This window comes from Pseudopodoces humilis, chromosome 9 (assembly GCF_049639895.1).
Source record: "Pseudopodoces humilis isolate 2021_Gansu_Grassland_sample_001 chromosome 9, ASM4963989v1, whole genome shotgun sequence".
NCBI lineage: Eukaryota > Metazoa > Chordata > Aves > Passeriformes > Paridae > Pseudopodoces > Pseudopodoces humilis.
The window spans coordinates 11,116,210-11,177,157 of NC_142208.1; the positions used below are offsets into that span (position 1 = coordinate 11,116,210).

The window sequence follows — 60,948 nt, forward strand, 5'->3', positions numbered from 1 at the left end:
CAAACTAATTGTCCAGCCTCTTTTGAAGTTATTTCTCTTCCACAAGAAAAGTCATTTATTGATGTATAATAAAGATACCATAAAATGTTAACTTCATTTAAAACTACTGGAAGAAATTCCAAGAGAGAAGAAACTAAACCCATTGAAGGTTCCAGCCTAGTAGAAAATTTGCATTAGCTACGGGCCATCATGTAAATATACAAGCTACAGGATTAATCACTAGCAGTAAACAAATATTTGAAGAGAAGCTTTCACACAGCATTTGCATGGCAAGAAATTAGCTATAAAAATCAATTATGCATCATTATCATCTGACAGTATGTATCCAGGAGATTCATCTCAGGCAACACAAAGCAAAGCATCTGGTCAAGTACAAACACCTCATTCTGCAATTGATAGCCTGACCAGGGACACACTTCACAGAAGTCACTTACCCCATCGTCTTGGGAAGGGAAAAAGGAATCTTAAAACAAAGCCACAGTAAGACAGAAGAGAAAGCCATTCCTTGAAAATCATTAAAAAATAAGCTCTGTAAATTATGAAAACAAATTTATTCATAGAAAGAGAAAAGCTTCTCCCTCTGTAAACTGTCACGGTCTACCTGAGAACAGGTTTGTGTTGTGGTAAATGGAAGAATTTAGACTGCATTAAAATGTGGTTTAATTCCATTAATGCTCAAAATTCAGGTTTCTGATGTTTCAAGGGAAGATTGAGCAGAAGTGGATTCCTAGTTCATACAAAACTAAAGTATTTTACTGTAGTCAGTGTATTAATACTGCCTCACCTCAGGCAAGAAATAGGTTTGTTTAATTTGATTCAAGGTAACTGAAATCTAGTGGAAATTCTCACTGTAAATCTGGTTTTTGGAAAGAGTTTCCAAAAATCTCTGTTATAAAAACAATTTTTAGGTATCTCATTCTTGAGATAGGTGTTATTTTACTTAGCTTACCATTTGTTCAGCACAACAGGGATTTCTTAAAAGAATAATCCAGGACATCTATTATAAAACTAATATGCAAAAACTCATGCTACATCATTATTCCATTAATTACAAGAGTTAATAGACTGGCATCTATGTTTTTTGAGTAGCCTTGGAAATCTCATCCATTATTGCTGTCAATTTCCTTGCTTTTTCTTTTTTAGAGAGGAGGGCAGTATAAAATTTGAGATGTCTGTGTACAAGAACAGATGGATCCATAGATCTAGGAAGAAGAGCAAGAATAAATCCTCAAGAGATGCTTCTTTCAAAGATACCTGCAAACAAGCTTGGGACCTTGTGTGCCATATTTTATTGGTGTGAAACAGGTATGAGAAAAGTTCAATTTATTTTAAAGTTTAGAAGTTTACCTTACCGCTGTGGCATTTTTCCTTATGAAAATTACCTTTATTTCATCTTTATGACAATTACCATAGCAGGCCTCTCAGTGAATTCCTGGTAGTCTCATCAGCAAGAAATATTGACAGGGAGTTTTATAAGGAAATTCCATAATGTGACCCTCTTACAACTCGCCAATAGTTACCACTAGAAAAACAGGTCAGGAAGCAAGACTGGAAGGTCCCAGGGGGATGAGCTGAAGCTAGGCCTGATGACATCCAAGGAGATGGCAGCACCATGACCATTTTTTCACCCAGTGATGAGCAGCTGCGGCCAGCACTACATGGAGAGGCACAGAGGGAAGCATTCAAGGCTGAAGTGGAGACCAGCCCAGCTCTTACAGATTCAAGAGTGTCAAATCTACCTCCAAAGTAGATTAAGCTCAAAGCTGAAATCTTCCAGACTTACAGAGAGAAAAAGAGGTAGCAGTGCCTGGTCTTCCTCCCAGAGCAGCAAAAATCCAAAATGCTTTCAAAACAACAGGCTAAGCACATTTTGCCCATTCTTATTTTCCTAATTTTTCCATATTTACTCGTTCACTTCTCTTCTATTCTTCCTACTAACTGGGCTACCATTTCATGGTCCCATTATTGTCTTGTTGCCCCCTTAGGCAACAAGAAGCGCCTGTTAACTTAGACCTAACATCTCCAAGCTTGTATTTCACTCAAGTATATTGGCAACAGCTGCACATCGCTACCAAGGAAAGTTTCTGTTCTTCTTAGTTTCTGCTAGCTATGTTCTCCTTTTCTTTCCTTCAAAATTTATCTTCAGCCAAGTACACCATATTTCAGTGCTGCTGCTTCTGGTTATGTATTGTTTAGATTTCTTTCTTGGTAACTCTGTGAACTGGCTGGCTTTTTTCATTATTTCTGTGGGGCTATGGGGAGGAAAAACAAGCAATTCCTTTACTTAAGAATTTTGCCATTTATTAGGATAGTAAAACTCTCAGGAGAAATTGCAATTTTCCAAGTAATATCATCTGCAGGGGAACTTACAAGGGCTTTATTTTAAAGCTAGATAAAACTTAGAGTGAGAAATGGGTGGAATTCAGACAAAAAATTAGAAAATTAGAATTAGGAAATGTGCTCTGAAGTGAAAATAATGTTAATTACATTGCAAAAGGCCACATAAGCTAAAGAACTATTATTTCCAGGCCTTCTTAATGGCTAAACAAAACACAAGCAGTTGCTGGGAACTGTGTCACTAAAAACAAATAGCTGTATTGCTATCAGCATCTGAATGTGAATTGCATGTGGAACAAGTTCTTCAATATTCTGTCTATAACCATTCACAGTATCATGTTGAGTAATCTTCTAAAAACTTTGGAATTTGTATGTCTTCTAGCATGCCTGGCACCTTCTCCAGAGAAAAGGTAGCATTTAATGGTTTTGTTTTGGTGAGTTTTTGGGGGTTTGTTTTTTGTTTTTGTTGTTGTTTTGGTTTTGGGGTTCTTTTTTGTTCATTTTGGGTTTTTTGTGTGTGTTTTTTATTGTTGTTTTTGTTGTTGTTCTTGGTATTTTGGGGGGGGTTTCTTCAGTGCATAAAGGCAAAAGACTGGTCTTACACAGTCACCTACCACTTTCTGACCTCAGAGATAAGTCTGTGGATACTTTTCTTTTTTCATAATTTCAGAGGTCCCCTTCCATTGTCCTTTAAGTATGGGTCCACTTGTTCCATGAAAGAATTGCAGCTGTGAATAACCTGAGGCTGAGGTGGTTCTTGAGATGCCTCTGAAGGAGGGAGAAAGTGCAAAGCTGGTTTCTCAGAGAAAGCAGATCTTTCTTGCTTTTTGCTTATCTGCTGTGTCCTGACTTGCTTTGTTCTGAGGTGCTAACTATTTAAAACCTCCTGAGCCAGTGTGCCAAGTGATTAGCACAGAAACTGCCTGGCTGTCTCTGTAGGAAGTTCAATAGAATTTTCTCTTCATGGGTCACAAACACTGATGGATTAAATCACACAAAACCCAATGTTAACAGAAGAAAAAGTCCCTGACCAAGAATGAAGCTTGTGTGAAAAAATCTGTACTTTAATATGAGCTAGCCATAAAGTTAATTATAAAAAAATTGCTATTTCTACCACAAGTATTTACTGTTGTAGCACCTTAAATGTTTAGTGTGCTTTATTGGCTTGGACATGACAAGTTTGTTTTCCTGGTTGATTTTTACCATCTAGATCAGTCAGAGTACAGAAGGTAACAGTGAGTCAAGGGTCAATTGACTGTTTGAGGAGAAATGGTTTTACAGGAGCTTCCCAGGAAGAGAACCCCACAGGACTCAGAGACTGCCCAAAGCAGTAGCTTACAGAAATATGCTCGGTGTACCTTTCCTATGTGTACTGTGAGATTTTATTATTTTTCTAGTCCAAGCACTAAGCAACTGCTCCATAGATCTAGGCTTCTGGTCTGTTTTCATGGGGTTAATATTTGTAGCAAATGGTTCAGGAACACATTGTGTGCATCTTGTTTTTACCCATAAAATAGCATGATGATAATGTAATTAGATGTACCTTTTCTATGTATAGATATACTATCTCCACCCACTCTCATAACTCAGATAAGGAAAATACCCAGTCCTGTAGCAAAGTAAAGCTAGCAATATCCACTGTGTCTCTTGCACATCTAAAAGTGGAAAGCATGACACAGCCAGTGAGAGAATTGTAGCAAATCAGTTTCCTTTAGAATAAACTGACCACTTACTGTACAGGAAAGTCCCTTCCAAGGCTGTTGGGCTTCATGAAAATGTAAATAAAATGTGTATGACCTTATCCTGTAGATAAGAGAACTTTGTAGGCCTGAATTCAAAAGCATAATGGCAAGTTTCACCTAATTACATACACAATCACAAACTTCATAAGGATGTTTGAAGACTGCTTCTCCTGTTACCAAAGTGCACCACTGGGTAATGAAATTGTCAACAGAAACTGTCAAACCTTGCTTTGGAACACAGAATCTGTTCACCAGCATTGATACTACATACAGTACTCTATGAATAGCTCCTGCCCATCCTTCTTGCAGTATAAAACATGAGAAAATTAAGACAGGAACTTAGTATTCAGTGCAATTGGCTACAACCCCTTGAAATTTTCTTGGAAGTAGTCCTCTTTTGCAATTTGCTGTTAATTTCTTACCTTTCAAGTGCTTGCAATATGAATAATGATGATGATAATTCAGATGCAAATCAGAAATATTTTAGGCCTCCTAATGAGGATACTTTTTGGCCACAAGACCAGTGGCTTTGAAAGTGGGTTAACTACTTCCATTGTTTATTTTTGTAACTATCTATTACTACAGCTATCCAGAATGCATTCCTGTTGGTCCTGGATCAGTTATTCAAATAAAGGGCTGTAGTCTGGTGGATTCTTCTGCTGTCCACATGGCTCCAGGAGTAGCTCCTCACCTGAGGACGTGATGATTTCTTCCTGGAATGATAAAACCAATTAAAATATAAAATATCTCAGCTACATCTACATTCTAAGAATAGCAATGAAGGCCACCACTGTACTGTAACTGGCAAGCAACTATGAATAAGCACTTGATAAAATAATTACGGACCAGAAAAAGGTTTTTATCAATTAATCATTTTCTTCATGCTTTATCTCTTATTTATGCTGGTAGCAACTTGTGCTACTATCAAAAAGTGAAATCAGTGCACATAGGAGACTCTGATTTGTACTACTTATAAGTTGCTGCACTACTTAGGGAGTCAGCTACAGAAACTTACACAGGGTGTTCTCCTGGGTTAATTGAACAGAGAGATGCCAGTCTTACCATGCTGCTACCCACAGGCACACTGAGCAAGAGCTCAATGTTGAGTGCCCACACATGAGTAACAGTTTTCTGACTGATGACAGCAAGGTGAAAGGCATTGCCCTTGCTAAGTAAAGGCAGTCTCTACTCACAGCACCTATTCTCATTAAATATTCACATGCCAAGAGTGTCATTCCAGTGACTGATTACCAAGACAACTACTGAAAAAGTGGAGAACTTGGTCTTTGAAGTTATTCCTACAATAACGATAGTTTGTTTTTGTAGAAGTTTAAGACTGATAGATGCACCAAAATGAGCTGGAATCCCGAATTATATTGACTAAAATAGCAATCCTTCATCTGAAAGTTTAGATCCAAGATATGGATCTATATATGGACCTAATATTTTCAAAACCTATCCAGTTTCTATTGAAATTCAATGCAAATTTGGTGTTTGATTTCCTCAGAACACATGCAGGCTCCCAGTTGTTGCCTTGCAATCACTACACCAGACTGATAATCAGTTCAGGAAGTTCCTACCCAAATTAAATGATTTTCAGAATCAAAGAATCACAGAATCATTAAGGTTGAAATAGACCTCTAAGATCATTGAGTTCAACCTTTGGCCAATCACCACCTTGTCTACTAGACAAGAGGGTTATAAGGAAGTAAATACAAATATTTAACAATGATCTTGGATATCTTGTTGCTGCTTTCCACACAGTGTTTAAATGCAAATAATGGAAAAGGAAAATGCACACTCATACCAAATTTTGTAAGGTTTGTTCTTCCACCTAATGGTTACTACCCACTTGTGTCTGCCACCTGAGTTGCCTGAGTGACCTCTCAGTTTTTTAATCAAAATAAAACAAAATTAAGTTAATAGGTATAAGCAAGCAAAAAATTTGTTATGCCAGCCCTCCTCAGGCCTTCCAAAAATTCCATGCAATCTTTGGGATGGGGAAGTATACTCTTGCCAAAAATAGTCATGAGGAAAGCAGCACCTTCTCAAAAAAATACAGCTGCAAGGGAAAATGTGCCCACCTCACAGCCAGTCATATATGGATTGCTTGGGGTTACCAGGGGGCTTTGGGACAATTGACAGTGTACTTCACCAGAGAGGGCAGGCAGAAAAGCCTCTAAGAAAACCACATGACAGACAGGACAAAATGCCTCCTGAAGTGATTGCCAAAGGAACCAGTTTTAATGTAACAGGGAAAATAGAATTGTGTGCTAGCATTAAAGCTTAACCAGTTTCCCTCATAGGCTTACTACAGGGTCAGCTATTAACTCTTATCATGGGACACCTAAGCAAGCTTTTTTCCTTTTTTTTAGGCGGCAGGCACTAAAAGCCATTCTGCTTCTGACAAGTTCTCTACTGCTGTCTCTGTTCCTAATACAGTGATTGCCTAACGTGAGCTGTGATGAAAATATAGGAACATAGCTGGAGCAGAGATGGCTGGAATTGGTTGTCACCATCACCAGGAGCAGAGGGGAGCCTGGGGTTCTACATTCAACACCTGACAATCTGTATTTGAGGTGTTGCATGTCAGCTTTTCTTTCCCTGACAAGGCCTGGTTAGACTCTTACCAGGTGCACTGGGGCTGGCTTGGATGGAGCTTCACAGCTGCCTGTGCTCCATTGTGACCTTGTGCTTTGAATTTGTGGCTAGAACAGTGTTGATAACACACTACAGTTTTGGCTATTGCTGATCAGTGCTTGCACAACACAAAGGCTTTCTCTTTTTCCCACTGCTGGCAGAGTAGGCAGGGAATAGGGAGAACTAGGAGGGGACATAACCCAGTTGGTTAACCCAAACTGACGAACTGGACATTCTATACAAGAAGGGTGTCAGAGATTTGAGCTTCCAAGGTGGCCATTGAGAAAGGATTTATTTAAATCAGGGGAGGATATGTATTTTAGTCAAATGTGACACCTACCATCTCCCCATGTGGAAATAAAATTTGTGGATATTTAATGTCATAGTGATCTCTGAGGGGTCACTAAGGCAACACTAAAGAGATGCTGCAAAACAAGTGAGATAAAAGCAAGATTTAAAAGATAGGGAATTAAGAAGAAAAATTACCTGAGAGTGAATACTTAAAAAACTAAAAGCTGTGAAGAAAAGGAGGAGCAAAAAATTTATAGAATTACTCTGAGACAAGAGTGAGAAAAGGATAAAATAGGAAGGGGAACTAGAAAAGAGGGGGTGAAGAGGAATTATAAAGGTGGCTAAGAAAAAAAGAATTAAAACTGATGAAAATAGGGAGCGATATATAAGACGAAAACAATTTACACTTTCAGAAACAGTGCTACTGTTTAGTTACAGTCTGGCAACAAGAAACAGAATCTAGAGGTAAAGTAATTCAAACCCATCTAAAGTCGAATAGTAAATTCCTCTTGCAAGATTGTTTTGGATAATAAGGAGTGACCCTTAATACATCCCTAAAAGAGAACCCCTCCATGTTCCCTTCTTTAGTGCAGGGTCACACTCTTGCTTTTGTACATTACAGACCTCACTTCAAAGGTAGAAAAATGCTGAAATTTCATTGAAAAACCTTTCTGTGGTATTTCCAATCCAATTTTCCGCAGCAAAAAGGCTCAGAAAGTGTTACATCTGTCAGCCCTTATTAGGCCATTTGTAGCCAAGGAGAGTACACAGTGTATAAGGGGACACAAGTACATACTGGAGCATTTGAAAGAAGGGGAAAAGCCTTCTGATTCACTGCAACAGAAGTATGAATGTTACAGCTTAGTGTACAGTATTCTTTCCCACTATGGTCATTCGTATTTTCCAGTGTGGTTTCAAACTACATGGCTCCTCATTAAATTATTAATCCATTCCACTCAGCTATTGATCTCCACCTAGCAAGTGTTACCTTGTGAAAATCAATCAGATCTGTGAGTGTTGGGTGTCGGTTTGGATCTACCCCCAGGAAGCTGTAGAAATCCCCCGAAGCATCAACCAGGAAGTGCTTGAAGCCATTTTGCTGGCGATAGGACAATGCGTAGCCCCAGATTTTCTCACTGACTCGCACCAGGAATGCACCTTCAGATTTATTCATCAACAACTCCTCTGCTTCCTGACGGCTGATAATGCCTGGCAAGAAAAATACCCATGGTTATGCAGGTAACAGCTCTGCCAGAGGCAATCGAATGCAGCAAATACTGAACAGAAGTTAAATCACAATGGTGTAACTTCTGAAGACTGGAATGTTTCTAGGAGTAGTCTAGGAGGAGATGGGGACAATGTATATACTGTTTACCTCTGTAGGATAGCTTTAAGAGTTTTGATGGAGTCTGAGGGAATATGCTCTTTAATTTGATGAGTAAGACTTGCTTTTTTCCATCCTTATTGCTTTTTCAAAGGAAGTGCGTAAGTGCAACTGGCCTATCAAACCAGCGAATTCTGGACAAGCCATTGTTTAAGCAGACTAGCACAGCTTGGCATTGCAGTTTGAATTTGCAATACATTGCTGATATTTGCAATTGGACTGCAAGACTGTTGACTTCCAACTGCTTTATAGGTCCTACAGAAGAAACATAAATCAAGTCCCAGGAGAAAAAGCATTTCTCTGCTTTTGTACATCCACACACGCACTCATCCATAGATGTATATAGGTAAATTGGAGAAAAATGTTTAATGGGAGTAGAGGTTCAAGAACTTTTCCATTTTATTCTTTCATCTCTCTTGTTACTTCCGATTCTAGGGCACAACCCTGAAGTTGCTGTACTTCTGCTTGCATAGAGGTTATAACAGATAAAACCAATTCTGATCCCAACCCACAACAAAGGTGTGATCAGAATTGCACCTGGCACTGAACCAGGTCTTACCATCCACTCAGAGAGCCTGGTTCCAGTCTGTCTGGTCAGCCTAGAGGACAGTCTGCTCATGTCTCAGTTATCTGTGAAACACCAGATGCTCACTCTCATCAGGAGCAGATGTTGAATTAGGCCATTCTGAATGTGAACATGGCACATACGTCAGTAAATAATGTATGTACACGTTCCAAAGTTACTCTCTGTGGGGATAACTTTCTCCAAACAATACATGTAATGTTTAATGGAACTGCTTGTCATCATAGAATCCAACACATGTCCTAGTGAGAGTTCCATGGAGTTCAAGTACTGAAAAACCACATTGTTTTAGTGTAATAATAAACAGTTTAGGGATTATCAGTTTGCATTTATGAATCTCATGGAGGGGGGCACAGCATCCAGAGCCCACAGAAGATGAAGATGCTCATGAGTAGCCAATACAAGCTAAGATGAAAACTGAAGCTGAGGAACTAAAATTTAGAATAGTTCTGACCTTTTTGAGATCCCACAATAAGGTGGGATAGTAAAGGCTTGAAACAAACACTCAAATCCATGACACTAGCAGCCATCTCTGGTCTGGGAGAAGATGAAAAAAACAGCTCCTTCAGCCATTCAGAAAGACCAGAAGCATAAAAGCAGGGAAGATGAAGTAACGGCTTCCGGCAGTAGAAGAGCTAGAGCAGCTATGGTTTATACTCTCAAGGAAAAGCATCACTCAAAGCAAGTTTCCTCAGGTCAACTCTTCCAATTCTCTCCCACAAGTGCAAGTCTCTACAGGGACTCTTAAACTGACTGAACATAGTTCTGGTTGTTCATTGGGAAGGACACAATACAGCAGGGTGATGTCTAGACTGAATACGTCATCCTGCCAATGTCACACAGAATTTAAAGAACACTGTTATCGATGTATGGACTATGCTGCAATTGAAATAGTCAAAAAATAACAAAGGATCTAAAGTACCACATAATATTAATGTCTATATAAAAAGATAATTCAGCCTTTAAAGATAAATATATATCAATAAAAGGCATACATTGTCATTTCTCTGGCGTTTCCAGCAGGAGTAGCATGCGCAATTAAATACATGTGCAAATATTTGCAGCAATAGGATCTTACAGCGTACAGCTGTTAAAGAGGTTTCACCCTCTCCTTCCTTTTAGTCACAATACTTTTTTGAATAATGCTACGAAACAAAGAAGAGATCAATAGTATGAGAAAAGCTATAGCTGAGAGGTAACAATAGCTTTGCCTCTGCTATTTCAGAATAGCAGCAATAAAGACTAAAAAGCAAAGCAAGGGAGTAAATCAAAGACATCTGGTAATAGAAACAAAGCTGTTGAAGCTATTCACCATCTGCTGTTAAGGCAGAACAAACTCACATGGGACTAGATCTTCAAAAGAGTTCTGTTTCCATTTAGACATTGAAATAAATGGCCAGGCTTAGAGGAAAAAATAAAATAACAAAACAACAAAAATTCAATAAAAACCCAAACAAGAAACCAGCACAATGACTGGTAGCTTTTGGGTTTTGGGGGGGGAATTGTGTTTTTTTTCTTGTTTTGTTTGTTTGTTTTCCAAACTGGCCAGAAGTGTCATGGCAAGATCCCAAGAGCCAAGGGGTGCTGAATTCCTATGTGATGCTTCTGCTATTTACAGCTTGTGAGAATGCAGATATTTCATGGTGTGCTGCAGGTTGATACTCTAGTCCTAGTAACTAGTAATATTTATGGATACTGATAATAAGGAAAATATATGCAATAGGTCACAAAAAGCAAAACCTAAAATATATGTAAATAAAACCTTCCTGTCTCTGCAGAACTGGAGAGACAAAGCTGAGTTGTATTTAGAAATCAACAGGTAAACGCATTTAAAGTATACTCACAGATGAGTTATGTCAGTACTCAGGGGCCAGTGTGGTACCAGCCTTCTCTGAGCTACATAGGCAAAGCTTAGGGAGCCTCTGGACAATTCTACACAATTTCAGGAGTCGAGTATGCAGTAGCATACCTCAGATGGAGATAAATCTGTGCTGGGGACAGGTGAGCAGGAGCCCATTAGCCATTCTTCACCTTTCCTTCGTAACCATCCTGGCACATTTTAGGCATATGCAGAATTGGGAAGCAACAGCTCAGTGAGACTCAGCCATCTCCCCAGTGTGCCTTGCTCAGTACAGGAACTATGCCCTGGGCTACACACAGACACGTATAGGATACCAAGGCCCAAAGGAATAATGTATTTCTGATGGCAGGAGATCCCTTTAGGCAAGGATGAGACACACTGATAATCTATCACGTCCTAAATGAGCTCTCCTTGAAGACTTACTTGGTGCAGGGGACTATCTTGAGTCTCTACACACAGAAGAAAATCAAGGAAAAGTATCACAGGTAAAAATATATAGGCCTTATTTTGTTTGGGTGGGGTTTTTGAAGGATTTTTTTTTTGTAAGGTTTTTTCTGATTGGTTGCTTTGGGTTTTTTTGGTTTTTTTTAATGTGGATTCATCTCTCTGTTTTGTCAGGGTACAACAGTTCTTAGAATAAAGCAAACTCAGTCAGAAGATTTCTTAATTCCCTAAGAATCAGATTCTCTAAAGCAATTAAAAACCTACTGAAATTCTGAAAGGAATGGGTGCCTTACTCCCCTGGGAATCTTAAAAAATCCCATCTAAATGAATAATGCAGTAATAACAGGTATTTTTCTTCAGGTTTACAGAAAATCAGGTGTGTTACATCCATTGTTGCCAGTGTGGCTCACAGCTAATTCCCTATGCACTCTGCAGAAAATATACCTCTTAATTGTCTCCTTCAGAGTTCATTCTACATCCAACTATCAAATACTCTGAAAACCCTTTATACCCACTGTCAAAACATTTACGCCTTATTCACTAGCAAGCAGCACAGCACATAAAAGATAGGTGTTGGCATTACTTGTCTGAATATACCACTGTATAATAGAGCCGTAAATTTTTGTGTTAATGTCTTCTCAAAGCCTGGTGTTGGTTTCTTTTATTCCTTCTTTTCAGAACAGCCTATAGAATGCATTAGCTGGGAAGAAAACAATTTAACCTCTCCCTTTGTGCATTATTGTCATGTATCAGAAGAAAAAATATAGCATAAGATACCTTTAACCTTTTATCTCATATACATATAATTTTTTTCTTTAGATAGAGGCTCTTCTGATCTGAAATCCCTGCATTAAATCTCTGCTACTACCCTTTAATTTTTGAGTGTTTTCTCTTCTTGTCTAAATAGCTTCTGATAAGAAGCTTATGCTAAAAGATGCAACAGTTAACCATTCCATTGTCAGTGGCTTATAAAACTGAATTTCTGTGTGTAATTTACTATGTATGATCAGTAAATTGTCAGAAGTTATGGGTCAAGAATATTTCATTTTGTACTGTTTTCACTGTTGGAACACAACTGTGTTTCAAAGTCAGAAGCCTCAATGTTCAAGTGAACTCAATGGAAGATTAACAACAAACAGGACCATTGGGATTCTGGTTTTGCTTTTGTTTGGTTGGGTTTTTAAGTGAGTAAATACTGCCAGACCTATATAAACATTCTAGATTCTGTTACAGATACCTGACATGTCCTGCAAGTAGCATGGAAAATAAATGTACACATGAAGATGTCTTCAAACTTGAGAAAATATCAGTACAATAATCCAAGTAAGGAATTTTGTCACGAATACTATTCCTGTAGGATTCATTTACCTCCTTACAATACAGATGAGATTTAATTTTTATTTCTATTATGTACAAAATGATAGCAAGCTATACAGACCATCAGTAAACTTTTCTGATGAGTGCATGATGTGACACATGCAGTAGATATTAAGACCTTCCTGTATCTACTGAAATATGAAAATTTGCTTAATCAGTAAAGCACACAGAAATATCTCACTAAAGCCTGACAGGGCTAGAAATTGTAAGTGGGGTAATAAACACAGAGCAAAGAAACAGATTTATGCTCTGATTCTGGCTCAGCAAACTGAAACATCTCTGTCCTGCTACAATAGTCACTGATAATGTGTTTTGTGTGCAAAGTGAAAAGTGTAGCAGTTTTTTTAGAAGGTTAGTGGGCAGTATTCATCCTTTCTCCAGGCAGACAAAAATGTTTGCATTCATTCAGTCTTGGTCTTGCAAGCAACGAATGGGAAATTCTAGTTTGTGGGCATCTTTTGCAAGCATTTAATTTGTTTACATTACTCACCTTGTTACTGCTCATCTAAATTCTCAAACTTTACTGAATTTGAAAATGAGAAAGACCTTCTATTATATCTAAATCAAGGAAAAATATGAGAAAGCTGATATGTGCAAGGAGAAGAGGAGACAGGAAAAGCCCTCCTGGGATCTATTTATGTTTTTGTAACTCCAGCCATCATTAGGCTCTTGTTTCTCCTAAATACTTCTGAGGGAAACACAGATATGAACAAACATGGAAGACTGAGCTTTTACCAAACCAATTGCACAAAACAATACAAAACCCACAGTGAGATTCTTGTTTACTTTGCATTTCTGCGAAAATGCAAAGAAAAAGAATTAAAGTAGGCTCTTAGAAGAACCTTCCTGGCTTTGTACAATTCATTCCAAGGCAACACTGCCAGATGACACTCCAGGGGCATCACATGGACCAAAGGCACGAACTGTGCATGGAACAGCACTGCTGCTAAATAGCCTTGGCTGGGATGGCCTTCCTGCCGAGATCTCAAAGAGCCCATGGCCCTGGGACATGGGAGGTACCGTTCTGAGCACACAGAGACTGAGGAAAGTTTGTGAAGCTGGGGGTTAATCTTTCTGGAATCAAGGGCTCCTTTAAAAAATAATTTAAAGAAATATATAAAAGCAGAAATTATTTGCAATTCAAAATCAGCAGTCACTGAACACTTCACCCTCTGAAGGCATCACAGTGAGAACTGAATGCCAGTTCCCTGACTTGCTGTGCAAGCTGCATTTGGAACTCAACACACTGCTCAGTGCGTGGAAATGTTACCATTTCCCACTTCCTGCAAGTGGAAGACAAGGGTGAAAAACTGCAGGCGTTAAAAATACTGTCAGTCTCAGGGATTGTTTTGGAAAAAAAACATGTCTCCTTAGATTTTTATTTACTTGCAGCATCTTCCTGCTCTCAAGTCTATATGCAAATTTAACCACCAGGATTTTCTTTTAAAAACAGTGTCAGAAGAAATACTTGTACTTGCAAATCTATAGGTGTTTAATCTCAACAAGACAAGTCAAGCACAAAACTTTAACTGTGCAGTCTTTTAAAACAGCTACATATTTTACAATTTTTGAAATAAGCATTATTGACTGAAGTGTGGAATACTTTACAGGACATGTAAATACATAATCACTATTTAAAAAATTAAATGCTAATATATATATATATATATATTTACGTTTTTTAGCACCAGGTTCTGCTTCTGCACTACACATTTAATATATTGATGTTTCTTAGTAAGTAAGATGCTTCTTTTTGTCCTCAAATAATTTTGACATAAGAAAAATACTATACACTAACACCAAATATATATATATATATATTCACTCACAGTGTTCCAGTATTGATACATAAATTAGTTTTGATGCTCCTGAATTGTGAATACCTGGCCACTTAAGCACACAAAAATTTAAGTTTGGAATGCAGACTGGCTCCTTTGTCTAACCTGTCCTAAAAACATGGCCACATTTACAGAAATATAGAAGAGACAGTAAATAATGAACGTTCATTTAAAAAGGCTGCTGTGGGCTAAGCAAAAATGATCTCCATCCCAGCCAAAAGCAGGACATTACCACACCATTTGCATGCTCTATCATGAATATACCACTTGTAGAGGAAAACAGGATTTAATTCAGTGCCCATGGATTTCATAATATCTACACTGATTGATATTGCACTGAATAAATGTTATAATAAATCAGCATAAACACTGGCAAAACAGTTAGAGCCTGATTAAATTATACCTTGTATATTGTGCAGCTATTTATTCTGAGGCATTTTTGACCCATTATACCCATTTTTCCATCATATAATTAAACAGAGAAAGTACAGAGGAATTAAAAAATCAGGCCCCTGTCCACACAGACTGGACTGAGACAATCAGCTGCCAAAAAGCTTTCTAATAATAATAGCAATAAATTACTTTGAATTGTAACATGCTCTGATTTTCTATCAAAATGAATAAAAGAGCAACATTAAGTCCTAGTACAGTTCCCTGTGCCACTATTGCCAGAGCTATAAATGGCTAGGAAAGAGAGAAACTGTATTTACTACATGCAGAAAAGGAATTAATTGCTTAGGTAATAGGAAGCTACTGGCAAATTTCATCAAGCCAAGTGAAAAGCAGCAAAATGGACAAGAATATTCTGAAATCATGGTGGCTACATGACACAAGCTATAAAAAGCCAAACAAAAGCAAAGCAGATGTGTCTATGGAACTACATTTTATGGGAATCCCTGCCTTTATCAGATCATCTCCACAAATCATTAAAAAACACACCAAAACAAAAGAAAAACCCACCCACACAAACACACACAAGAAGTAAAAACAAAAAAAACAACAATCAAAAACTGGAGGGAGAAACAGTACATTCAGTCATGAGCAAAATTATAAAAAGCCTGCAATTCTTAATGGCTAAAACCTCAGAGAAAAACAACAGTTCCACTTTCTCAAGCTCATCTCTAGAAAAATAGGAAAACAATTTTAGAAAAAGGTAATTCTCAGGCATTCTTTTCTTCTTCATATTATATAAAAATATGAAGTTATAAAGCTTTTCAATATGTCTTGTATAAAAGCAATAGAATGTTTTCATTATAAAAGCAAAAAATGTTTAAGAATGTTTTCAATACATATTCCAGATTTTCATTATTTTGTTGAATTAAGACAAATCCCAACACTTCAAATTTGGACTTAGAAACTGAGCTCACTGTGTTTATTAGAGGTTTCACATGTTTTACTTGGGTGTAACAACACAACCAAAATATAGACTATAGCTTCAGGCAAACAGGAAATATATCCTAGTTCTATTTAGGAAGAATCTTAAAAAATAAATGAGATGTACTGAATGAAAGGACATTTTAGAACATTGAAGAACAATTATCGCGTTAGTGTTTATAATAAGGAAGACAACTGCATTGGCTTTAGACTAGCAGATGTATTCAAATAATTTTCTGTGTGATGCATCTCTGAATGAATACTTAAATTACTTTCCATAAAGGCAATTAATCTGCAGTTCTACCTAAAACCAACAAGCTTCACAATGACTTCAATGAAAGAGCGAAGTAAAATGATGACATGAGTAATGACTTAGGTATTCAAAATCTGTTTGTGTGTAAACTGAAACCCAAAGCTCTCCACAGACACCCATGCCTAGTAAGGTTTATTCAAATGTCAAATTGCTGTGAACAAATGTCTTGAATAGTGTAACACAAAATACACATGAGGGTAAGAAAGGTTTTGGTTACCAACTGAGAGATGATATAGATATATATATGATATAGAAGCTGGTCATGTTTTGAGCATTATGAATGTTTAGAGCCTCCTTTGGGAACCTTCTTGCTACACTTCTAGTTTAAATGGCTTTATTTATGCTAATATTGATTTGTTATTCAGTACACAGGGAATGCATTATGAATAAAACTTCATTAATTTAGTGGTCTCACTGTAAAAGCATTTGCCCAATGAACAGACACTGAAATGTCTAGAAGATAATTGAGTTACATGGTAGTAAATAAAATATTACACTACAGCCTCTGACAAGCTGCTATTTTGCTAGAGTTACTAATGTTTTCCACTGGCCTTTACATATTGATACTTATTTGTATTGATGCACCTATACTTTTTTATCTGACTATGTGGAAGTTAGGTTTTGTTTCTTCCTTACATCCGACAAGATTCTTTAGACCTCTAGTCTGACTTCCAGCAGCAAGGGTTAGCTTTTAGATCCTGGGGCTTTTCTCTATGTGTTGTGTTTCCATGTGCCTTATGATGCAGCTGAGGGTTGTTGCATGCTCCCAGGTGAAACTCTTAATTTCAGAAAGAACCTAGACTGGTTTTAGTCTAGTTCCACAGATTTGGCCCACAGTTTATAGCCTTTCATGTGTAGATACCAGCTGATAAAGACAGTCACATGGTTGAACTGGCTTTGCAATCTCCACAGAATGTGTGAGTACAAGGCAAGGAAGCTTTCCAGGAGGACTGATAGCGTTCTTGGCCATGAATTAGACAGAAGAAAAGCAGTGGAATGCATTCTCAGTTTGCTTTTACCTAATAAGGAAGCCTTGATTTTTTAACAAAAGATACAGCCCACAATCAAAAATTCCTGATGAACACTTCTCCTTTCTATAATTAAATTAATAGAGCCAAAAAGTACGAAAACCTGACTGTATAAACACATGCACATGCTCACAATGCTCTTTAAAAGCACATATATCTTACAGCTCACCTAGAAAGCTGCTATCTCATGGGTGTTGAAGAAGCTGTCAAGACACATTTTCCATAAACCTAAATGACAAGTGTACTAGTAAATCACATTGTCAGCAGAGCTCACTCAAAAGGAGGAGAAAAACAAAAGCCACAGTTGACATGGAGCCCTGGAAAATTCAAATTTTACAGCTGAATGTTTCAACAGATAACTAGGCAGAAAATATACTGTGTTCTCTGCTTTTCATGCTTTTCTCTCAGGTGAAAGAAAATGTGTTTTTTTTTCCTTAAATATATTCCCTGTGTGTAAAGTTTAAGAATGCATTTATTTTTTAGGCACATTAGCAATCTGAAATCTGAAATATATTTTTATCTGTGAGAAGCTTCCAGATGACATCACTGAGCTCATAAGAAATCATTCTACATGTTTTTTTTAATCAAGTAATTATTAGAACTTTTATTGCTAAAAGGAGTAAAAATATGAATCGTAGTATGTCTGGAGTAATTTCCTATATTCAACTTAAAACAGCAGTTCCAGATAGATTATTTCAAAGCATTTTCTGTATCTACTTAAGAAACTGTACTTCTTTATCTAGTGCAAAGAAAAGTAAATCTAGGGATACTATTGATAACTGATTTTTCTTCTCACTTTCTCTTCTCACTTGTCTAGATTTTGGAACTTCAGGCTAGCTTTGTTAATTGCAGTGCTTTCTAGCTGCTTGCAGCCCTCTTGCACATTGATTTTGTGCACTGTTCCTCAGGGGAAAAAGTTACCTTTAATGGCTCAATAAAGTGAACCAGACACTGAAGCACTGTTGAAAGTCAAATGAGAACAACATTGGGATAGTAAAAACTTCACACCTAATGAGTGGCAGTGTAGTAACCATGTGCAGCTCTGACAGTGACCCAGTTCTGGACATCCCCTGGGGTCTGACATAGTTCTCAGTTCAGCCACCAAAAACCAGGCACTAAATTGCCTCATTTCCTACCAGCAGTGGAACTAAGGTGAGCGAGCTAGCAGCTAGGCTCAAACTCACAGCAGGGTAATCCGAATGAGGGGTTTGAAACCACTACTCAGAAACAGTAATTACTTCAATGGAGGAACCGACTTCATCTCAAGTTCCAAAAAAGTTATAAACAGAAGCGGGCACAGATTTTTACTTCATTTTTGAATACAAAGTCTGGAATTAAGAGTCTTTCATTTATGCTAAATTTTGTTAATGAAACTTGAGAAAAGGAACTGAGCACATACAGCAACTGTGCAGAATAATTTGTTCCTACCACCATCTTAGTTCTTAAAGCTGCTGTCCCCACATGTAAACAGTAGCATGGTTAAGAGAGAAAATAGGAGAGGGAGTTCTGTCCCATGGCTAATGAACTATTTCTTTCTTGTACTTTGGATTGAATATCTATAAATGTTTATAGCACACTTCAAGTGGAAAAGATTCCTTTTATCAAGCATATTGGAATGAATTTATAATAGCCACACGCACTCATGAAAGGTCCATGCTGTGTTTAATTGTGAGAAGCAGTGGTAACAGCAGTGGCAGAATGGTCCATGCAATTACATATAATTTAGATCTCAGTCCTCTACACCGTGGATTAAGAACTCTTGTGTATTTTATTGTGGATGTTAATTTTGGATAGAAAGGTAGGGTTTGAAGCAGTCAGAGCCAATGCCAATCAGTGTGCCAACCTTCATGGCTGTTTTGGAGCTTTTCCTCTTCAAAAGAGTCGTGAGTTTGTGATTTGACAATTCCATTCACTGAAAGGCCAGGAGAAGAAGAAAGAACTGACCTTTCTGAAATTGAAAAGGGAAGGAAGCTGTCATTCCCTTAATGTCTGCAAGGGAAAGGCAAATTTCTGTCTCCCTCACTCCGCCCCATTCTGCCTCCATTCAGCAGCACACGGTGCTGTGACACACACAGGTTAGTTGCCTGCAGTCACAGAAATCTCTTCCCTTTGTGGGGAAAGCAGTTCAAGTGTCATGATCTGCTTCTAACTGGGTGAACTGGAATTAAGCTAAACCAGCAACTTATTTTCACCCCAGCCCCACGCTTTCCCCCCTGCATGACTACACACAATACCTGCTGGTACCCTGCTTGAGAGAGTTGTCTTTGCTTAGCAGGAAAATAGTATTACTTCAGAGGAGCTGTCAAACTAATAACTTGTAATCTTTTCCCTTGGGGCTGGATCAATAGGACTGCAGGTTTCAATGCTTAGCAGAGCAAGAAGAAGGACCAATAAGGCATCCAGCTGCTGGGAAATCAGGGAAATTTACTGACCTCGGGTCTGCAAGTGTTTGCTGGGCTTTAAATAGATAAAATAATAAATATAACTCGGTCTATCATAATCTGATGAAAATATATACAGAATCCTGTGAAAGGGAAAGCACATTCTTGTAAGTGTGCATGCAAAGGAAGAAGAGCTGCAGGCATGGCTGATAAACACTTAGATATAGACTAACAATAAGCAGGATATGAGCAATTTATCCAGGGCTAACAAGGTTCTGCACAGGATAGCTGCGGTATGCTAGAGGGGGTGATCAGGAAACAAACAGACACAGCACTTAAAGGAGCACAGCATGAGCTGAATGTCTTGTGCTGGTGGTGACTGATGTCTAAAAGTGCCTTGTGCATGGATAAACTCCTGACACATCCACACTGCCACTGGAAGGAGAAAGCATGGTCCAGCAGGTAAGGAGCAGACTACAGTACCTGTAAAAGGATACCACTGCTCAGACTCAGGCTGCTGGGCAGATGAGTAAGGCTTTCTGCATTTGCTCTGGTCACCATCAAATCATCATAATTCCTTCCAGTCCTACTATAAGCAACCTTTGTAGATGTCTGGGCTTTTTACTTGCATGTAACACATTTTGTATAAAATGTGACTTTTATGTCTTTACATATGATTACTTCCAAATAACTCTTGCTCTTATATCACACGGTTTTTGTAAATTAAGGATTTTATATAAATCCTTCATATCTAAGCACTAACAGCAGAGCTTTCTGTCCAGACACATCTCTTGGTTTTGTTTTAGGCAATGTGATAAAGCCTGAAGGAACTGCAATAACAGAGAAATGTACTCACACACAGACCAGTTCAAAATGGAGACAGAACTGCAGTGAAAAATTGCAGGTAAATACTGTAAACTACCATGATGGCTTACTAAGCAAAATCATAATTGCTCACAATGGCAAGTTCTAAGACTAGCAGATGGAGAAGAAAATCTTAAAAGTGTTTTAAGTGAAAGGGGAAGATATCTTCAAAATGTAAAGGAATTTGATTTTCAATATTTTTTCAGTAAATTCACCTGGGAGTAAACTCTGTGAAAAAGTTTCTGAATAGTCTTCATTTATGCAAAAACTGCCTGACAGAAACTTGAAAAGCCTCTTTTTTTATATTACTATTTTTAGCTAACCCTGCACTGTCTGGGCTCTGTATCTGACCTGTTTGTGTCCATGAAACTGTTAACACATCACACCCGTTTCCCCTTTGTGCCCACGTGTTCTTTATTTTGTCTCATTTTAAACGTCTACCATACCTGCTAAGAAAAATTGCTGCCTTCTATCTTCAGAATGTGCCAAATCTTTAGTATATAGCTTCCAGTTAAAAAGCAGTCAAGAAGGACAATGTATTGTAAAAGAATAAGAAAGCTCATTTCACATTAGCAATTAGCCTATTTACATTAATTATTCATCTGCCTCATTCTACAATTTCCCTGCTGTTCTTTTGTGCTTCCTTTCTCCTTGCAGTGTGTTACAGCTCACATTACCTCACTTTGATACTTTGCTCCTTTCCAAGAGGAGCCACGAGTCTAAAACATTTATTTTGTTTGCTAATAACCTGTCTGCTTAGACGCTTTGGAACTCTAATGGCGTGAGAAAAATAATTCCAAAGCCTTCAAAAGAACTGATGGGCTGAAACAATCATTATGACCTAAGTGGAATGAATTAGTGTGTGATCATCTTATTTCTCAGAAAACAGAAAAAAACCCTCTCATTTCTTAAAAAAGAAGTTGAGAGCTGAATTGAAGCTGTGGAAGCATTTGGGTTCTGTTATGTTAAGGCTCTGGCTTAAGACAAAAACAATCAAGTACCAGAATCCACCACAGGACCTCAACACTTAACCCCAAATACTGTGTGATCTTTGAAAAATACTATCAGAACATCCAGTAAATTTTTGCTAAGAATATGTTCAGGAAATACAGAAAAATAATGTTTCATCTCACAGGAAGTAAAGAGATTACCATGACTAATAACAGCTCTCATGCTTATATCCACCCATCTAAAGAATATATATAAAACTGCAAGGACAAACTGGTTCATGTTTGGTGCTGCATTAAAACCTCTATGCGTAGGTTATAAAAACTACTGCTTTATAATAAAGTAAAGTTACAATAGTGTTACTATTTAAATGCAATGGTACAAACCCATTTGTTTGAGCCTATCATCAGCCATTCAAGCTCTAGACAGACTTTCCATATAATACACCAGGGGGATCTCATTCATCCTGCAGCACCATGGTGACAGGGGTATCATCATTCTGTGCCTCAATTCAGCAGGGAGGGAAAGCACAGAACTGAACAGCCTTGGAAACTTCTGTTCTCTGTGTAACCACAGGATGGGGACAGCAGAGGTGACAGCTGAACATGCCTTCCCACTCAGGCCTGACTGCATTTCTCAACCCTTTTCCCAATGTAGGCTTATGTGATGGGAGTGCAATATGGTCTCCAAACTTACTCCATATCCTTTCTTCCTGCCAAGGTTCCCAACCTGCCAAGGTAACACCCATTCCTACCAAAGTTTTCTGAGAAAACCACACAGATTGGGGATGGCGATTGATACTAATTGACTGTGACATTACTGTCACAGTAATTGATGGCGATTGATACTAATTGACTGTGACATTACATTTTGCACAAAATCAACCAGGTGGCAATATCTGGCAGCCTGGGTTGACCTGGGTGTATCCCTGCAGCAGCCACAAGCCACAAAGCCTACAGATATTTGAACTGCTGATCACAATTGTGTCCATCCTCTGAGAACTGATTAGCAGAGAAAAGAGAACTCTAACTTTCTAATAAAGGAAGTAAGACATAATCTCTTCTAAATCTATCATCTCGAAAATATCTTTTTAAGTCTTCCCCAGACAAGGGTTCAAAATAAATTTTGATATTCTGTAACACCTTTTTTTAATCTCACTTTCCCTTCTTCATTACTTGTATAAATTAGAGAACTGGACCTGTCCTGCAAATGTGTGCAACAGATACACTGATATTCACAATTTCCATTTGAGTCAGGAATTTGTCAGGAATTCTCTGATTCCATTCCAGATGTTTCCCAGACACAGAACGTTTTAGATACCAAGACGTGCATATAGCTATTTTTTTGCATTCTTTAAGTCCTGTGGAACGCAGTGAAAAGCTCTCAGTTAATTCAGGAGATTTTTAACAAACTTTGTATCTTTTTTACCATCAGCTACAATTCTAGAAAAGAAAAAAAATCCCAGACCCCTAGGGCTCAGTTTACTTAAGGAGTTAATCTATATGTACACTTTCTCATATAGATTTATAACCTAAGTAATGATAAAGCAGTGAATTAGAAAATTGATCATTAATATCAAGAAAGCTGTACTTCTGCTGGATTTACAACACTTGCTTTACACCTTTCTAACAAGCATTTATTGAAAAACTGGAAGGTTCCTCTTCAAGAGCAGAAGAAAAAGCATGTTTTTGTGCTCAAAGCAGCAAACTTTATTCATGTTAGATATTTTTCAAACAGACCACTGCCATTTCTGTATCCTTTAAAAAAATATTACAATACAAGCTATATGTTATATTTCCCAGAGTTCAGCTATATGAATATGCCCAGTGCCCTCATTGCTGTTCAAGGACTCATAATTAATAGACTTTCAGAAATACTTCCTTTGCTGAGAACACTTGATTTGCAGAACCATTATCACTCTTTTGGTGTGTGAGACTTTCCTCTTGAAAACAAGTTTCTTCCTGAAAACAGCATTAGCCATCTGAGGATAAACCTTGATCTGTAAACATTTGCAACACATTCCTGTTAAACTGAAAATTTTCTTCCCTGGCTCCCCTGACCTCAGAGATTATTCAGCTCCTGCATCTCTTAGAATTCTTTCAATCAGCTCTGATCAGCTCCCCACTCCCTTAACTCCCTTAACTGCACCACCACTCTGACTTCCCCTGCTGGAATGGATCTCCACAATAGCAGCCATGCTGCTGCAATTACATTTTAAAGGTACAGCCTTCAGGGCAACTACCTGTTGGTAGAAACTCATGTTTCCAGATCTGTGATATCAGCCTCTGAACTTTCCTTTCAACCTGAAGGCAAGTGGAGATCTGATAGTGCTGCAGCAGATGCACACAGCCACCCACAGACAGGCAATAAATAAATTCTGTACTGTGCTCACTACACACCTGAGAGATCCCTGTTATATTGTGTATAAACAGCAGCAACCATAAAACATCGCTCTCAACTAAAGCTGGGGAAATATTTTGAGAACAACACCCTCTGCGAAGTCCAGCACTCCCATATTCTGAATGGAAAATAACCAAACGCAGAACAGAGTATGTGAGGGTGAACAATCTAATATCTGAAGTTAAAAATATCAAAACCTTCAAAATTAACAGCTGACAAACTAATTGCAATGGGAAAAAAAAAAAGTGCTGAAAGAGATTGCAAGCACAAGAGAAAGGTTAAAGGACAAATGAAAGAGCAAACATGAAACAATACACATTTCAGCCACCAGCAACTTATTGTTAAATACTTAGGGGAGGAAGGGTCTTTAGTTTTGTTGCCATATGGAATTCTATCCCAAGTGTCTTATGCCTGCAAAAACTATGATTTGCCAATGTCTGTGATAGTTCGGCAAAACTCTTCAACAAATAGGGAAGAGTGACAAGTTTCCCTTTACTCAGCATGGGTCCCAATCCAGTTCAAAGCTAAACTTGGCAGAAACAAGGAATGTGTCCTCTTTCCAGCCTATTTGAGAGACAGCTCTCCAATCCTAAACACCAATTTACCTCCCTGCTTCCAAAGCATATCAGCAACTAGGAGATTGGCAAAGAATGCTCTTAATTCAAGTTACCAAAAACCTTTCATGCAACTTGATACAACATTAGGATGCCCATATAAGTTTGATTTATATGCTTATACTCATCAATTAGCAGGTAGGAAATCAGAATACAATTATTAACTTTCTGGTTATCACATTGTACAGAATTCACCTTTAATTTAATTTAGACCAATTTCTTAGTTTTCATAGTCAAAAAAAAAATGAATAATATTTCTTTTCACTCAAACCTAAGTCAACTATTAGACAATACAAAAAAAATAAACACTGATTATATTAAATTCCAAGATAGGCCCGGTGACACCTTAATCACTGGCTCTGATTCTTCTTTGTTTTAACAGTTTGAGAACTGAGCATAATTGCACTGCAGCCATACAGTGTGCATATGCTACTTTAAAAAAAGGTTCATTGCTTCACAACCCAAATGAAGTGAAGATCATATATTATAATTTTATGATTTAGGACAAGATTAAAGTTGGGTTTAATATATAAAAAAACATCTGAAAATAGGCATGTAATATTTTTCTTTGCAAACTTAAAAAACATCATTCTAGATTGGAAGGGCAAATGAACTGGGTTTTGGCGGGGATCTATTATTCAAACAGAGCAAAAAATAACTGAATTTACATCCAGAATTCAACTGTATGTTACAGTTTATATCTTTAATATGTCATTTTTTTAAATGAAGAAAACAGGAAAGCCTATTTCAAATGAGGTAAAAACATCTGCTGGAATTTAGATAACTGATGATAATTTCAAGAGACAAATAGAGATGGATGAAGTTGAAGCTGATATTCATTTAAGAAGTAACTTTTTGCGAATAAAGAAAGATATTTTCTGATTTGAAAGACTTTTTGTTACTACAGATTTTGCTACCCCGCTCCAAATAAAACATTTTGTAGTGATTCTTCAAATGAAGACAAAAGGAAAACTTCAGGTACATTAAGCAGGCCATATGTTACTGTGTTTCATGTACCATGAAAATGCCTCAGACAATCTGTATTTTTAAATGGAATCCAGGTTCGTTTGATGACTTAAAGTGGAAAATAAGCCAAATATATGAGCATAAAGACATTCACATTATTATTTGTACTTTGCTACTTTAGCTACACACATCTGTCTCAAGCCTGCATCTCTGTATAACTAGAATGAGTAATATATCCATAGTATAGTTTGAAGACAGTGAATCAGATAATTTTTAACTTCAGCTGAAAAGCTGAACAGCCTGACAGTCAGAGCAGGCAAGCCAAGCTCTACTGACCCTGGCAAAAACATGTAATTCTGTAATAAACTGGTATCTACTTTTTCAGTACTGCTGCAATAGCACTCTTAGCCCATTGCATTCAAAAAACCCTTAATGTGAGGCAGAATATTAAGCTGCCATTTTACGGTCCAAAACTGAGATATAAGAAAATACAGAAGTTGCTCAAGGGTGTGAAGGACCTGATTATTGCTGTTGTGAGAGGTGCTCGGGGTGCCCCAGTGGCTCGAGTTGTCAGCTGTAATTCTGGGCTTTGCAGAATGGCATTCATTTGTGCTGCAATTTTCTTATACAAGTCAAACGTATTCTGCTGTAATTTTGTTCATAGACAAAATCATTAAAAATCATACATAATTTCCTGGTTCCCTGAATACAATACAAAATAACAGGAGGGCCAGGAGTCAGACTCGATAATCCTTGTGGGTCTCTTCCAACTCAGCATAATCTGTGATTCTGTTTGGTTGGTTTTCCTCAGAGTTTGTGTCCATTATGAGCTGTAACACAGACACCAGATAACCATACCAAACACTAATTACTGCACTTGTAATAACCTCTTTGGATTCCACCACTGCAGAAGACTTACAAGGCAGCTGAGTTGTTCACAATTTACAATTGTAACAATTAATCTGACCAGACCTGCAGAAACCATGACTCATGCAGCAAATAGGTACCAAAGCAGCACTCTCAGGGGTCCCTGCAAAGAAAACCACTGAGCTTTAGGCTGGGAGTGTATCTTAACTATCTTTGTCAGGCTCTTTGAGTGAGAGAATGAAACATTAGGCATTTTGCTCACTTTTATAAGTCATTACATTCAGTTTCACAAGATATGAAGAGCAGGACCTGAGAAATTAAAGAATTATCATGAATGTCTCAGTTCTTTCAGTGATTAACAGGGTAATCCAAAAGCCACCCAAATTAGTGGAAAGATTGCACAGGCATTGGCTCAAGCCCAGATACCTCCTTCACTTTAAGTATAAATTATGTTCATAACTTCTCACAGCAATTTATATGCATGGGAACTCCCCCAACAGAAAGTGGGAACAGGGAAAACATTTATCATTGGATCATATAGAAAGATCCTGGTTGGAAGAACTTTTGGCAAATATCCACAAATGAAATTTTAATGTTTGTCTCTCAGAAAGCAACCATACCAAATTTCTTCTCTAAGAAAACAAACAACACTGTCTGCATCATTGTTCATACGAAATGAAAGTATTTAGCATTTACAAGCTATATATGACTGACTTCAGTGTCTTTGACTAATTAAGCCAAAGAAAATAGAAGCTTGTTGATGTCTTCTAACACATGAGGATTTGTGTATCATAAACAGAAATATGAAATATATGAAACACTAAACTTATTCAGAAATCTTCCTTCAGAACTTCAGAACGCCAGCACACCTTCATCTTAGGCTTAGAGACTCATGAATCAGATCAGGGTCAGCTTAGTGAACAAAGAAATAGACTCATCAAAAGCAGAAATGGGGAAAAAAAATTGAGATTTAACTTTAAAGTCTTTCTAGTCCCTCAGTTATGTCAGCTGTTAAGCCTTTTTTTTTATGTCTAAGAATACTGAACATAAAGATCATTGCTAATACCTAGAAAAATGTCTTACCTGTGAATTTGATAACAAAGATTCAGCTGCATAGCAAATGCTATGCAAAAAAGCAAAAGTGTCAGAGATGGGACTCATATCACCAAAGTTTTTTTCAGGAAAATTGCCAAAAATTATACACTATCAATTATTTTTCAGGAAAAAAAAATTGTTTGCAAAAGAAAGCAAGAAATAAAAAATGCTGCCCCTATTTATAAATTATAACAAAGATTAAAAATATATGAGTTCAAGTCATTCTTGCAAATCAGGTAAATCAAAAACTTGAGTGGCAGTCATCCACATACCATATCACTGCACTATTTGCCACTAAATTTTGGAGTACTTCTCACCCTATCTTGCTCTCAGTACTCTTGCTTAGGTTACCATTTTGCAGCAAGTATATTTTGGTTGAAATATTCCTGAAAAAAACTTTGGTGATATGGGTTCCAAATTAATCTACTCAATTAGCAAAAAGAAAATGGGAAAATAATATGCTAATAGTAGGAAAGATGCAAAAGTCTTGTTTTAACAGGATTGTTTGACCATGTCAGTAGGCTTTGTTCTTTGAGGTGAAAACTGGCAAGTTTAATTTCCCAAGCAGATGCTCACAGTTATTATCAGAGTTAAGCTTTCTGTTATACACGAAATGAGGGATGAGGGAATTACCATGGAACCACTGAGCAATCCTGTTGGTGTTCCTCTCAAAGCCAGCCCGCCGAGGGATCTGCTCCTCCTTGAACCAGCGAATGATGACGTCTCGGGAGAAGGGCCGAGAAGGGCGCTCCCAGATGTTACTGAAGGGAAAGACAGAGCATCAGCAGTGTATGAAAACAAGGGACAATATAAATATTCATCTTTTCCTACATATTTACAAAACTCACAGCTGCAAAATGGTCAGCATAACTTCTGTTCAGTACCACTCGCTGAAAAACTTTAACTTTTTTAAATTTGTTAAAATTACTGTGTGTTTTTACAGAAATTGTAGTGGTGTGATTTTTACATTTGCAATAGCACTGTAAACATTTTCTTACTGAACTTAAACTGAAAAACAATTTATCACAATGGGCATTTCAGTCAGCTTTCCTTTTCCACCTCATTTTTATTCCAATATAAATATTGACAAGAAATTCTTTTTTCCTGAGTATATTCCTTTTTACTGGCAAAAAACTCTAAATCAGTATCATCTATAATACACGGTGTCTCCAAACAGAAACCACTAAGCACAATAGAGGGAATGTTTTGTTTAAACTTTAATGTTTCCTTTGCATTCTCTACTTGACAGCCTGCCTTACGCCTTCTTCTACTTTCTATGTGTTTTAGCTAGTAGGAATAATCTTCCAGTTTGGATTCTTCTCCTCTACTGCAATTAATTGTGCTCCCGAAATAGTCAAATGAAAGATTAATAAATACCAAAGACACTTAGTTTTGCCTGAAAAAAAGCCACAAAAAACTAAAAGCCTCTGAAATGTAGGACAGCTCTCTAAAAAAAAAAAAAAAAAAAAAAAAGCTGTTAAGCAGCAGGCAGTTTTAGGCTTGAGGCTTAAGACTTGCCTAATAATTTGTCCATTTGACTTCCCTATATCACAGCCTCGCACACTGATCTCATACTGTCTTTTCAAGGAGTCATCTCTGTGTGAATCCTAAGAAATCTGCCTGAAGATAAATGGCATTTAGTTTGCATTAAATCTGTTTTTCTATTCCTTTAAACATTCTTTTTTCTGATCACCAGGAAACAGCAAGACTGAGGACTCCCAAAACCTGAAGAATAGCTTGTTGCAACAGTGGGGATTGGAGAGGAGTGACCCAAAAGAAAACTGTTTCAAAACCACTCCAGCACAAACCAACCTGGACACTGCAGAAGACAGCAAAGGGGTCGCACTGTTGTTGTTCAGTTTGATCTCCTGATCATTGCCCAGGTTTGTCCCCTGGAACAAATGACTCAGGCCAGCCACTCTTCCCTTCTGGATGGCGCGCAGGGACTGCCGTCGGTATTCGTCCCGCGCCCTGCGCGCTTTGTGGCTCCTCTCCTCGTCAGCAGCCTTGGAGCGGCGCACTGGACGGAATGGACAGGAGGAGAAATTTAGAAAGACAAACAGCCATCTGCCCCTCTGCTTACAGAGCAGCTTAGTGCCTTTATTCTATATGAGCTGATTTTAAGAATGTATAAATTGCGACACGTTACTGAAGGCGGATAACTGGATGACTTCCCTGATGCTTCAAACACAGGCCCACCTCTAGAAGAAGCCTCAAATTATCAATGATCTGACCACTACTGGCAATAACTGAGCCTCTACATATTGTGATTAAATCTGACACTTCTTTTGGCTGTAGTAAGAGACATTCTGCTTGGGGATATCTTTTCTCCTGGAAGTGCACCAAGTCCTATGTTTCAAGAAAGGATGTTAATTACTGCTTAAAATTAAGTATGTGTCCAACAGTGTTCTTTTCCACTATGAACATAACTAGAACTGAAGGGTCAACTCCCAAAATTTACCATTGTAAAAACTGGCATGTAGGTTGCACTTTGTCAGTGCTGTTTGCTTAATGAAAGGCATACGCTATTTTTGTCATTGTACTTATAGTCACAGATATCTCCAATTTGAAATTCACAGTCTAAAAATGGTTTCAGTAAAAATGGATATATTAATAGCCATTGGAAAGGGCGTGTTGATGCAATTGTTGGGGTTACCTCACACTTCAGTCTTTGAAATCTTATATGGAGAACCAGAATTTGTACTGGAAGACTGAATACACTGGCACTGTCCAGGGAGTTACCCATTTCTGTAACCTGAAATGGGACTGCTGCTCTGGCCAGGGCAGCTCAGGCATCTGTCACTAAAGCTTCTTCATTTTAAAATTAATGTTCCAAGAATCCTGTCTTTGACATGGTATAACTTAAATGCACTGAGAATTCTACTGCAAATATTCATCATCTATCAGCTCTTTTCTGGTGCCTTAGGCCCCATTTGGATGATTTTTTTGAGTCACAAATAACTGCAGGCAGGCAAATTATTCCAGTGCAAAACAAACCTTTAACATGCAGTGAAGCAAATATTAAAGAAGCTATCTATGGCCTCCAGTAGCAATTATAAATCCTGCCATGACCATCCTGGCTTAGATCATACCCAGTTCATAAAGGGAACACTCCATTTCCTACTCCCTGTGACTGTACCTGTGACTAGCAATGCATGATATAATACCAGACAACTTCATTTCATTTGTCTTCTTGCATGCCTCTGGTTTACAATCCCAGTTAAAAGCAAGCAGAAGTATAACTGGATTTAACTTCCAAATTCTAAGAAGGTTTAATGGAATCAAGAAATAAAAACACTCAAAGCCAAATGAAATGAAATAAAACCTTGTGGGCAAATGAGGGAAATGGAAAAGACCCTTAAGCTTAGAATTATATAATATTATCATAAGCAGAAAGATATGCAGGACTAAAAGCTCATCAAGATAGCATAATAAACGAGTCATAGATGCTTCATACGCATACAACTGGCAGGATTTCAGTTTCACTTAACTACATACCCTGCAATTTTGGCTAAACACAATAATAAACAAATGCGCAGCACAGGAAACATAAGTAATAGACTTCACTATTTATCTTACAGATCATTATTTTTAAGGGTAGATAACGTCATTTACATACACTGCTTCAATAGCTCCAGTATTTCTGTGATTTATCCCTTATAAAGCCACTCAGTAATGGTCACTTTTAAAGATGAACTTTTTGCTTGCAGCACTATGAGAGACTGCAAGGAAGATGAGTGTGATGCAACTTTGCAAGACATCTAGAAACCCTCAACTGTTTGTCACCATCACAATATTCAGATTGAGGGTGGGCTGCCTGGAGCTTTCTGAGACTCTTTTCTACTGGTGATTGGCTGCCTGGCAATGAGAAAGGCAAGGTATCTTCATGCCCCACTTTCCTCAATAATTGGCAGTCTTTTCAATAGATATTCCTATTGTATTTTTGCTAGCCAAATCTGGTACAAATCTGTACCATCAGAAGTCAGTGACCCAGACTACATTTTCCCAAACTATCAAACTTTAGTACTTCTTATCACAGAAGTATGAGGTGAGGTTGCATAATTTGCAATCATTAAATATTAATATTCAGAAAATCTTTTGGAAGTATGACATGCAGCCCTCCCTTACGCATACATACACATGTATGCATGTGTGTTTACATTTACGTACATACCCATATGCATGTATATGTGTCTGTGGACACACAAGGATAGGGAAAGATGCATATAAGGATTGTATATACAAAATCATCTCTTTCTCATTAGGAAGAATTTTTATTGAAATTTCCCGGTGGAAGTATCTGAATTGTCCATTCATGTATCATTGACCATAGGGATGCATAGGATCTCTTAATCCCTTTTTTCTCATTACTGGACCCCTGATTTTCTCCCTATCCCCTTCCATGTAGTTAATCCCAAAAACATCTTTCTCTTTCCTCTACCTTTAGAAGTTGTCTAGTACAGCTTCAACTGTGGACCTGTGTTTCTAGGTGATCCTAAGTTTCTTTTAATCTCTGATTGGTCAAGGGGCTTTTTGAGCAAATAATCAAAGTCACTGGCATCAATAACCATGTTTGGTGACTGGAAATAGTACTGGGGATAAAGCCATCACAGTCAGGCATCTACATAAAGGTTTTTCACTATAGCCCAGACAATATGATATTTACCACATGAACCATCCTCCCATACTGACACTTCCCACAAATTTATCTATCTTGAGAAAGTCGCTCAAAGTCTGAAGGTAAATCTGGATGTATTTTTGTAGAAGGTTTTTCTTACAATAGAATTTCATGACTATTCATATTTCTCTGTATGGCTTTCAACCATCTCACTAGGAGGGAGAACTTTATGTCTGGATCAAGTCTAGCACAAATATTTTAAAATAGAAGAAGCCAAAATTCTACGTTACAACAAGAAAGAAAAAGTAGTCAGGACTTCTAGTACTGAGTTAAGTAGAAACAGATTATTTTTCTTAGCTGGCTGTCCTTCTACAGTAAATTTACTTCTGGCATGACCCCTGTGAAAAACACTAGTAGTGTAGTCAGTCAATATTCTCAGTGGGGAAATTAGATATCTGAAAAAAAACCCTAAAAGCTCTGAATCACCATCACAGATCCATATTTCTAGCATAAATAATTACAAATAACAATTTATGAACTCGTACATGTTTCTTTTATTTCATGGAATAATGTAAAGATGGACAAGATGGGCAAATGAGGAATTTGTCAAGCCCATGGGAGATCTACAGTTCAGCCAAGTCCTGTAAGACCAGCTCCAAGACCAGTTTTCTCTTCTGGTGTTGGTGATGCCAAGATCAGGTGCTCTTAAAATTAAGAAATTTCTGCCCTGATGGAACTGGAGCTTGTGTAGAAATGTCTGAGCTGCTCAGAGAGATGGGTACCACTATGACTGCAGCCTCAGCACAGCAGGCCAAAGATAGGTGACCAAACCCTCCTGGAAACTGGTAAATACATCTAAGACAGGTCCATGCTGCCATCATTATCTGGTTGGCATTGCTAGAAATGAACAGTTGAAAGCCAGCTCAGACATGTCTCTGTGACACATCCTCCTAACAGCAAGGAGCAAACCCCAAAGCTGGGTGTGCAGGGGCTCTTTGGCTCCTAGAGGGGCTGTTTTCCATGTTTGGAAAACGTTGTTTTCCATGAAGAGTTTATGAGAATCTGTACTTTCTCTATGCTAACCTAAGGTGCCTCTTCTATATTTTGTTAGGATTGAGAAATCCCTATTTGCAGTCCTGGCAAAGTTCTAATACCAAATCTTTTAATATAGATGAGGATTAATTCATACTGCACTGCAGCTGAACTTGATCAAATAATTTTTGAAAGACTAGGACTTATCCATTTCCTATAATCTATTTTGTGCTTTTGAAGAGCACAAAGAAACTTTTTGATTTACAGTCAGATGTGTGGAAAGTGAAAAAAACCCAAACATATGCTTTGAGTATGCACTGGAATTTTAAAATTATTTTGTTTTAGTTTTCCCCTTATTAAAAATTTTTGGAAGCTTATGAGCTATTGAAAATTACTAACTAATAATAACTAATAGATAAAATTCAATCTTCAGATTTTCTGAGTGCACATACAAATCACACAGTGGTTTTATCCTTTCCTAAGTGGAAAATATGACTTCTCCTGCAATATGGCTTCAGCATTCAGCAATCTTATCTATAAGCATGTGAATAATCCCATTCCTATTCAACAATGCACTGTGAGACCTATTGGAGTTCAGAGGGCACATATATGTAAGGTTGAGCACTTGCTTAGTTAATGCATAGCTAAACTGGGGACCACTCACTTTGAAAGTCAGCATTTTATCAATGCTCCTGCCAGTAAACTCATTTGAATTTTTGGGTAACATAAATACCCAATTAATTCCTTTAAAAGTCAGGCAAAAATAAATTCATAGATGCATTTGTAGAAGAACATAAATATACAACAATATAAAAGAAGCTATAATGAGTCAGCCTGGTATCTTTCTTCCAAGAGAGACCAAAAGTAGGTGTTCAGGGAAAAGCAAAAGAACAGATCATCTCACTCATCTCTGTCTACATTTTTACTGGAATAATTTTTTTTCTGGAGATGAATAAAGCTGATCAGATGGTATCTGAGCACTTCCCTGCCTGATGCAGTTTGCAGGGCTTTGTCAGTGTATTAACAGAATGCCTTTTACAATATTCAATCAGATGAATATTCATGCTACAGCTTTTCCTATCATGTTTCACAGATTCTTTTTTTACTTTCACAAAGAGAGGTCACACTTAAATAAACTAGAAACCTAAAAATGGGACAGCGCACAAAAATGTCCAAAACGAATGACAATACATACCCTCTGCTATCCAAGTTTAGTTTTGCTTCTCAGCTTCAAAAATAAGAGTTTGAACAGTAGACTCTCTGAATAAGTCTTCCACTATTCATCTTTTCACTTGCCAACCAATATCCCTGCTCGACTTATTAACTTACAGCTGCCCTCTAAAATATCTCAATATATATCTTTTATATGAAATCAAAGTGTGTAATTGCTCTTACAAAATCATTTTCCCCTTCTAGCACCAATTTCCCAAGTTATTCTACATTTGTTATTTAGTATAATAAAAAAGCCCTAAAATCATGTATTTCAATTAACACAGTAGTTCTATGGGCCATTATTGTTCTTTGGCAAACAGCAGAAGCAAACTGAACCAAACAACAGAAACTAATATTGGCACCACTTTGCTTATTGCCTTGGCAATAAACAGCTGAGGGATAATGTGAGAGGAGAGATGAATCCCCATCACGTGCTTAATTCCATCTACTAAACAAATTAGTAGCGTCATCAATACCACTGCTACATTTCTCTCCCCAACACCTGCTCCAGCACTGCTGTTCCCCAGCAGCACTGAGCCCCAGCTCTGTGCAATAGGACAGGGCTCACTTCAAGGAGGCAAGACCTAAAGGAGCCTGACCTTGTTCCTAATAGTCAATATGATCTCCACTGCAGGTTTGTAGAGGCAAAAAATGTAAATATTGCATCTGCTTGTAATTCTCTTATGCATTCATGCATTTATTTATTACTTAGAAAAGCTGACTTGTGGACACCTTTGCCTAACTTCACTAAATTTTCTCTCAGTGCCCCACAGGAATACTTGCAGACAAAATGGAAGGATTACCATAAAAAGAAAATAATATCTGGAACTGAAATAAGAAATGAAAAATCTGGTGAACCTGAGGTACTAATTAATTTCATAGCAATTTCAGAAGTTCCCGCTTCCAAATATTTGTTACTGACTATCTGCTGCACAATTTGGCTCCTGCAGTAAAGTTAAGGAAATGGAAGATGTTAAAATGCCTGAGGAAACTCAGTGCAAAGTTTGATAGCACAGTCTAAACCATCCAGCAACTGGTCTCAGATAAGGCACTAAACACTGCATCTTCCTATCTTCGGTTGTTACACCCATTTGCTAATGGAGCACGGCTCTGAGCCCTCAAACCAACAGGGATAAATTGACACACCGAGATAAGCATAAGAGGATAAACAAGGATATGGTACACTCTAGTCATTAGTCTGCAGTTAGTTTAATGCTAAATCAATTACTGCTAACAGCATAACTCTGGCAGCACAGAATTTATAGCAGGCTGCAAACCCAGCAGCGAGAGAGAAGGTGCTGAGCTTTTCCTCTGCCCTGGCAGCTACTGCTGGTGACCAGGCTCAGCAGCTCCGAGCACCTGAGCTGCTCTTGGTCACCCTCAGGGTGAGGGAACAGACCTGCAGGTACTGAGGCACACAGACTGGAGGTGACAGAATTCCTCCAGAGCATACACAATACCCCAGAGCTTTCCCCAAAAAAAAGGTACTGGTGGCAGACTACTCCCACCAGCATGTGATGCAGTCACAAGGGTTTTAATAGACCAAAAATCCCATTCTAGAACTGAAGGTCAAAACCTTTCATAGCTTATTCCTTTTTATCCCTCCCTTCTCCCATAATTATTCTATTGCAGTTTTGATGTCTATCCCTGCACAAACAGCATTCCTCAAGAAAACAGAGGCAACAATTTAAAACATCAGTTACCTCATTATTGCAACAGTAAGAAAATGATACCTGGTTTTAGTAGTGTTGTAGTATTTTTGTTTTCTTTCAGTGTAAAGGTAACCCAGTTTCTTTTTTTTCTAACAACATGGTTGAAATGTGTTTTCTTTCCTTACATAGCATGAAAGAAATCCTGAAGTACACAATACCATCCTCTATGCTGTCTTGCCAGCTGATGCTGATTTTCTGCACAATTAAAGGGCCACTTTTTCACCAACTCATTCTGCTCTCACATACCCAAAATAAAGAAAGATAGTTTTTCTTTCCATATGAGTATGTATGCCTGGATTTAGATAATTCTCCAGAAAATTACTTTATCTTTATTGACAGTGTAATATACAGAGGTTTTATTGATCAAAATTAACATGCCCTGCTATGAGCTTGGCAAATGACAGCAGTGTATCATATAGATTTAATTCATCTTGTACAGAATGATTCATTATCAGATCAATTCCAGGTAATAGCTCTTCAGTAATTAGTCCTCAGGAATTAATGAAGTGATGACTAAATCCATAAAATAAACTAATTGTATATTTTGAAAGTTATTGCTAATGTGGACCTTTATTTATCTACAGTATTAATGTATACACCTATATAATAATATAGTTGTTCTGTTCCTTATAGGCTTTTAAAAATCACCAAAAAAAGCATGGAAATTAATCACAATTATGATATTCATAAAGAATTCCAGGCTATCTAAAAGGAACAGTACTTCCACAGAGTGAGATCATCATCATCATCAGGTGGATTTTTTAGAGCAACAATCTAAGTATGATTTATTGGAATCTTTTGGAATGGAGTTTCAGCATTGATATCATAGCTTCACCCCACTACCATACGGAAGCAATTAAAATACTGATGAAGACAGATTTTATCTCTTCAGAGATAGCTGAGGACAAGCTGTCAAAATAGCTGTGCCCCGAGTTATTATTACTAAGCCAAAACTGTTAATTAAGTACATTAGACAGAATTTAATGATCTCAGTCATTGTACACAAAAAAATTTCAATAAGGCATAGACTCAGATTCAGAAAGAAATCCAAAACTTCTGTTTGCAATTTTAAGCTGGTAATTTCCACCAAAATAATACAGCACTTTGCATTGCTCTGGGTAGAAGAGGGTTTTTTTGGTCACACCTTCTCCATTCTGCAAGTGTCCTTTTATCTGCTTTCAGAAATACACTAATGCTGTGAAGGTAGTTTTACTCACACTGTTCTTCCCACTCCTGGTCATCGTCGCTGTGCTGACTGTGCTGCTGAGCTTGCTTCAGGCTCAGGTACAGCTCCTTTGCCCGGATTTCTTCCTGCTGCCTGATAAGTTCCTCACCTTTCTGTCTTTCCTCTTCTTCTCTTTTCTAGAGAAAATGAAGTAAGCCAGAAGTGACTAAAGAGGAAGAATGTGCCAGAAGCTGAGACACTGCTTCAGTTGCTTCCTATCACAGAGAAGCTGCATTACCTTGAGTAAATCACTGTCTCTTCTAACTTTGGGCTTCTTACCTCTCAAAATTTTCTCACTGAATTTTTCCCACCTCTTAGGAATTCCTAAGGAGGAGGGCACATTTTGAGAGCACAGGTATCACAGGAATGAGGAACATGTAAGCATCTAAGATCTGAAAACTATACAGAAAACATTTTCTCATGTGGCACCAAAGCCTGTGATATCCCCCAGGCAGTAAGCAAAGCTTGGTTTAAGTCCATGAGTACCCCCACCAAAGTTACTGCTGCCTTTGAGCACTACACACATCATCCACAGAACCTTAAAACTCAGGAACTGATGTATTGCTGTTCTTGCTTCAGTAACTGTCCCAATGTATCATAACCAAAACAGAGAATATTATTTTCCAAAAATTAAGATCACTGCATTCTGGAGGAAAAGGCAGATCGTTCAGCACACAACAGTCACTTTGCAAAATGTAGCTAAGAGTAACATGCCAAAAAAACTCCCTTCCAAGAAAGCCTTAAAAGAGACAGAAATCTGAGAAAGACTGCTTCTGCAGCTGGCCTCCTTCATATTATCAATAACATAGGAGCTCAATTAATGCAAAACTAGAAATCTGTATCTGTTTTCCAATGAATTTTCCCAAATCCCTTAGGCAGTAAAGAAGCAGATTTAAAGCATACAGTTTAATTGAAGCCCCCAAAAAACTCAAAACTGAACTTCATTAAGTGTTATTCATACTATTGAAATAACTTGAATTACAAATATAACCAGTTTTTATTTAATTTTATAATGGAACCAACACTATACATTTATGGGTAACAAACCTACAGGTAAGAATTTTTTATGAGTAAAAAAATGAGTAAAATCACCCTGAATTACTGTCCTAGTTACCTGACCTAAACTATAAGTAAGGGAAACCTAAAGTAGATTGTTGCAAAATGTTAATCGTATGACATTTATAGGATGAAGATTAAGGGTCCAACCCTTAATGTTATGTGATTCTATGAACAATATATTAGGCTGCTCTTATTATTTCTGAAAAAGAAAAGCCTAGTATTGTTCTTCAGTCAATTCTAATGCTACTATCTTGGATCATTTCTAACAATGTTCTTCCATTGTTATTTCCTAGCTCCTAAAAACATGAGCTGAGTGGACAATTCATTATTTTTGAATAGTCAATGCTTTTAGATAATGCTAATTTCAAAGCCAAGCAGCTTCCTCAGGAAAAAAATTATCATTTTTAATATCTCTGTAGAATTAGGGACTGCACATTTTAGCTGCTAAAAAATGGCTCTATTCTCTTCTTGAGAATATTGAGAATATCTGTTCTTTATTCTTATGAGGAGAATATTTATTCACTTATCTTCACTACCTAAAAAAATTCAATATAACCAGTCTATCCTTCAAGAAGATGGACAGACACAGAAGCAATGCTGGGTTATCAGAATATTTTCTATTCAACATCTTAAACCACAAGGTAAACTAAAAAATAGAGGAGGGGGGGAAATAAATCAATCTCACTGCAGTTTCCCTGAATCACACAAGACTTTCGTTGTAGGTTTGGGCTTGTTTTTTAATGTAGCTGTGGTTGAAACATTTCTAGTAAAAAGATGAAAGGGTCTAAGAAAAACAAAAAGCCCACACACATACACACACACACCAAAGACTAAAATTCAGGTAGAGTTTGAATTCTTAATGGAAAGCAACAATGCCAACTAAGAAAATCCTACCTTTTTAACTGAGAAGGAGATTTAAGTCAAGGAAGAGACAAAAACAAAAACTTAACACAGGTACTTGATTCTGAATTCTCCAAAACTTTTTCTCATAATTTTTCTTTTTACAGAATGGGGAAATTTAACTTCTATTTATTAAATTAGTGCATAGATGTGCAGGTATATTGCCTAAGGTGTGTGTGAGAAGAAACAATCCTTGCTGGTATGACACAGGAAAGAACAGTCATCCTTTTGTCAATATGACTAAACAGTGCGTGCTTGTATTTAAAATGAACAACAATTGAACTTTTCACATTTACTCCACTGCAAGAATACAGCAAACAGTTTGTCTGCTTCTCCCCAGGAATCCAATCCTTCCCATCAGAGCTGGGAGTGAACAGCTGTAATACATAAAACATCTTCTGCCTGAAAGTTGAGAGAGATCGTACTCTGTGCCTGACCCTTTCCGCTCTGCCAAAATAATTAGGAAGGTGACAATTCCGTACAGAGCTGCAAATTGTTGAGAAATACCAAGCTGCTGAAACCAATCACACTGGCAATTCAACAGGCAGCAGTAATCCTCTCCAGCCTTTACTCCACTGGAGAATTTGAACATGCTAAATGATCTTATCTATCCTCTGGCAGCCGAGAATTTACCACAAACCTGTTTCTGTCTATGTGTGTCTCGCCTTGTTTGACAGCTTTACTATGGGCAGCTCTACATAATATTTCATATTAGCCATAGTTAAGTTTTAATGTTTCAATCCAAGGCAAATGAAAGGAGATTAGGTCATCACTGCTGCAGAGAGATTTAAAAAATACACTGAGGAAAAGGCCAAATAAAAAAGTGGTGTTTTTTACAGAGGAAAACTGGGCTTCTGACTGCCACAGCTCTTGGGGTCTTTCTGGGGAGTCTTACAGGATGCAGGGCAGCTGAATGGCCAACATCCTGCTCAGGGCAAAACCCACAAGGTATATTTGTTACAACAGCCCTCTCTGAAGCAAATACTGCCTGGGGTTCTCTCAGTGCTTCAGGCTGGCACAAAGTGTCTTTGGCACCCTGAAAGCTGCAGCCAGCTGGCTGCACCACAGCTGCAGCAAAACTCCTGAGCCCACTCAGCAACCACCTGGCCAGGCAAGACATTCAGGCCACCTAAAACACAGCTGAGAGCTCTCAGGGACTCCCTGCTCTGAGGAAGGAAATCTGGAAACCCCAGGGTCCCCGGCTGCAGGACAGGCTGCTCTCAGCAAGGCTGACACAGCCAGCCGAGTTCAGAGATCAGCCTTCTCTCCAGACACACCTGACAGGTGCCAACAGAGCTCTGAGTAACAGCAGAAATATATCCAACTCCTTCCCAGCCTTTTTCTGAGAAAATACTCTCACTTGCAGGAAAGAAAGTGTTTGCAGAGGCATTATTTTCTTCTCTACTACCAGCTTCTCAAGAGGAACACAGGCTTTGCATCGCTTCACTGTGCATGTATTTGCACAGCCACAAATGTATGAAATGCATTCATGCTTTATGCAGAAGCTACGAGATTTCTGCCATGGATGTGTCCCAGGACATGCTATTCACACATCTCATACAAGGAGGTACCAACTTACTTTGATTCACAAAGACCCTGTGTTCCATAAGCTGGAAAATAAAGCTAAGGACCGTTCCTGGTTGGGAGAGAGCTGGCATTTACTGCTGGAACAGGTTCTGCTCAAGTAATTTGCCATAGATCCAGTGACCATCTACTCAGAGTTTGTCTCTGGACCTTAGAGACTCTTCACAGCATGAATTCCTAACATGTAAGCTACCCTCATTAGTGGCTCAGATTTTCCAATTTACCCATGGAAAACACTGAGCTTTGCTACTTTCTACCAGCAATCCAGACTGAAGACATTATCTTCAGAAGTGCAGTCATTACTGATGTCACTGAGGAAGAGATTCTTCTTTAAAATTAATGGCTGTTATAAGTAGGATAGAGAAAACCTGAAGACCAGTTCCCAAGCAAAAAGAACATTCACAACATTGTTCAAGGGACAACAGCATAGAAAATAAAAGGATTACTGAACCGTGGTCACCCAAAAGGAAACAAAATGAGGTATTACTGAATTATTGCAATTGTCATTGAAATAACCCAACTCAGGCCCTTTCAGCATGAATTGGGTGCTGAACCCCAGCAAGAAGCTGTTGTCATATTCCTATATATGCTGTCTTTGGGAAAGAGTTCAATGTTTTCTTGGCACAGCAAAGCACAGAGCTGAACTTACAGCTTATTTGCACTTGGAGATAACAGTCCCACTCAAGTGCTTGACGTTTACTTGGAGACAAGAGTTTTTTTCAGATCAAGACAGAATGCTCACTGCTCCATCATAAGAAGCCCACAGTACTCCAAATGGCAATGGTGACAGTTCACTGTATTCCTAAACTCTACATCTGGCAGCAATTTTCTGAAGAATCAGGTCCACAGCACTTGGGGGCACAGTAAAGCATTCAGACATGTGTTGAAAGCTCATCCAAGCTCAATAGAAATTGTATTCTTTCTACTGAGCATAAGGTTAATTAGATATTTCCTGAACAGAAGCACTAATTGTTCTGTTCTCTGAAGGTTGATTCTCAACCCATCTTCTTTGATGAGACACATTTCATCTCCCAGGGAATTTTTAAGGAGCAATCTAGCTCTGCTGTCAACTCTGCTTATATTATTAAATTTGGCAGGTATGTGATGTTGTCATAAGGACAGTACTTTACTATTAATATTCTCTTGCTTTATGTAGACCACATGAAGACTGAACTGAGAGAAGAGCTCTTTTATTTCTAAATGTAGCTGAAAGATACCCACCCCTGGCTGGATGACACATCTTTAATTTGCCTTAGCTCTGCACATTGTTCAGACTCTTAATGACAGCTACTGATAAGCACAGAAAATTATGCCTATGACCTCATAGCCTTTGTGAATTAGCAAAAGATTAATAATAGTAATTGGCTTTCTTATTTATGCTTTGCAATAGGTGCATAAAAGAATAGCTGTCCTTAAACTGCAAAACTAGAGTAGTCAAAATTTATATTCTAGCATCATAAATTAAAGACAATTCTGCTTAAGAAACACCAAGGAAACCAATACTTTTCAAATAGTGTTGGAAAGGAAATAGGGATCATCATTCACTTTGATATGTAAGATATCATTTATCTAGTGCAGACAGCCCTAACGTGCCATGATAGGTCAGGAGGAATAAAAGCATCTTAAAAAGGAGTGTTTAGAAATTAAACATGCCAGCAGAAACAAGACAGTTTCAATTTACCAAGTCAAACTGTTTCAAGAGGATGAAGCATTAGCAGAGACTGAACTATCCATATCTCAGTCTGGAGACTTCTTTAAACATGTCTGGTCATCATCACAGGATGATTACCCATGCATTAAATAATTTAAAGCTGTTGAAGCAAGCTTGCCCTACAGATCTGCATCAAATTCCACATCCTTTTATTCATTCTATCAATTACCTCTGTCATACATCAGTAGATGCATTAATTCATCTTTTTCCATGTACCTTAGTTGTAGTCCCTTCTTGCAGTTGAATGTGGATGCCAGAAACACAACCTCCTTTTCCTGTCTAGATACACACAATTTACAAGACCTGATCTTTCAAGAGCAAGTAACAGATAAAGCTGCTTTTCTGAGTAGCAAAGGGGCAGTGTCAAAGCACTAGGAATCAATCCTGCATTTGGATCTCTGCTGGTCAGTCCAAGTCTCTCCTGACAGATCTCGAATTATAGACCTAGCTGAAGAGCCAATGCTGAAAGTGGAATTAAGTCTCTCTTGTTGGATTAATACAGGAAATGCTGGGAGAACATTGGACAAAGGGTATTTAAAAAAACAACCACTGCATCATATCTTGTTTCCAGACTAATTCCTTAAGCCAAAGTGTTCCTTTCAGCTGGGTCTTGTTTTGAAAACTTTGTTCCTTTTATTTAATTTTTTTCAAATTCTGTCTTCAAATGCTTTATTTAAGAAAAAACATTGAGAAAGAAGGGGTTTCTACTTCCTTAGTAGAATAAATGTTTGCAACTTTAGGAAGAGAGATAAAGAAATCCTGGCCAAAGTTAAGTACTTGAAATTCGAAGTAGAAACTGAAACATAATTTCAACCCACTTCCAGCAGTGTTCCTTGCTCCTACCAGGCACACAGATGGATGGAGGACACCTGCTCATGTCCTGGGAAACTGGAAACACAGATCACTCTGACATTAGCTTTCCATCAACATGAAAATGAGCAGAATTTTATGCCATTCCTTGTAATTGTATCAACAACTGAACAACTAGTTTTCCTTAGTAGAAAGCTATGAACACTGGCCACTGAAAGTCTCAGAAATTGCTCACTCTACTCTTTGAAAAAGTCTCTTTGAAACAGAACAGTAACAGTGAGCTTGTGGACATTTTCCCCATCAAGTGTCCTGTAAATCAGCCACAGAGATATAAGTGAACACTCTGCCAGCCTTTGTTCAAGAGGGTTTTGCTTTCAGAGAGCAAAGAGTGTTTAATTAGGTAGTAATTTAGTGTAAAATAATGCTCTGTTCATTATTCATATATTAATAAAACACTTAAAAGGTATACTTTCATTACTCATTGACATCAATTTTCAAAGGCCCCATTCTCTCCTGTGAATTCAAATTAATTGTGCAAAGGTAAATCAGGGACTCAGTGCAGCCTTCTCTGCAGGAACCACCCTGGCTTTGAGCTCCACCTCACCTCAAATCCCAGGCCCACAGTCTGCAGAGTGACAAGAAATTTTCTGTTTGCAATCAAACCACATAAACTTAACACTGAGTTTTCAGCATTCTTCCCATCACAAAGGGAAAAGTCTATCCCTGCTCTCCACACCTTAAATCACTGTACCAGGAAAGGAGGAAGAGACTCAGCCAGCTGTCAGCAGGGGAGAGGAGCGTGGATGGAAGTTGCTGGATGCTCGGAGTCAGATTTTCTCCAGGCTTTCTCCTGCCTCACCATGGAAACTCTGCCTCACCAATGGTGTGCAGTGCCAGCCTGCACATCCTGCCCTCAGAGGACTTCTCTGCACACTGAACCCATTATATTGTACTTTCTCATTTTTAAACATGTTCTCCTCTTTATCAAGTAATATGAAAAGGATGGACAGAGGCATTTCCTATTTAGTTTTGAAGTTGCTATTTTCAACTAGAAAATGTGAAAAAAATATTATTTCCAACAAACATTAAAATACTGTAACTGAGTTCACAGAAAGTTCACTATGAAGTCAATAAAAATCAGGCAAATTAATTTCTCCCAGCAAAGCCAATTGGACTTCTCCCATATTTTGAGTAGGGGAAGGATCCTCCCCTTATTATTTTGAAGGAAGTAGTGACACAGTTTTGAAGTTCATTATGTGAACAAACTCATCCAAAATACACAGAATACATTCAAGCAAACTAACTTAAAATGAGATCTTTCCCAATTGTACATTTTTTTTCCCCAGGATGATTCACCCAGCACAGCTGACTGAACAATTCTGTTAATGTGTGAGCTGAATAACCAGTTTGATTGTTCTGGCACTTCTGAATGAGACCTGTAATTTTTTCTCATCGCTCACCCAGCTGTTCTGCTGAACACCATGTAGCTATCTGTATATTCCAGAATGAAAAATTACAGCTCTGGATTTTAAAGTTTATTAATAAGCATTCCCTGAAGGTGACAAGAACTATGAATCTATATGAAAATACTATTTAAAAAAAAAACCTAAATTGCTCTATGCAAACCTTCAGTTCCTCCTGAATTTTTTCTTCCTCCAGTTTGGCTGCTTTCCGATCCTCCATTTCTATTTTCCATTTTTCTGCCACTATTCTGGCTTTTTCTTGAGCCATAGCATCACGGAATTTCTTTGTTATTTCAGCTTCCTTTTGTCTCCTTCAGAAAAGGACGTGAAAATAGAAATTTAATGCACTAATTTTCTTAAATTGAGGATCAATACTTACTCACTTTTTGCAATAAATAATTAGCATAAGACTTCACAGAAAGATGCAAGCAAAGAATTAAAATGTATTTAACAAGAGAACTACCACAAATCATATTTGAAGAAAGCAGATAATTTACAATTTTTGATAAATTATTAATTTAAATGGCACTTCTAAGTTAGACAAGCACTTCTTGGATATCTTTAAGTCATACCTTATATTTTTCTATTAGTCTAGCAAAGTATGGTTGGGAATTTACTGTCTTACAAATAGCAGTACAAAATTCTTCCAAATTTTAATGATAGATTATTTATTAGTACTGACAACAAAAAAGGAATTCAGAGCACAGGTTGAAGGTTTCAATCCCTGCTTAAATATGCAAGCACTCAAAGCAAGAATAATCTCATATGAAAAAGGATAAGAGAATAACCATATATTTAAACAGTCACTTTTCAGTGCTGCACTACAAGGGAAATGTGTGAGGCAGGTGGCCTAATTCCTAACAATATCAAGCATCAAAACACTTTTGAATCTCCCCCAAACCTGGAAAAGGCCCTGCTAGAAACAGCCACATGGCACTTTGTATAATGAGTTTTTGAACTGCTGGAATAAGAATTAATACTAGCAAAATGCAAATAAAACCAATTTTGAAAGGATTTTATGTACCAAACCCCCATTGTGGTCTCAGAACTGTGATATAACAAACATATCTAATTTAATCATCTCAAAACCAGGCTGCTTCATTTTTCTTTATTTACAGGCTGGTCAATGGTCTAGCTAAATTTCCCAAGAGAGGAAAAAGTTGGCACCACTTTTTTTTTGAAACGAGGGTTTTTGGCTTTAAATATTCAGTAAAAACAATATTCAATGAAAAGGACATTTTTAACACGCTGAAAGCCTGACAAAACCAGTGAAAGCAAACGTTCACAAAACACACTTACCAGCTTTACCCACCATTACCTGCCACCTTTCTACAGGGTCAAGTCTCCCATTATGCCAAGTGGGCCCTGAACTCAGATTCTTAAATCCTCACCATAATTCTTCTGCCTCCTTCTGTGCCTGCTGCCTGGCCCGCTCTGCTATGAGCTCCTCCGAGATCTGCTCGTAGGGTTTGTCCCCCGGGGCTTCTCCCATCACCCAGACCCAGACCTCACCGTCCTTGCCCCGCAGCCAGTGCACGTGTTTGCCGTTACCTGCAACAGCCACCGAGAGCAAAACATCAACACTGCCTCCAATCCTACATAAACACACATGGAAACGTGGAAATCCTGTAGTTTAGAAGACATTAAGCTTGCAATTTACAGTTTGGAAGAAAACGTTGCTCAGAGGTCCAATGAAATCTTTGATGGAAACTGGTCAAACGCTGGGGCAAAAAATTAAAAAGGTTTTTATGCTGCAGATTATGCATTCTTTAAAAACTCACTGTCCCACTTAAAAATAAAAAATATTAATTCATGCATTTCCCAGAATTCCAGTATTATAATCCCTTTTTAATTGCTATATTTTTTTTGCTTCACTCAAAGAGGGATGAATGAAGAGTGTGGGAAAAGAGATGGGGCAAAACCAATAACCAGTGACATTATGTGACTAAAAATGCTCTGTGCACAGAGAATGTTGAGTGTTGAACAGGTAGGGAGACTTCATGGGAACACCTTCAAAGAATCCAGGAATTTCCTGCTGCCACTGTGTGAAGCAGGAGTTTCAGGGAGTCTGCATACTCAGAGCACACCACTCAGTGCTGCAGAGCCTATTCTGCTCACATAAGCAGTTGAAAGGGATTAAATTTCTGGTTCCATTTTCATGATACAAATGACAGAAAAATCTATGGTTACTGTGTTGACAGAGTGATTTTAATAACACCAAAAGAAAGCCTGAGTGCTCTTTACAAAACAGAATGCATTTGGTGAACCATCGGGTACAAGAACCAACTATAGGACTACAAAGGGCACTGGATTAGATCCTACCTGAATACATTTTAATAGCTATTTACACTACTTGACCTATTGTGGTTTGGTCTCCTCCTTCTGCTTTTATACATACAACTGTCAAATATTATAAGCATTTTAGAGCTTCATAAAAGGAATTTTTAGAAACACCTCTTAGGCACCAATTTTTATGTTTTATTTCTTGCAAATTTGTTGAAACTGTCCTCCACAAAAGGAGATTCTGCTACAAAGATCATTGCCAAGATGGACAGTGGATTTATTTTAAAGAATTCAGCCTGCAAGGCCATAAAGGGTCAGCAGTTTGCATCATTTTCTGTATAGTACAGTCCCCTAGATTTTATCCTCTCACCAAGGCATTGATATGAGAAAATTGTGCATCACAACATATCTTCTAAAATACCTTGTCTCATTTGGAAACATAGAGAAATGGACTACTTTTCCTAAGTAGTTTTTCTCCAGTGTTCCCCTGAGGGTTAAAAGAAACCTGTCCTGCTTGAACAGGCAGGCTTTGCTTCCACTTTTCCTCCATCTCTCTCTACTAGAATCAGCTTCGCTACTCTCACCTTCAGCTACCACTTGTTCTGTGTGAGGACATATCCATTTAATCAGATTAAGTTTCCCAATGCACAATCAATGAAGTGTTTCTGACATCCCAGGCTGAACGCAGAAAGCTGCAGGAGGCAGTGGAGTGGGGCTGTTGACAGCAGCAGTGTCAGCGCCAGCCCACACTCACAAGTGTTGACAATCCAGACTGAAGGCAATGAACGGATCGGATCTCGCCATGAAAGCCAATATTCTATATCAAATTTGAAAATGTAATTTATACGAATCCCCAGCGTTGACCTAACACTACGAACTTCAAAGAGGGGAGGAAATTTAAGCTAATAGTGTTTTCCTTCAATAACTCTCAAAAGCATTTGCTCTTTCACAGTCTATCAGATTATGTCTCAGGTTATAAATGTGAATGTATTTCATTGTGGTTCTTATTCTGTACATTTCTGTGTTCCTGTCAACACAACATTTATGTTGTATTTTTTGGACACTGCATTAGAACACCATCTGCTGAGACCTGACTGGCCATATCACTACTTGCCTGCAAGGTTTTCACCTACTGCATTTCATGGTAAAGTATCTCGAGAAGTATGGAATGATTTCCCAGGAGTACTGATTCCATATAAGCAAAAGTAGTTTTTGTTTTAAAAGCATAGCATGTCTTCTTTCTTGTGAGGAATTTGAATATCCTAGTTGGTCTCTTTTATTTAGTACTTCAAAGCAAACATTGCAAACACCACACCTTGTATTAATGGATCTGTACCATAGCTGGTGGATACAAATTCTACTCCAGTTGTGAGACAATTTCACTATTTCTGTTCATTTATGAGCTTATCAGAGGGAACCAGGGAAAAAAAAAAAAAAAAAAAAAAGCCCAAACTTTTCAGGTAAGCAGACAAATTTTATCTTCGCTTCTCTCAAGGTTTTTTGTGCCAAAGGTTTATTAATGTGTTTCTCAGAGGCACAACTTACCCATTGCAACCCATCCCGAAAAAACAAATAGCTGATTTGTAGACACGTCTTGAGAAATTGTTCTCTTTCTTTTAAAACAATAGATCTTTTTTATAAAGTTCTAGCCAGTAGATGTACAATCTCTTTTGAAACCATCTGTATAATGTATTGTTGGTTCAGCACTACACACAGTACAGAACTCTACTGTATATGCATAAAGTACATGTTCTAGTATAGTTCAAGCTGAAAGATTTGTGTATTAAACAATCTGGCAATTTTAGCCTTTAGCATTAAACAGATAGACCCCCATATATGTAATTTTAAAACAGTTCAACTTAAGCACCTATGCCTTAATTCAGATTTTTCTTTAGAAGGCCTTTTCACATCCAACCACTGAATTTACTTCAAGAAATGACTCCCATGCAAACCTTCCCTTAAACCTCTGCTCCCATAAAGCTGCAGCTGGGCTTTACTGTACAATCTGATCATAAAACTCAGTAGTTTCTTAGCACAAAATAACATCAAAATTGAATGTGCAGAAAAAAAATATGAGCACCTCAGGGAGAAAATCTGGCACCATGAAAACAGAATTCCTGCCATACAAAAAGCCTCTGCAGCCTGCAGAATTACATTCACAGTGAGAGGGTCAGCTCTTCTAGGCTAATATTTTAAACCCCAGAACCTATGGCAAGATCAAGAAAATCCAGAAAATTATTTTCCCTAATACTTGTAGGAAACTAGTGTTGTCTGCTTTGCAAGCACAGAATTACCACAGTTGAGGGCTGATTCTAACAAAATAACTCTTTTAAGTTTAAAGGAAATTTTAAAAAAATGCTTTAAAATGCCTCTCAAGTATTAAATATTTTATGCCAAGTAAGATGTTTTGTTAATACACTTTATTTCCAAATGAAAGAGAAATACACAAAAAAAAAAGAAAAATTCTACTAAATATAAAAGCAAGAGACAGGTCCTGACTAAGCAAATTTGAAATGTAGATGAGAAGGAGGCGAGAGAACCTCATGTTTCCTGCTCAGCAGCAGGCTTCTGAGCCCAGCCACAAAGCCTAATGCAGAGTCAGGAAACAAAAATTAAATTGTTTGAGCCCTGTTCTTGTGCTCTGACCACAAAAGGACCTTTTTCTTCTTGGAGAGACCGTGGCAGGCTGCAAATAATAACCCTTAGGAAGCAGTGGACAGCAAAGTTAGTCTGGATTGGAGAGTAGAAATGGAAGTATTTTAGAAACAAGCACTGCTTTATCAAGAAAACTTACTGAATAATTTACCAGGTTTTCCCCATCCCTACTCTTCAGATCAACGATTTATCAGCTTTAATATTCCACCATTTTTCACCTGAAACAACTTTGTAACACCAGAAGAAGACAACATAAACTTTTGAAGCTCTTTTTACCTGAAGCTCATCCATGAATTAGTATCTCACATGGAGCTCCTCCAAACCTACACCCACACTGCCTTGAGACCAATAAACTGGCTTCTGGCTCCTTACTCCAGACAAATGCCAGGTCAGAAAATGCAAAATCAGGTCTCTCAAATTGGCAGTACAAAGGGATCACATCAAAAACTTTCTTGGAGATCTAAAGCTAGAGCCAACAGCAACTCAAGTTTGTACATATAAACACACACCATCAAAAATAAGAGCAAATCACATTTTCTATTTGTCTGTTATTTGCACAGTCAATTGCACAGCATTGCACAGCAATGGAAGTGTAAAACAATGCCCTAGAGAGCAACAGGAAAGTGGAGCTCTCACCAACAAGAACGACGAGGCTGTGCCAGCAGCACTCGCGGCCTGTACAGGAGCGGAGCCATGGGGCACCACCGGCTGCTCTCGGCCTGCCCCAGGGCCAGCAGGGCATTGTCACCTCACCCCTGCCATGGCCAAAGGCTGCCAGGGAACACCCACCCTGCCTGGATACCTGGGGACAGAGAGAAGCACCACAGCCGATGGGGAATCACGGCTGTGTGCGGAGCTCAGGCCACCCTGCGTTCCAATCCTGTCAGCTCAGACCTCCAGGTTGTGTCTGAGGCTTGTAACAAACAGAAACATGGTCCTCACACTGCCTCTGCCAGCTGGAACAGAGGAGCTGAGCCAGCCACTCACTGGGTTCAGGAGTTTTATGGGTTCTTAAGCTCCTTTTTCACATCTCCAAACAAAAGCTGGAGCTTTGGAAATAATGGAATTTGGAAAAATTAGAGCAAATAGAATACTGCTGGAGTCACCTTCCTTTCTCCAAGCTTGGTCACCACTGCTTTAACAGTCAGAGAGCCCCCAGCAGCCCCTGTTTGTGATCCATCCCATGCTCACACGGGAACTATTCCAAGGAGCTAGAGGCCTGGTTTGGTGTCAGGATTCCCAGCTGTGCCATCACCCAGCCTGCCTGCTTAGTCCAGCAAAATGACAGAGAGCACCAAGCACCCTCCTGCCTTTCCATGGTAGGGAATACCACAGGCTGGAAATGCAGAAAGTTATGTGATCACTGATTTATCATCTCAGAACCACAGGACAGCATTCAAATTCTGCTGGATGTTGCACTAAGGAATCTGCTATTTCCATGAACAGCCTTTTTTCTCTGGGCTTCACACCACAATTTTCCTGCCTGGAAGCTACAGATCTCTGCAACAGCAATTGACTGTCCTTCCTCACCCGCTGGGAAGTTTTGTACTCACATAAGTATCTTTTGACTCTCTACAGAAAACATCTCTATTCTTTTCTCTCTCTGGGCTAGAAAAAAACTTTTGAAATTTATTATGCATTTGAAATAGGCTGCATGTGCACTAAAAGCTGATCAGCCTGATCTATGTTTGCCATGGAGAGCTGAACCATAGCTCACGGAGTTTTCTGTGTTTGTAGGGTTGTGGTTTTTTGTTCTTCTGCAATTCAAATATCTGGTACACTCTGGTCTAAGCGCAATGTCCTTTACTTGAGATTTCTTGGCTATCCAAGCAAATTATTTTAATGGCTCCTTTAAAGTAGAGGCTTGAGCTTTGTTAGTCTGCAGGGTAGATGACATTCCATTCAGAGTTTCATTAGCTAGAGGGCATGTGTTAGAAGCGCATTGATTAGGATGAAAATGAGGATGTGAGCTTTAGGCTGTTCTCAGTTCCTCGAGCTTAGCCAATATAAGTATTGAATTATCATTTTTTTTACAAACACACAAAGAGAATTTCACTTCTAAGGAGAAAACCTAGGAAATTACTGTGAATGTTTTTGAGAGACTATTCAGACAGAGGACAGAATGTACTTCTCAAAACATTAACTTCTGTAAATCCATTAAAATCTACAGAGAATAACTAGATGATAATGAGGAAAGTAACAAAAATAGCATCATCCCACAATAAACTGAAAATCTGCAATTAATTTGTGCACTGCCCCTGCTAATAGTCATACAAGTGTAATTTATCCCTCTTTTCCCAAAATACAATCAAAAAACCCCTTCATTTCTATTCTTAAGAAGAATGGGGGGAAATTCTGCCCCTAACATTTCAATTTACACACCTTTGAATTTCAACACTGTGTTATGTGCCTTTCTATTTAGGGGAGGATTTGTGAAGGGAGAAAGAAATTCAGCTGATTACATTAATATATCAATAAGGGTTGCAGGATTTCAGCATTGCTGAAAAATCAGCCTTTTATGGCTCTCCAGCTGCTTCCTGATCATATAACAAACTCAGTCTTCTGTTTATGGAATTACAGCCTGTTACCATGGAAATAATTATGCTGCAATAAACCCCTGCAGGATCAAATAAAGGAAGAGTGACTGAAGAGAGCAAATATTAAGGGAGAAAACAGTCAGATAAGACTGTGGTAATTAACAAATGTAGCAGGGGTAACTGTACACAATACTCAAAGGTAAGTGGGTTTGCATTAAGACATGGTATGTATATATGCAACATACACAAAGAGGTTTGCATGTTAGAAACCAAAAAGAAGAAGAAGAAAAAAGAAACATAGAAATAAAATACCATTTAAGCAGCATCTATCCAGTATGTTCCAAATGATTTTGTGGCTCCCTGGCCAAGGCACACTGTTACACGTAACAATTTTGTAATTGGACCAACTTCAACCAGGAGATAACATTCAAAACTCTTTCTTAAAGACATTGTTCCAACTCCTTGTACAATCTAGAGGCAGCCTCTTGTCTGTCCATTTTAATGGCTGACCCTTTCACTGTAAACAGCATAAAAATATAGGTAAACATCAGAGGAAAATTGGAGGTTTTAAAATCATTTCCAGCAGTATTGCTCATTTGAGATTTCTTTTTCTTCATTAAAAAATGTCAAGAACATATCTTTGTATTTTCTGATTCTTCATCCAAACCGAACCTTGCAAAGTATAGAAGCTAGTTACAGGGCTTGGTTTCTCACACAGACCTTTCACAAAGCTTCCAGGTTTTCCCTTTGAGAATGAAATCAAACCAAGTCTGCATGGCTGCTTCAGGGTCTGCTGGAAACGCAAAGCAGGAGGATAAGTGTTCTGGATCACAGAATGAACAGGGAACCGTGGATCATTTTGTGCACCAAGCTCTCCTGATTAATGCAGCGGGGCAGGTTTGCACTGGCTCCTTTTGCCAGGCATACAGGACCATGGAAGCAGGGAGAACTGTACCCTACAGTGAGGCTCTTCAGCACCACAGCAAACAAGTGGACTCAAAGATTATTGAGCTGCCATTAGTGTCTGGCTAAATCCACTGCTGACTTGAACACATTGAGCTTTCCTGTACCTTCCAAATCCTGTACTCAAAACCTGGTTCCTTTGTCCTTGAATATTTTAGTAATTTACGTTAAAAAATTGCAAAACCAGCAAGAAAATATTGAATTATCTTGGGCAAATCCCATTCTCCCCTTGGCTACAGGTCTGCCCTCTTTCCATACCAAGTATTCACGAGTTTGCAGAGGGTCACAACCCCATGTCATTACCGGGGCACAGTGTGTGGGAGAAAGTCCAACACTGCTGTGTCCAGACGGGCAGAGGAACACGAGGCTGCAGAGGAACACAGCAATGCCCTCCATGCCAGAGGCTCACAGACCCAGCAGCCTCTCTCAGAGAGTGCCAGATGCCAGGTGTCTCAGGGAACAGGAGCACTGAGGGTTGCACGTGGGCAGGAGGGGGTCCCAGGTAGGCAGCAATATTCTCCTGGCACTTTTCTGCAAAACAGAAAAATCAGCTGCAGGACAAGATACGAGACCAAAAAGCACTGACTTGTGGCTGATCATAGGAGGAAGACCCTCTGGATCTGCTCCATCTGGTGCGTATCTAGGTCATCCAGTAGTTAGAGGTCTCTTGGTAGCCCCAGGTTCAGAGAATTGAGTTTAGAAGCTGATGTCTAACCCAGTACCCAGCCACACCAGGCATGGGCCCTGAGCAGCTCAGTTCTGGCCCAAGAGCACTAACAAAGCCACAGCATAACTCAAGCTGCTCTACATTGTGTTACATTGAAACTTATCCAATTACTTCAAATTAGGTGGTTCAGTCCCCTAACAAAAATTGGTTTAATGTTCTTACTCACGTTCTCTTGTTACTTTTCCATCCATAACTGAATTGGAAACAAAGGACGGGACTCTACAGAATTCAAGACCATATAATGCCAGAAATTTCAGAAATGCTGAGGTCTGATGTCTCTGGTTAGACCCATATTCAGTAGTAAAGAGAAAGTGACGCTGGTCTCTGACAGGAGCTTGCCTCCATAGGAGATAAAATCTTAAATAAGTATTAACCAGGGTCTGTAGAGGCCTGAGCATAAATAAGGAATACATTTCCAAGTTCAAAGTCAGAAAAAATGTCACTGCATGTCCACCCACTGAAACACATGCTCACTCACTGACCTTCCTCTGACACTGATGTACTCTCAGACCATCTACTTGGGATACTTGAAATACTTACTTCCAAATAGCATCATCTATTCTCTAATGATTTTCTAACACAAATGTAATTTAGATACATAAATTATTTTCTAGCCATGCTGTGATAAGCCTACCCTATTTTCTCCCAGCTACTCTTGTTAAGGACAGGTAAATAAGAGCATTTACAAATAGCCCCTGTCTAAGCACCACAAGCTGCAGTTCACAATGAATAAATGTCAGAAATAAAAGCAGCAGACCAGCATGGTGCCCCCTCCTACATGACTGTCCTTCAGCTACCTAATGCTCAATAGTTTTTGAGATCTCATTTTGGGAATGCTGACAGTTCTGGGTACTGCATCAGTGTCAAAACCCAAATTGGCAGGGTCCTCCACTTCCTCCCAGCTCAGCTGTAGTGGCTAAAGGGCTCCTGCCTAATCACATAAATATGTTTCTTTGCAAATTGTAAAGCTGCCTGTCAGTCAATTCTCAGAAAAATCCCAAAGGGATCTTGAAATCTTGAGGAGACCTCTCTCAGTGATTTTAGCACAGTAGGAACAAGGAAACTGTTTCATTACAATGAAGATATGTTCCTGAAACATCTGCCCAGGAGCAATTTGTAAGTGAGCTAAGGATGGACCTCCAAGAATTCAGCTCACCTGTGATGTTATTTCAGCACCAGCCAGCAGTCATTATTTAATTAAAGCTACAAAAGATTTCCTTTATGTTGAATAAGCTCACTAAATGTCATCATTTGTGAGGACACGTGATGCCCAAATTCTACTAAAAATTTTAGGCAAGGTACAAATAGCAACAAAAAATTGGAACAATTTATTCAATATCTTCTAAAGGAAGTACTTAATTCAGAAGTGATGTTTATACATTGCTTCCCTTTAGAAATCAATCTGTTTTTTTTAAATGGCAAAGAAATTAAAACTGTTGAATAATCTGAACACATTTCATTCCCCCCCAAAGTGAAATAATTCCTTCAACATTGACTCATTCTGATACTAATTTCAGCTTTAACCTTTTCTCAAGACACATGCAGCCAAACAATCCAAATACAGAAGCAGGCACCATTTAGCACTTACTGCAGGTGACTAATATTATTTTCTTTAGAAATTAAGAGTAAGACTACACAGACGGGTACACTATTTGGCTTGCTAAACACTCTCAACAACTTACATCTTACTTCATGGTTTGCATGGACTTGTTTGCTTTCTAAACAGCAAATTTCATAGTAGTAATTAGGGCATTTATGGACAACCTGCACTCAGTGGCACTGCTTTAAGAATCTATGCAGATTTGGGGCCCTCAGTAGCTAGTTTCCAAACAATTAAAAAATGATCAGTGAGTATTCCCTAAGTCTGTTGATGATTTTAACTCTAGCACAAGGCCTTTCTGACCTGCCCCCAGCTCTGCACTTGTGATTTCCATAGGACAGCACACTTAAAACACAAGAACACTTCATCCTCAAGTCACCATAGGAAACCGAAACTGAACTCACAATTACTGCTTTGTTTTGAAAAACCCAAGCCTTTGGCTGCACTGCTGGGTGCACACATCCCACTGTAGCCAAGCTCTTGAATCCATGGGGAACTGCAGAAGCTGGGTTATAGAACTCCAGATGAAGCAGAAGTCATCTTTCAAAGCACTTTTATTTAGAGAAGTTCATTGTCATGAACAGCTTTTGTTCGGTCTCACTGTATCCCATACCAAAGAGGTGCAGAGAAAAGTTTTCATATGTGGCTACTCAAACTTTGAGGAAAAAAGAAGGATTTGAAAGGCAGTGCTATGAAGATAAATTAGTATAAAATTACTTTATACAAACGCTATGTTATAGTCACAAACAGCATCCACGTTTTCCTGTCAACTATAAACTTCTAGAAACTCAGCACAACATTAGAGAATTGAAGTCTCCCATCTATTCTACTCTTTCAGGCTATGAAGATATCTATAAACTCAGAGGAACTCCTGCCCTAAAGAAAGTAGCATGAACATAAAATGTGTCATGCAAGAGTCAAAAACAAAATCTGCAGATGAAAAATCTCAAACCCCTCAATTTCAAGGGAATAAAGAACATGTAATTGTGGTAGCTTTGCATTTCTTGGTAGCCACTAATTTAAAACAGGAATAAAACCACTCCACATTCTACAGTGTGCCGCAGGGAAAGAAGGTCTGGAAATTCACTTTTATATTAAGGGCAACTGAACATTAAGCAGCTTCAAGATCCAAAAAATGATGATGTCAATTGTCTTCTAGGAAAAAAAAGTATTTTAAGATAAAAAAATATTATTGGCATCTACTCTGACCCCTTGAGTCTATAGGCAAAACTATTGCAAAGTAATTACTCTTTTATATCCACAATTTGCAGTTGGTTTTTTATCTTTCCTGTTTTAAACAAGAAACCATCTTCACTGAGAGACCATTTAACATCACATTGTGAAACTGTGCAGTAGAAATCAATTACATCTGTACAGTTAATGGCCAGCACACCTGAAAGAAGTTATATTTTCTAACTCTGGTGCACATCAGTTCATGAATGCAAAAAAAGTATTTCCAGCAGAACCAGATGCCTGACATGCAAATCTGATTCCAATAGTTCTTCACTGCAGTTCTGAAGAAAGTAGAAATTCCCTAACAGCGGGCAAAAGTCAAACCTAAGCAATACCTTTAATTGGCAATTTAAGAAGGTAAAATGGAAATGGGTTTTTTGTGAAATTTAACCCAATGTGTATTTGTGACTACCTTTGTCAGAGCAAACATAATCTATAGGGTACTCTCCTGCTCTCCTTTCTCCTATTCCTTATAAATCAGAAAATTAATTACCCAGAAAATGGTCTCCTGTAGTAGGAAGCTGAACAGGTTTAATGTATAATTTATATATGGAAATGCTGGTGTCAACACTGTGACAATTCATCAGATAAATATTTTTGCAGTTAGAGTTTTCTGTATTTGTCTCCCTCAAAGAATGAGCATAATACAGATTAGCTCAATGATATGATGTTGTTTGGGTATGTGGAGTTGAACTGCATTTTTAATTTTTTCTCAGCTACAAATCAATCAAAATGAACAAGGTTTTTGTGCTGTATGAGAGAAGCTGTTCTGATGCCATCCCTCTCAGAGGCACATTCACAGGGAGAGCTAAGTAGCATGAAAAAATATAAAATAAAATTAAACAGAATGGGGTTTTCAACATCCACCTTGTCATCTGTGAGGGGACATTTTAAACTCCTACTGTGGCTGACTAGGGTGTTCTGGACATCACCCCTCATTTCGAGGCTACCATTGAAACTTAATGCAGTCATTTCATGTGTTCCAAGTGAGTCTTGGAAAATTGTTTTGCTTTGAAGCACATTTCTAATAATAGTCTTTGAATTGATAACTATCTAAGGGGCACTTTGTAAGGTTCAGAAGCTCTAGATATTTCAAGTCTGACACCTGAATCCAACAATGTCTCTGTATTGGGGTGTTTCTACCATGGGTGTGTTCAAATAAGCAACACTTGAAATGCTGATTGCAGTCCCAAAACCATTAAAGACCTTTCTCCAAATCAGCTACCAAGAGTTATTAGAAATTTTGAATATTCAAGCTTTAATGGATTGAAAGATTTAAGATCTTTGACAGGGAAATGAGCTTTTGATAGATCCCTGACATCTCCTTGTTGAGTGAGGAATCACTGTAGTTACATTCCCCAGATGAAAATGTTTTCTATCTTATACCAGCCTAACAGCTTCATCCTGTAAATGGAGGAAAGAGCTGGAAAGCCACTTAAACAGAGAAAAGAGCAAGGAATTAACTATTTCTGTTTATTTGAAACCACTTGGACCCAGGGCCAGTCAGTTGGAATGGACATTTGGATAAGTTATTTTCTGATGTTTCTTCCATCATTCTCCTATTTACTTTTCAAGTCAACCCACACATTCAGCATTCATAGCAGCCTCTGGGAGGAGCTCCATGGTTTAACTACATATTGCATGCAAGCACATTTCTGGTTTCTTCTCTTTGGTTTTGGTCATTGGCTTGCCACACTATTATCCTGTTCCCTAAACATAATCTCTTGGAGGCTATTTACTAATACAGCTGGAAAGTCTCATATGTCTCATATGGTATGGCTCTTTCTTTCACAAAGAGCCCTTCATAACAAGCTCAAATTCACAAAATTATTTCCCTTTCCAGCCAGATGGAAATATTTAATGCCAAGTCAAGAAACTGCAATAGCACAGGGTGTTGCCTGACCTACAGTGAGGATGGCAGGTGAAAAAAAAGCCTTAGGAGCAGAGTAGAAACTTGGTCACGATACATCAGTCACCACTGACAGAACATCAGCAGTGACTCCCGACTGAAACAAGCACTTCAAAATGATTCCCCTTACTCCACCACTAGGATACGCCCAAAAGAAAGGACCAGCCTGGAGATACAAGGAGCAGGAACATGGTGCTTTTGCTGTCCCAGACTGTCACTTTGCCCATGGGAACAGCTGGCACTCATCTTTAGAATCTCTTCCAGATGCCTGCTGCACCACAGCCGGTTGCAAGCCCACCATCCCCAGCTCTGAAGCATAGAAGGAGGTCACAGATCTTACTCTGGTTGCGCCTCGCTGTCTTTCTCAGCACAGCCTCCTCCATTCGGGCTTTTTCTTCCCTTTCCCTCCAGCGCCTCAGCTGCTCTTCTCTCATCTTGTAGAACAAGATCTGCTTCTGCTCTTCGTTCAGCTCTGCCAGGAGCTCAGGGTCAATATACATATCACGCAAAATTTGCTGCAGCATGATGACTCCAAAGAAATAGAAATAAAAAAGACAAGGAAAAACAAAAGCAAGAGAGAAACCTGCTATCCACTACAGTGACAAAACCCCACTGATGGCACTCCAGAATGCAAACTGCTGCAAGGGAGCTCTCCCACCCCTGCCTGCCCAGGAGAGGTTTGATTCCTGCTCTGGCCCTTTTTGTGCAGGCATATTCTGCTCCTTGTCTTGACAGGGACAGAGTTCTTCACTTATCTCATCCTCCAAAGGTAGGGACAGGTGTCAAGTGAATGTAAGAAAAAATGAACAGAAAAGGCTAGGGAGAAAACATAAAATGAAAAGGCTGGGAGAAAAAAAAAGTAAAAGTCACTTCAGTTCTCCTGACTGCAAGCCAGTAAAAATAAGGGATTCTTGACTGAACCCAGCAGCTTTGCTCCCTTGAGCAGAAGGAAATTCAACATAGAGAGTCTCAGAGTTTCAGGTCAAGCAGTCCCCTTCAGCAGCAATACACTCCCAAGGGCATGAGCGTTGCCCAGGGGTTTAAAGTGATGTCATGGTTAAAGGTATCACCTACACCAACAATATCCATGTCACTTTGGGAACTGATCTCTCCTGATAAGACAGGAGTTTGCATATTATTTCTCAGTCTAGCCTGTTAACCAGTCTCAGCAGAGTAAGGCATGTTAGTGGTCATAGTTATCTGGTGTTGACAAATACTGTCATGCAGCAAATTGACTAAAATGCTTCTAAAATTAAAAGCAGATGTTACAAAAGACACGAGAATCTTGTTATCACTTTATAAATAAATTAATAAGAATTAAACAAGAATAAGTTCTCAGCAATTCACGCAGATTATGCAAGCCCTGATGTTAATTCATTTTCCACTTGGTGACTGAAGAAAGTGACAACACTGCTCTTCCAGGAGATTATAGCTCTTTGCTATGTAACAGTTTTACCAAAATCAGCAAAAATAACATTTCAGCACTAGGGCCAACAGCCACTTAGTTATATAAAAAACCCAAACCAAACCAAAGCCCAACACACTAAAAAGCAAACCCTCTGGATTTGGGAGCCTGTTTTCACTGGGCAGGGCCTCAGCTTCTCTGGAGAAGGATGGCACACTGTGGGAGGGGGCCACTTGGTAAGACAAACCAAAGTGTGGCCACTCAGAAGCATAACAAAACACAGATCACATCTGCAGGCTGAGCCACATCCCACTGCTTGATTTTTACACAAGAAGGAAGAGGAAGAGCAGGCTATGTTTCCTCACAAGAAACCTGCTTTATAGATAAGGAGCTATCAAAGTCTTATATGACTTCCACGACCTCATAGTCAAAAACATCCTGCTAATGCACCTATTCTTATGTCCTCCTTTTGAGGTATGAAAAATAATATTGCCCTAATTTAGGTGGAGAATCAAACAGATATAAACCAAAATTCTGGTGATGACATTCTATCTCCTGGAAACATGATGCTAAAGATGCTGGAATGGTGCTTTCAGCTGGGACAGGATTTCAGAGCCCATCATGTATGGGCTGTAATGAGCATACTCAACACGCTACTCTGCGATTCAGGATCGGTCTTATCTACAGATTTTGTCTCTTAAAACAAAATATCTTTATTATTACTGTTATTTTTTAAGAAATACTCTAGGTTTTTTCCTGCCAAGCTGTAAGAAAGATTTTGTTATGCTTCCATATTTTACTTAGGTATAGAACGGGGAGACCCTGAGGGGGTTGGCTTTTGTTTCTCCACTTCTATTCAATTATATTAGAGTTGTGGCTCCACATTTTGGCACTAATTGAAAAAGACTCGCCTTTGCAAAGGCTTCAGGGCGAGCAGTTTCACCGTTTTACTCATTTGTCATC

At 38.4% G+C, this 60,948-nt stretch overlaps 1 protein-coding gene across 2 annotated transcripts; it reads right to left on the reverse strand.

Moving 5' to 3' along the window:
• Nucleotides 1-4,699: 4,699 nt before the first annotated feature.
• SH2D4B (SH2 domain containing 4B) lies at nt 4,700-59,104 on the reverse strand. 2 transcript variants are annotated; one of them, XM_088059811.1, is made up of 8 exons: nt 58,921-59,104; nt 46,065-46,224; nt 44,837-44,984; nt 37,139-37,283; nt 29,161-29,367; nt 27,981-28,118; nt 7,999-8,219; nt 4,700-4,792 (listed from the first exon to the last, which is right to left on the reverse strand). In XM_088059811.1, the coding sequence occupies exons 1-8, from the start codon at nt 59,102-59,104 to the stop codon at nt 4,700-4,702; spliced, it is 1,296 nt and encodes a 431-aa protein (XP_087915937.1). The 2 variants fall into 2 exon arrangements, with proteins under 2 accessions (XP_087915937.1, XP_005520527.2); XM_005520470.2 differs by having other exon boundaries at nt 27,981-28,108; nt 29,160-29,367.
• Between the last annotated feature and the right edge of the window lie 1,844 nt (nt 59,105-60,948).

Excerpts from the sequence above, each read along its gene's own strand:
- SH2D4B (XM_088059811.1), bottom strand. The coding sequence starts at position 59,104 with ATGCTGCAGCAAATTTTGCGTGATATGTATATTGACCCTGAGCTCCTG. Across the intron at positions 46,225-58,920 it reads GACAGCGAGGCGCAACCAGA|GTAACGGCAAACACGTGCAC; the intron begins GTAAGATCTGTG and ends TGGCTGTTGCAG. Across the intron at positions 28,119-29,160 it reads GCTGTCTTCTGCAGTGTCCA|TTCCCTTCAGTAACATCTGG; the intron begins GGTTGGTTTGTG and ends GATGCTCTGTCT.